Source organism: Papaver somniferum, chromosome 7 (assembly GCF_003573695.1).
Source record: "Papaver somniferum cultivar HN1 chromosome 7, ASM357369v1, whole genome shotgun sequence".
Taxonomy (NCBI): Eukaryota; Viridiplantae; Streptophyta; class Magnoliopsida; order Ranunculales; family Papaveraceae; genus Papaver; species Papaver somniferum.
In genome coordinates this window covers 178581155-178648246 of record NC_039364.1, presented here as the reverse complement: position 1 = coordinate 178648246, position 67092 = coordinate 178581155, and the positions used below count along the sequence as shown (strand labels likewise).

At 40.8% G+C, this 67092-nt stretch overlaps 1 protein-coding gene and 2 long non-coding RNA genes across 3 annotated transcripts; 2 read left to right on the top strand and 1 right to left on the bottom strand.

Annotated features, from left to right (window-relative positions):
* Positions 1-16788: 16788 nt before the first annotated feature.
* LOC113299104 lies at positions 16789-21464 on the top strand. The gene is made up of 2 exons (XR_003334632.1): positions 16789-16874; positions 21003-21464. It is a non-coding gene; the product is annotated as an uncharacterized LOC113299104 (long non-coding RNA).
* A 20264-nt stretch (positions 21465-41728) lies between these two features.
* On the bottom strand, positions 41729-43804 carry LOC113295606. Its single transcript, XM_026543938.1, has 2 exons — positions 43645-43804; positions 41729-43515 (listed from the first exon to the last, which is right to left on the bottom strand). Exons 1-2 carry the CDS (start codon positions 43802-43804, stop codon positions 41729-41731), a joined length of 1947 nt encoding a protein of 648 aa, XP_026399723.1.
* Positions 43805-44449: 645 nt separating this feature from the next.
* LOC113293187 lies at positions 44450-46637 on the top strand. The gene is made up of 2 exons (XR_003332108.1): positions 44450-45219; positions 45315-46637. It is a non-coding gene; the product is annotated as an uncharacterized LOC113293187 (long non-coding RNA).
* Positions 46638-67092: the final 20455 nt, after the last annotated feature.

The window sequence follows — 67092 nt, the reverse complement described above, 5'->3', positions numbered from 1 at the left end:
CTAGGCCACTCAATTTGACCGGTAAAGAGGAGTGGCCGAGATCAAATTTCGACAGAAATCCTATGCCGCAAAGGATTCTTAAAGGGGCGCGGCATGCCACCTTCAAGGCACATGAATCGAGGCATTCGGCCATGGCTTGTCTTGGTCGGTCGGACATAGAGATAGATGGGCCCACAGTGATCACGTTGATATTCTCTGGACTTCCTTATTCTATTCCTGCACCCTTCATCCAAGCTGGAGAAGATGGACGCTCGTGATTGATTAACGACACATGTAACATGCCGCAAACCCTAATTAGGGTTTTAAAACAGTCACGCACACATGGTTTTGGCTAATCGATTTTGCAGGTTAGGCTTATCCTTTGAAGAGGTCGATCTTGTGGGGCCCACGTTGGGCCGACAGTGAACGTGTGTGCACTTCTCCAATGGTCTTAGTTTTAAAGAAAAAATATAATGAGAGGAGAGAGAAACTCTGGCGAAAACACTAGGGTTTAGGATTTTTTCACGTAGGTTTCATTCACTTTGGATTCAATATGGTAGAGGATAATCATAGTTCATCACGGATTCAGCAACACCAATACTTTGCGGACAAGGTAAAGGCAAAATAAACCCTAAAGCCAACAGGAGTTGATATTATTAGTTTACCTAATCCTACTTTGATTAATGGAGAGCCGTCCCTTGTTATACCTGCGGACTTCTATGAAGAGGGTTGTAAACCCTTTCAACACAGCTTCATTGCAAGATTAAACTTCACGGGACTGAAGTTCTTTGAGGTAAAAACAGTTTTAATCTCTCAATGGCAGATTAATCCTAATTCTGTTAGGTTTATGACTATGGGAAAAGGTTTCTTTGTTATTATGCTACAAGATGAGGAAACTAAGGAGAGAATCAGACGTACAAAGTGGTTTGTTCAACAGCATGAACTCAAGTTGATGGATTGGTACCCAGGTTTTGATCCTGATCGTCAAAAAACTTCCCATGCAAACGTATGGGTTCACTTTCCTGGTTTACATGCAGAACTATGGACTGAGAAGAACTTGTTATCAATGGGAAAAGTTTTAGGGACTTCAATTGTGGTTGATCAAAGAACCCTAAATCTGGAGTATGGAAACTTTTCCTCAGTTTTGGTAGATGTGGATTTTGCAAAACATATTCCAAGTAGAATTAAGATAACAGCTGGGGGGAGGACGTTTTGGCAATACTTGGATATCCCAAAATCACCTAAATTCTGTATGAAGTGCTGCATAATTGGTCATAATAATGATGAATGTAGAAGACAACCAAAGAATGACGAGAAATCTTCTAAGGATGATGCGAAAGGGGAGTGGCAAAATGTGCGTAATAGGAGAAACCGTAAGGTAGGTGATGGAGAGGATGCAACCACGGCTGGTGAGGGTACAAACGCTGTTGCTGTAGGTGTTGGCGCTGTTGTAGGTGGTGTGAACGTTGATGCTGTTGTGGTTAATGAGGTTGTTAACGGTGCTGGTGATAATGTGGATGAATCTCTTGTTGTAGGGCATGGTGGATCTGTGGTGAATGGGGTGGTTGAAGCTGGTATAGTGGAGAGTGTTGTTGGTTTGGAGCAAGCTGTTCAGCTAGAGAATGAATTAGCGTCTTCTGAAGCCAATCTTCATGCATCGACTGAAGCTTTTGAGAAGGCTAAGAAGGCGTTTGCTTTGAAAAGGGGTTTGGCTAGTGGGTTGTCAATGGTTGAAATTGCAACCTCATCTAAGTCAACTAAGAGTGGTGAAAGAACTAATCACTCTAGTGATAGGAATGAGGCTAGTTCTTCTTTTACGCCGGTTGAGGCTGGTAATAAGTCTTTGCAAGACATGGTGGTTGATAATATTAAGGATATCTCAAGCTACAGAGCAGTTGCTGAAGCTCCTATTGTGGTTTCTCATAATAAGTTCAATGTCTTGAATGATGAGTTGGGTGTTGATAATGATGATGCTGAACATTATTCGGGAGGGGGTTCGGATGCTGCTGAAAACTCTTCTGGAGGTAGTTCGGATGAAGAGTTGATGCCTGAGAAAGCTTCATCAGGTGTTAAGGGTGTTAAGTGGGCGGAAGTACCAGTGGATATGCAAAAGAAAAGTAGGAAACCAAGCAGGGTTTTTCTTACAAGTTCTAGTTCTTCTCAGCAACGTTTTAGTGATTCCAAATCAGATTCGGATTCTGAAGTGAATGCTTTGGGAAACCGAGTTAGAAAGGGTGTCTCACCTGTTTTACAAAGTAGGATACCTAGCAAGATTCCACAATCTATTCATAAATATAAGAAGAGTGTTTCCTGATGAGAGTTATCTATTGGAATATTAATGGGGTGGCGAAGGTGGAAGCGGGTAGTAAGTTACGTAAGTTGGTGCATGAGTTCAAGCCGGTTGTACTTTGTATTGCTGAGCCTAAGATTCATTGCACTGACAATGTTATGATAAGGTTAAATTTGGCTGGTTATAATAAAAAGGTAATTCATAATTCTACTTCTAGTTCTTTGGGTAATTTGTGGATTCTTTGGGATGATTGTATTGAGGAGCCGGTGGTGATTAATATGTCTAGGCAGGCCATTACGGTTAAAACTGAGGGGGTTTTTCTCTTTTGTTCATGCTAGTTATATTCAAGTTTTCGAAGGAGGCTTTGGAGTCAACTTGCTGCGTTGACGCAACTACTCCTTGGTTGGTTATGGGTTTTCAATTGTGTTCTTCGTCAAGATGAAAAGAAAGGGGGTAGGGTAACTCGTATCTCTTGTATTAATGAGTTTTCTGATTGGATGGAGGATAATAACTTGTTTGAAGCTGATTCGTTGGGGTCTAAGTTTACTTGGACCAATGGTCAGGCTGGTGTTGGTAGAATTATTAGTAAGTTGGATCGTGCTATTATTAATGAACCTTGGTTGTCTAAGTTTTCGAATTGGCGGTGTAAAGCTCTTCCTAGGGAAGTTTCTGACCATTCGACTCTTATTGGTTTTCCTTTTTGTGATCCTCGGCCTAGACGTGCTCCTTTTCGTATCAGAAGATGTGGTTTTCTCATCCGGATTTTTTGAAGATGGTGGAGTTATCTTGGATGGCGCCGGTGTATGGTAATCATGGTTTTATCTTTCCTTTCAAATTGAAGCGGTTGAAGGAGGCTATCAAGTTATGGAATCAATCGTTTTTGGCAATGTCAATGCTAGATTAAAGCAAGCAACTCGTAAGTTTGAGGTAGCTAGTAGAATTCAGATGTGATCCTTTTGATGTTTCTAAACTTAATAATATGAAGGATGCTCTTGTTGAGGTTCAAGATATTCAAAGGCAGCAGAATATAATGTTAAAGCAAAAATCTAGAAATAAGTGGTTGTTGGAGGGTTCTAGTAACACTTCTTTCTTTCACAACTCTATTAAAATTCGTAGAAGTGCTAATACAATCTCGGAGCTTGGCTGAAGATGGGAGTACTATTACTGATCCGGTTCATCTTAGTGCTCATGTGGTTTCTTATTATCAGGCTAAATTCAATGGTGAGGATAGTCAGGTAAGTGAAACTCTTTTTGATTATGATCATGATTCTATTACTGTGGAAGAGTCGCATATGTTGGATGCTATTCCTACTTGTGATGAGATTAAACAGGCGGTTTTTGATTTGGGAGCTGATAGTGCGCCTGGTCCGATGGTTTCTCGGGGTGTTTTTATAGACATTGTTGGGAGATTATTCATAGGGATCTGATTTTAGCGGTTACTTATTGCTGGTCTTCTAAAACCATTCCTAATGGGGTTAATTCTAGTCTTATTCTTTTGCTTGCAAAGGTTAGGGGAGCTGCTAGTTTGAAGAACTTTAGGCCGATTGGTTTAAGTAATTTCTTCTTTAAGATTTTTACTAAAATCTTGGCTACGAGGCTTGGTAGTGTGTTGGGTAAGTTGGTGTCTGAAGAGCAAGTGGCTTTCATGAAGGGAAGGAATATCCATGAGAATATTAGTTTAGCTTCTGAGATGGTGAATGAATTGCACATCAAAAGGAAGGACGGTAATTTGGGTTTGAAGCTTGATATCTCTCAGGCTTTTGATACGTGAGCTGGTCTTTTGTTCTTGAAGTTTTTAGAAGGTATGGTTTTTCTGAAGATTGGTGCTCTTGGATTTGGAAAATTCTGGATTCGGCGCGTATTTCTATTCTTCTTAATGGTAGTCCGGAGGGTTACTTCAAGATTAATAGGGGTTTACGGCAGGGGGATCCTCTTTCTCCTCTTATTTTTGTTTTGATTGAGGATGTGCTTAGCCGCAACATCACTAAACTCTTTCAGACTAAGGATATGTCTTATATGGTAAGCGTAAGGGTATTGCTCCAACTCATTTATTTTTTGCTGATGATATTATGATTTTTTGCAAGGGAAATATGAAGAGTGTGAAGAATTTGGTGAAACTTTTGGAGAATTACCAGCAAGCTCAGGTCAGAGGGTTTGTAGGGAGAAGAGCAAGATTTACTTTGGTGGTGGGACTTTGAGTAGGCGCCAGACCATTGCACTTCTTGGGTATGGCAATTTCTAACTTTCCTGATAGGTATTTGGGAGTTAAGGTGATGCCGGGAGTGGTAAAGTATAGTCACATCAGCAACGTTGTTGATAAGTTGAGGGATCAACTTTCGGTTCTGAAAGGTAAGATGTTATCTTTTCAAGATAGGTTGTGCTTGTTAAGAATGTTCTTTCGAGCTATTCCATTCATAACATGGCTGTGTACAAATGGCCGGTAAAATTCACTCTTCAATGTGAGCGTGTGATTCGTAATTTTCTGTGGTCGGGTGATTCTAATCTTTCTAGAGCTTTTGTAGTAGGTTTTGATAAGATTTGTAGTCCTTTAAAGGAAGGTGGTCTTGGGATCACTAGCCTAAGGACTATGAATAAAGCTTTGCTGATGAAATTGTGGTGGTCTATAAAATCTTCTCGTAAGAGGTGGGCTCGGTTTTTGGAAGCCAAATTCACTTGTAGGGATGGTCGTATTAAGATGGCGGGGTGAAATCTTCTATTCTTCCTGGTCTTCGTTGGGTTCATAAGGAGATGGTGAATAACACGAAGTGTTTTATTGGTGACGGTAGGGATACTTCTTTATTCTTTGATATTTGGTATGGAAATACAACCTTAGCTAGTGTTTTAAATCGCACGGATTTAGACAGATCAGCTCGTGTTTGTGATATTATTGTGCAAGGTGATTGGCAGATTCAAGGAGTTCATTTGCAGCTCCTTTTAAGTGCTGGTGTGGTGCAACAGATTTACCAAAAATTCATATGGGAGTGGATAGGCGTATTTGGATGCCTGATTTACAAGGTAAATTTTCTGTCAAGGCAGCTAGGGAGTTGATTAGGAAGAAATCCTATTTTGAGGGAGGCGGGTGTTATGGAAGAGGGTGGTGCATCCTTCATTGGCGGCTCAGAACTGGAAGTTTATTCGTGGTGCGTGTGCAACTCTTGATAAGGTACGCAGCAGATTTAAAATTCAACTTGCATCTAAATGTAGTGTGTGTCAGATTGAGGAGGAGTCTCTCCAACATATTCTTTGGAGCTGTAATTTTCGCGTCAAGCTTGGGAGTGGATTGAAGGTATTTTCAAAATTAAACCTCATTATGATTATTACTTCTTACCAAGAGGCAAAAAATCATAGTGGTATTGTTAAGGATTTGTGGTTGGTAGTGAATTTGGTTGTGCGTTCAGAATTATGGTTCACTAGAAACAAAAAAGTGTATGAAAAGAAGAACCCTTGTTGGTCTTTATTTCAAAAACGTGTTTTTAGTTTGATGCAAGATATTCAGTTCGTATGAAGAGTTATATGCATAATTCTTTGGAACTTGAGAATTCTGGAGTTTTTTGAGTTCGGCATAGAAAGGTGAAGTTTACTGATCCTAAGGAGTGTTTTTGGTTTCCTCCTAATGAATGAATTGCTTTTGTGCACGGATGGCGCCTCAAGAGGTAATCCAGGGGTGGCGGGAGCTGGTGTTGTTGCAAGGAATGCAAATTGTGAAGTGGTTGGTGCAATGTGTATTGGCTTGGGAGTTACTTCTAATTATTTGGCTGAATTGTATGGTATTATTGTGGGTATGGAGTGGGCAGTTCAGTGGGGATATGCTTGCATTGTTATTAGATCAGATTCTACAAGTGTGTTGAAGGCTTTGGAAGAAGATACCTTTCCTTGGTTTGCTAGGCAAAGATGGATGGAGGTTAAAGGTTTATATGGTTCAATTCGTTTTGAACATTCCTTTAGAGAGGAAAACTTTGCAGCTGATGCAATGGAAAAACGTGGTTGCTTATTAGAGGATGGGGTTGGTTTTCACTTTGAAGGTCGCCCAGTTTTCTTAAGTTCAATTGAATCTCCAAATGTAATTTATTATCGTTTTAAATAGGTTTTAGGAGTTTTTGGGGTCACTCTGATCTCTTTTCTCCTATTTCTATCTTGTAAATATCTTTTTTATCAATATAATTTCTTGACTTAGCAAAAAAAAAATCCAATGGTCTTAGGCGCAATCTAAGCCATCCAAACATGCTGGCGAAGTTGGATGGTCGTGATTGTGTTTAAGACACTAGTGGAACTTCCGCAACCTTTAAAAGCATCACGCCAGCCATGTTTGGAGCAAACGTTCATTGCTCCATGGCTTTGTCGTGAGAAAATCGATCGGGCAGGGATAGAGTGGGACCGCTAATGTGCGTGCTAACGCCTCCTCCAACTTTGATCTAAGTCGTCCAATCAGGCTAGTGAAGTTGGACGATCATGATCACTTTGAGATTGCCTTAAGCAGTCTTGCTCATTCGAGCTTCTTCCAAAGCAGCGTGGCCACCCTATTGGGTTGGCGTTTTTTCACGCTGAGAAGAGGAGTGTGATGTTCGACCGGTTAGGGTGCAAACAAGCCCGCTGGTGGTCATCACGGTGATAGCCTGCTCTTGCTAGGGTTCATCTAGGCTAGTTAAATCATGCGGTCAACCTGTGTGGCCGTAATTATTTCTGAGACTGATACGGTCAGTCCAGATTTCCCTTAGGAAATTAAATATGCTCAACCGGGCTAATATAACACACCGAGAGATATAGCCTATACGGGTATTTCGTGCATGCCTCATCATCGACACTTGGAGATTCGTGTTACTCTGCTGAGAGCAACACTCAGTCATCATGCCACACCAACAATGAGAGTTCTGCGGGAAAGCACATGCAATACTAGGCAAATCATACATTATAAATGCTAAAAATTCACAGGGTATTCGAGATTGTTGCTACATGCTCCAACCTGGATGAATTTTGTATAGTTAGTTCACAGAAATATTTGGGATTGTGCCACATGCTCCACTCTAGGTGAATTAATTAAAGCGAAGAGGTACTCATCACTTATCAAATAGCTTTATCCTCTGCAGGATGTCAGCAAATAAAATTTGGCTTTACAATTTTAGCCTTTGAACCAAAACTCCACCATCAACATTAAGTCCCCTGCCTAGCACACAATGGTTACACTATTGTGGGGTAGGGATTAGATGGTGACATATAAAGATAAAACTTATGAGACAAAGTTAGATGTTACCAGGAGAGATGGGTCGTCCTGTCTTTGGAGTTCAAGAGGAATCCAGGTGAGCGTTGAAGCAGCTTCTGAAGCGAACGTGGAGACGGATCTTTGAGAGAGCGTTGAAGCAACTTCTGAAGCGAACGTGGAGGCGGCTCCTGGAGAGAGCGTTGAAGCAGCTTATTCTTCAGTTTGGTTTTCCCTTTACATGCTTCTTGATTGACCATCTCTTGTGTTGAAGAAGTCCTTGACTGATGGCGAAGGAATCTCGTGCTGAGCCTCAGTCCCCAAGCATGACTTATATGGTTCTATCTCTGTCCATGGTGGTTATTTCTATGGTGAAGATCGGGCACTGGTATCCACAAACGATGGTTCTCAGCTGTAGCTGTGATCATAAAAGACTGGAAGGAAGAGGCGTGACAGCTCCGGGTTCGAACTTGGCGGTCATCATATAGTGGTAGAGCTTGTCTCGTCATTAGAGGGAGAAGCTAATGATGAAACCAATAGCTTCCTTCATGTTGCCTCATGAAACGGAAAAGAGAGAGACAGTCCCCTTCCCATGAGTATTTACTGAGCCTTCGACTTGATAGATGTTGTCACGCTGGGTTCATGAGGCCGTCTTTATGTCTGCGTTGCGTTTCATAGACGTTCAGGAATATCACTGGCCTTCGACAATACATCTGCTCTCTTGAGTATATCCTCTTCTTTAGACATCTTGGAATGATAGCGTGCTTGCATCTCTCTAAATTCACCATATTTGAGATGGGCAGTGTTAAGCAGTCCCCAGTCATACTCCTTTACCATTATCATCTTTGGATCGTGTCTTTGAGGAATAGGGAAGTTCTCTCATGCGAATGACGTAACTAATAGGTTCTGCAAATATGATGAAGCTCTTGACATGGAGAATCTGTATGTACCTCTTAAGTCCCAGGTGCAATCTCCTTTGGTAATGCAACTACTTCTTCTACGGGAGACGAAATTCTGAAAGTGTCCCTTATTGATGTTGTTGTCTTCGAGCCAGACGTAGAATATCTTGGACGTTGTTTCATCACTGTGGCAACCGTGCATGTGGTACTGGAGTTGGAGTTGGCGATTTTGGACGCGCAGGATGTTATATCTCGGTGGTTTTCCTCTTGCTGCTTCAGCGAAACTGCTTGCAGAAGGCCGAAGGTTGTATTTCCTCTTGGTGAGATGTATGCGAACATCATGAAGCTCTTCATTACTGACAGGATCGTTCTTTCTAGCAGGGAAGGTGCTGTCGCAACTGGGTGTTTAACAGCTTCACATATGTCTGAAAGTGCGGGTTCTTCGACAAAGCACGATTGAAAGGTACCATCCTATCGATGCACTATTACACCACTTGTTGTTAAGTCACATTTGGATCGTGACCCTCCGTTGCCTGAATCCGGGAGCTATTGACATAATCATTTGGATGTTCGTTGTTTCGCTGAAGCATTCCTCTTAAGTCTGTCAGAGTGATTCACCCAAGCTGCGGATTCTTTCTCGACATGATGATGCGGACATCGTTATCTTCTCGAGGATGCTCCCTTGAGGTGTCGGCTCCAGTAGATCTGAAGATGTCCCAGGCTCGCTCTTCTTCCGGGCTGACATAATAGGCGAAACCTTTATGATGATTTGGAGATGACAATATTCGTTGAATCTTCCAAAACGCATCCTGTTGTAGTGTGGTCCATGCAAAGATTGCTACTTTCTTCAGCAAGGGAGTGAATGAAGCAACAAGATGGGCCAAACTAGGTATAAAACGTCGAATGTAGTTCACATTTCCCATGAAGCTTTGGAGCTCCTTCACAGTTCGCGGCAGCGGCATCGTGAGGATAGCTTGAGTCTTGGATGGGTCCACCTTGATCCCCTCAGCAGTTACCTGTAACCCCAGAAACTTGCAAACTCCGAAAGCGCATTTCAAAGGATTCATCTTCAATTTATATTCACGGCACCTTTCGAACACTTGTCGTAGGACTCCTGTGTGATCCGCCCGAGCTTTCGATTTGACGACTATATCATCTACATAGTCTTCGACTTGCTTATGAATCATGGCGTGGAAGATTACCGTCATAGCGCGTTGATACGTTCCACCGGAATTCTTGAAACCAAATGGCATTACAGTATAATAAAAATTTCCAAGAGGAGTTCGAAAAGCTGTCTTACTTGCGTCATGCTCGTACATCCTTATCTGATTGTACCCGCTATATCCATCCATGAAAGAGAACATGCCTTGTCCGCTGGTGGCATCTAATAACATGTCAATGCTAGGTAGAGGAAAATCGTCTTTTGGGCAGCATCTGTTCAAGTCTCTGAAATCTACGCAGCACCTGATTTGTCCGTTTTTCTTTTTCACCGGAAATACATTAGCCAACCAGGTCGGATGATGGATAGGCTTAATGAAGCCAGTAGCTAGAAGCTTCTGAATCTCAGTCTTGATTTGCTCTTCTACCTCGTGCCTGAACTGTCTCGGAGATTGCTTGATCGGCTTGGATCCAGGTATGACATGTAGATGATGGGTGACCAATTTTTCGTTTAGACCAGGCATTTCTTCATACGTCCAAGCGAATATGTCCTGGTATTCTTTAAGAAGTTGCACGAGCTCCGTGTGTTCATCCGTGGACAAGGTTGAGCTGATGGAGATAGGCCTGGGAGATTCTTCATTCCCGATATTAACGATTTCGAGCTTATCGGTCGTGGAGCTGGTGTCATCCTGCAGTTGTCGTGGAGCATCCAACACCTCTTCTTGTGGCTCGTCGTTGTTGTAGCATTCCATTGGCCGGAGAGACTGGGTAACAGTCTCCCCTGCTAATTGCTAACAACGGTGTAGGTAGACGGTTTACCCTTTCTGATCACGACTTGCCATAAAAGTTCGCTCCCTCTTAGTGTGAACGAGGGAATGCCTTGTCAGCAAAGATCCATCGTGGGGTTTAGCCCTCAATGATGCAAGTCGGTCCTCCTCTTGGATCGACGCCCACGTGGGGAGTGGGATGCAATGAACTCTGTCTGCTTCTTCCCGCGGAGCTTCTCTTGGTTCAAATAATTCCACTCCACATATCGGTGTGTAAGGAGACAACGATGCAGGAATACGAACGAATTCTTTATTCAGCATAGTTTTCAGGCACTGGTGATACGTCGAAGGGACAAGCCTATTGTCATGGATCCACGGTCTCCCCAGTATCATATGGAAGTCCGGGTCCTTCTCTATGACTTCAAATTTCACCTTTGACTGAACGGGACCTACAGATAAACTCAAATTGACATACTCGTACGTGTTGGTTTGGTTTCCTTCGAAGTATGTCATCGTGGTAGGCCTCCGTACGATCTTGCCTGGGCGAACCTTGGTCGTCCTGAGAGTCTTGAGAGTAATCACATTCGAAGACGCTCCCGTGTCGATGAGAGCCCTCTTGAACTCCGAGTCCTTGATGCGTGCAGTAACATGTAGGGCCCGGTTGTGACCTTCCTCTGCCATCATGTCTTCTTCTGTAAATGTAACATTATTCACAGACATTTCTGATGTTTTTGAGGTTTCTGGGCGCAAAGTAGTTAAATGCACGTCTAGGGCTATCTGGTTGATTGCAGCAAATGTCTCCTCCCGCTGGTCCTTTGAAAGATGTAAAAGTTTGCGTAAAATTTCCACTAGAGAAGCCGCTTCCTGATCCACCGGCCTCTGGTTCATAGTGAAGCTATTGACCTGAGGAGGATCGTTGCAAGGACAGTCCCCAGTGTAGAAATCTCGGTTACAGGAAAACCGCTCATATCTGACGTCATATTGATGAGGAGATCGAGTATGCCATTTATTGCTTCTTTGATCAGGTCCATGTTCTTTGCACGAACCTCCTGCACTCGTGCCAACTCGATCAATGTTGGGATTCTTCCAGCCGCGCCGTCAGACATACCGTTGGAAAGAGGAGCATCTTCGTTGGAGGAACTCCGACCGAGATCTGAAGTTTTTGGGGAAGTCCTAAGACCAACCATTTTGAAATCAGCCAAATGACATTGGGTATTGAAGAAATTGACTTCACAACCGAGAGATTAATCTCCCACTGTGGTCGCCAATTGTTTATGGGTGAAAACTGTTTCTGCGGTTTTTGGTAAATTTGGGTGTGTAGATGAGAAACGAATCTAAACCCTAAACAAATGCACTGCACGGAGTGCTTTCTGATTCAAGAGATCAATCTATACAATTCTGGCCTAAATCAAGAAATGGCCGTTCCAGAGTTGCTTCGGTCACAAAGTGAAGGAGATGGGGTTGATCTTAGGTAGGGAAGCGAAGAAGGTGTTGAGATTGTTAAGGTGTTGGTTGTTTATGACTTGTATCAGAAAGAGGAACTGGCTTGCAATGATGTAAGCTATCAGTTCTGGTGTTTTCTGGATACGGATGACAACACTTGGTTTTTTGTGCTTGTCTCTGTGTGTTGTTTGGAAATAGGTGATGAACCTATTTATACAAGTCATAAAGTACAAACCTAGTCTCTCGTAGGAAGTGGAGCGATGAAGTAGTGGGGTCGTGTGTTAGTGATTGCACGATCACATCTTGTCCCACTTCTCCTATCATCGCTAACTGTCCATGTCTTCCTGACACGTTCTTGTAAGGGCGCATTACACGCTGCACGCTGTAAACCGCCAGACCAATACCATAGTAAGTATCCCCCAGTTTGTGACATGCTTGATGTCTCGAATGAGTGGATCGTGGGACCCACAGCGAGTAGCATACGATGCTAAGTTAAATAACTGAGTTATTTAGGAAATCGATATTCATGAAATATCGTGTATACTCTATGCATGTAATGCATCGAATATAATCAATGTGTATGAAGCATCGTTGTTTTAAGGCTTAACGGAGTAAGTCGCGGATTGAGCGTCTTAAAACAGATGCATGCTTAGTTATCTTCGAATGATAGTTTGGAGGCTGCACAGGCAAGCCCTCCCTTGGCCGATCTCATGATGTGGTAGAGTGACGGATGGTAATCACCACGACATCTTATTGGCCATTTAACTCCTAGCCTGGGCTGCCTAACCAAGCTGGTAGAGTTGGACGGAAGAGATAATATATGACGCTCATCTGCGACCGTTGATGAAGTTTTTTGGGTTTTGAAGAGGTGCGCAAGCATCATTCTTCAGCTTGGTCGAAACCAAGCATGGGCGGCGTTTTTGGAAGGACCGACCGGGCATGCGTGTAGACGGCTTGCCGGTGTACTTGTCCGTACCACACTTCCTCATGAAGGTGCGATCTAGGCCACTCAATTTGACCGGTAAAGAGGAGTGGCCGAGATCAAATTTCGACAGGAATCCTATGCCGCAAAGGATTCTTAAAGGAGCGTGGCATGCCACCTTCAAGGCACACGAATCGAGGCATACGACCATGGTTTGTCTTGGTCGGTCGTACATAGAGATAGACGGGCCCACAGTGATCACGTTGATACTCTTTGGACTTCCTTAGTCTATTCCTGCACCCTTCATCCAAGCTGGCGAAGATGGACGCTCGTGATTGATTAACCACACATGTAACATGCCACAAACCCTAACTAGGGTTTTAAATTAGTCACGCACGCATAGTTTTGGCTAATTGGTTTTGCAGGTTAGGCTTCTCCTTTGGAGAGGTCGATCATGAGGGGACCACGTTGGGCCGACAGTGAACGTGTGTGCACTTCTCCAATGGTCTTAGGCAAAATCTAAGCCATCCAAACATGCTGGCGAAGTTGGATGGTTGTGATTATTTTAAGACACTAGTGGAACTTCCGCGACCTTTAAAAGCATCACGCCAACCATGTTTGGAGCAAACGTTCATTACTCCATGGCTTTGTCGTGAGAAAACCGATCGGGCAGGGATAAAGTGGGCCCGCTAATGTGCGTGCTAGAGCCTCCTCCATCTTTCATGGTGCGATCTAAGCCGTCCAATTAGGCTAGTGAAGTTGGACGATCATGATCACTTTTAGACTTCCTTAAGCAGTCTTGCTCATTCGAGCTTCTTCCAAAGCAGCGTGACCACCCTATTTTGGGTTGGCGTTTTGGCACGCTGAGAAGAGGAGTGTGATGTTCGACCGTCTAGGGCGCAAACAAGCCCGCTGGTGGTCATCACGGTGATAGCCTGCTCCTGCTAGGGTTCGTATAGGCTAGTTAAATCATGCGGTCAACCTGCGTGGCCGTGATTATTTCTGAGACTGATACGGTCAGTCCAGATTTCCCTTAGAAAATTAAATATGCTCAATCGGGCTAATATAACACAGCGAGAGATATAGCCTATACGGGTATTTCGTGCAGGCCTCATCATCGACACTTGGAGATTCGTGTTACTCTGCTGAGAGCAACACTCAGTCATCATGGCGCACCAACAATGAGAGTTCTGCGGGAACAACACAAAAAATACTAGGCAAATCATGCATTATAAATAATGCTAAGAATTCACAGGGTATTCGGGATTGTTTCCACATGCTCCAACCTGGGTGAATTTTGTATATTTAATTCACAGAAATATTTGGGATTGTTTCCACATGTTCCATTCTATGTGAATTAATTAAAGCGAAGAGGTACTCATCACTTATCAAATAGATTTATCCTCTGCAGGATGTCAGCGCATAAAATTTGGCTTTACAATTTTAGCCTTTGAACCAAAAATCCACCATCAACAGCCGCGTCGATTAAGATTATTGTGAGGTGATTGATAATACTAGGTTGTTCTTCGGGGATATAAGTCCGGGTTATCAATTAGTTCATGTTCACCTTGATTTATCAAAAGACGAACAAAAGTTGTAGGTTTATCTGTGGGAGACAGATTTATCTATTCTGTAGACTTTTCTGTGTGATACAGATTTGTTTATTAAAATCTTCGACTTTGGGTCGTAGCAACTCTTAGTTGTGGGTGAATCAGCTAAGGGAATCAATTGCTTAGTATCCTGCTGGGATCAGAGACATAAGGAGCGCAACTGTACCTTGAATCAGTGTGAGATTGATTGAGCTTCAACTACATCCAGATCAAAGTTAGTTTGTAGTAGGCTAGTGTTGTAGCGGCTTAATACAGTGTGGTGTTCAATCTGGACTAGGTCCCGTGGTTTTTCTGCATTTGCGGTTTCCTCGTTAACGAAATTCTGTGTCTGTGTTACGCATTATATTTTGTTATATAATTGAAATATCACAGGTTGTGCGTTTGAATCAATCAATTGGAAATCCGACCTTTGGTTGTTGATTGAAATTGATTGATCCTTGAACATTGGTCTTGATACCGTTTAAGTGATTTCTCTTGTATTCAATTTGACTCGCAGATTTCTATTTGCTTGAGTAAGAATTGAATCGAGAAAGAGAGATATAACTCTTTGATATACTTTATTAAGATTGAGTCTTATTGATTCTCTTGAAAGTATATTGGAGTTTGTCCATACAGATTACTAAGCGAAATATTGGGTGTGGTTGTTGTACCCCCGCTTTTTCACAATCCACACCAATTACTGAATAATCTAAACAATTTTCGTTCTCTAATCAACACATAAACTGCTCAATAAACCAAATCCATTATGAAACCTAACAGATCACTAGATACAAACCAATTCACAGATCACAATCAAACATATCCCAGATTCCAAAATTAGATTTATACTACTGTAGCTAGTAGATCTAACGCAATAATCACCTTAATTCAGTAAGAACCTCCGAAAACAAACTATTATAACATATAAAAAATCGATCAATGAAGAAAATAGACTGAAAATGTTAAAACCCTACAGAAAAATTAAACAAAGACTTAATTAAGAATCTCACCATTTTTGGGGATGTTAGAAAGGATCAATCGAAGGAGATAAAGAGGAATAAATCTATGGCATAAAATCTTGCGTGCAGAAACTAATCAATCGATCAAACACCTTGCAAGAATCTTCATCGCCAATCGTCAATCGCCAGAGCTCTCCTGACCGAGAGAGAAAATGAAATAATAAATGAATCGGGATTTGGTTCTGTTATGAATATTAAAGGTTCTTTTCGGTATTTTTGGAATTAGCACACGTGTGGTTGGACCTGTGGATAAATCTTTGGGTCCAAATTTTTAATTTTTTATAATAATGGACCTCCGGTTAATAAGTTCTTATGGGCGGAACTGCCATTAACCAGATCTATAATATTAGTACCTTGGTAATTCCTACCATCAACATTATTAGAAACCCTTCTCAAAAGTTTATGGTAGAAAGTCTCAATTCAGTCGCTGGGAAAGAAAAGAGGTAGGGCTTCTTTGTTTTGGTAAACCTAAGAGAAACTAAAAGAAGAAAGGAGAACAAGAAGCTTGGCACCGTACTTTGTCTACGTTTTTATAGTCGAGCTACAACCAGGTAGGTTCTCTATCACTTGTAGTTGTCTATAGTTTAATCTAATGGAGTTTGATGATCTTGACATATTTAACAAACTAGTTATGCAAATAATCCTTGGATTACCGCTCTTTTGTTTCAGACGTTTTAGGACTTTATCTTTACTTTTTGATGTATTCTCGTGTGTACTGTGTAACTTTTCTTCTTTATGTATTCTGGTAGTAGAACTTGTGTACTTAATCTTCTGTGGATCTAAGTGTGGATCTAGTTTCATATGTTTCTATATAGATTAGTACCTTGTGGAGTAAGAGGAAGGGTTATCTCGAAGTGTATCCTCAGGACTAAGAAAATCCAAACTAGTCCAAGTGAGTGTCCTCTTTTGACCATGTTCAAGTTATTGATGATATATTTAAGGATATAGGGAGAAAGGTAGCAGTGGAACCAGAAAATTGTAGACCATGTGGTATTAAACTGATCACCATATGGGTTGAAGTGGATCTTAATAAACCACTAAAGAGAGGAGGATGGTTATACGCAGCTAGATCTAACAAAATGCACTGGGAAAAGTATCACTTCGAAAACAGCCGCGTAAAATTTGTAAGGAATGCTTTGTAGACCATAATCTCTCAACCTGTGAAGAATTTGCAAAACAGTTAAAAATTGTGGCCTATACTCCAGAGGAATTTTATCAGTGGTGCCAAAATTATCGGGTGGTCAGGCGCTCATGCAGCCCTAGCTGAAGAAGATAGGTGCCTTAATAAGAATCGTGCCTTATATTCATCATGTGAACCAAATAATCTACAAGAAGGAGAAGAATCTAGCAGCAGAAAGAGATCGAGAGATATGTATCCAGAATCTGATGAATCAGAGATTATTGTTTCTCATCAACCAAATCTCACCCATACCAACCCAATCTTCAATCTTCTGAAACTATGCCTTTGGTTTCTTCTGAGATGAATCACCCTGATTTTATAAGATCTACTGCAAATCAGATTGTTGAGGATATGTAGAGATGCGCGACAGAGCTATTGATACACATGTTCTTGGAAAACTCAATAATGGAGCACAAGAGGGATCTGCAAACATGGTATTTTTCTACAAACTTTTCTCAAATTTAATTTCTAGAGTTTTCAAAATTAGGGTTCTCCATTTTTCGATCTCTAAGTATCTTCGTAATTCGCTGTGTTTTTACTTTAATTTGAAACTCATCAACATCACCTTGATCATTTCTCAATAATTATCTCATCATCTGTTTAAAACATCTCGACTGAATACTACACCCTTTGTTAGTTGTTGTCTGGGTGCTTGGTGCAATTATTCTACTGGTGATTCCTTCCTGTCTCACGTGTTGTTGTCTCATACGTTTAGATTCATTGTTATTTCTTGCTTCTTTGATACACTAGTGGAAAAAAAATTTGTGGCTTGTAGTAAATTGTTTTGCTCTATTGCTCTCTTTGTGACTTGTTCTCTGTCTAAAACTAGGACAATTTTACTAGTAAAAATTGAGTTCTACCAATTAGATAACCTTCATAGCCACATTACCATGAAAATTTTATCTTGGAATGCTAAGGCTTCGGTAACAATACCACTAGGAACCACCTTAAAGACTTAATTAGGTCTGATGACCCCGACTTGATCTTTCTTTGCGGAACCAAAAATAAATTGAACAAAATGAAAAAGTATATAGCTAGATATGGCTATATGAATGCTGTTTTTCTTGAACCAAATGGTAAGTCAGGTGGGCTTTGTCTTATGTGGAAAGATGGTATTGACATCCAAATTATCGACATGCAATTTAACATGATAAATTGTATTGTCACTTTGGATGCTAGAGTATCTCCCTATTTGCTATCTTGCTTGTATGGTGCTGTCAATCTCATTGATAGAAACCAACAATGGTCTCACCTAAGCAATATTAGTCATAACTACAGAACTTCTTGGGTCATCTTAGGGGACTTCAATTTCATTCTTAATAATGATGAGAAAGAAGGAGGTATTCCTTTAACTCAAAATCAATTGGATGTGAACAATTATCTCCTTCAGTTTGCTGGTTTGCATAGTATGGATTATATAGGAAATCCGTATACCTGGTCAAATAATAGGGCTAATGATGATCTGATTCTTTCTAGGCTTGATAGAGCTGCTACTACTTTAAAATTAATGTCAGATTTTCCTACTGCTGGTCTGTACCATCTAATTCCAATGGGTAGTGACCACTGCCCCATAATGCTAGCTACTTCTAGAGTAGAAAATGCTACTAAAAAACCATTCAGGGTTAACAGCTCTTGGTTCAGGGATAACTCGTGCTTCGATGAACAACTGGCTTGTTAGTTGTAGTGGGTCTAAAGCATTTAGATTTACTAAAAGTCCGCATGGCACAAAAATAGCTCTTAGGGATTGGAATTACCGACACTTTGGCAATATTAGCACTCAAATCAATAAGATTAAAGCACAAATTAGTGCCATTTCGGTAGCTGGAAACCAGGACAGTAACTCTAGACTTCAAGAATTAATTGCTACTCTTAGCCATTGGTATGATATAGAGGAAGATTTCTAGAAACAGAGAGGTAAAGAAGACTCTATAAGATTTGGAGATAGGAACACGGCGTACTTCCACAACAAAGCCAAGTTTAGGAAAAGAAGAACTCAGATTGACTCGTTACAAAATAACCTAGGCATATGGCTTAGTGATAGGCAAGACATAGCTAAGGAACTGCTCCATCATTTTTCGAGCATGAGTAAATCTTCTAGACCTCCTTCTCCTGATTCTTACTTGAATTGCATTCATCCCTGTATTTCTCGTGAAGATAACTTAATGTTAACTGGTGTGCCTTCTTCTGATGAGATTAGAAATATTGTCTTTGATATGCAACCGTGGACAACACCAGGACCTGACGGTTTTCCCCCTGGTTTTTACCAAAAAATGTGGTCAAATGTTGGTCCTGATGTTGTCAACACGGTTCAGGCCTTCTTCCATTCAAAATTTTTGCTTAAACAATTGAATCATAATTTCATAACGCTTATCCCTAAAACAAATTGTCCAAAAAAATCGGTTGACTTCGGGCCAATCAGCCTTTGTAATGTAATTTACAAAATAATTTCGAAGTTGCTTGCTGGTAGACTTAAAATGGTCTTGGATAAAATCATCGCGCTGTCGCAAACTGCTTTTATCAAAGGTAGATTAATTACGGATAATATTTTTATTGCGCATGAAATGATTGATTCTATGAAAAACTGTAAAGCTATGGATGGTAGTACGGCCATAAAACTCGATATGTCTAAGGCTTTTGATAGAATAGAATGGTTTTTTTTATTGCACGTTTTATCTCAGCTTGGGTTTTCTAACGACTGGTGCAAGTTGATTGAACAATGTATCACTACTGTGACTACATCCATCCTTTTAAACGGTTCACCAGGTGAGATCTATTCCCCTCAAAGAGGTCTCCTTATCTCTTTATTCTCTGTATGAAAGCACTGTCTAGGTCTATGTCCGCTGCTGAAATGAATAATCAGATACATGGTGTCAAGGTAACAACTTCTGGCCCTTCTATTTCTTACTTATTTTTTGATGACGACTGTCTTATATTCATTAGAGATAGAACTAGAGAAGCAAGACAGCTTGCTAATATCATAGAACAATTTGGTAAATTCTCGGGGCAAGCAATAAACTGCGAAAAATCAGCTCTAACACTCAGTCCTAAGGTTCCAGGTCATGTTAAAAATGAAATATCTAATATTCTCCAGATTAAGAGAATGGCCCTCCAAGAAAAATACTTAGGTGTTCCATTATTACTTCAAACTAGCAAAACAGAGTCCTTTAAACCTCTTCTAGATAAGTTTAAGGATAGGCTAGATGTTTGGAAACCAAAATTTCTGAATGGTCCTGGTAGGAAAATTATGAATCAAAGTGTCTTAGGGGCTCTTTCCACTCATCATATGTCCGTCTTTCCCATGCCAAAACAATTGATGGATAAAATGGATGCTATCCAACGAGATTTTTGGTGGGGTAAAGAGGAGAACAAGGGTTTTTACTTTAAAGGATGGAGTGATATTAATCTCCCAAAAGACCTATGTGGTATGAATATAAAGAAAAGTGATATTTTTAATCAAGCTCTCCTTGCTAAACTAGCATGGAGAATGATAAACCAACCATCTGATTCTTGGGTTCAAATTCTTGAATCCAGATATTTTGTCAATGCTAACTTTATTACTGATATTGTTAGTAAACAGGGGTCTTGGATTTGGAATGGGATTTGCAGAGGGCTTGGCATCGTTAGAAAACATTCAATTATATTTGGGAAATTGGTACCGGTAAGTCTATCTCTATCTGGAAAGACATCTGGATTCCAGGTAGAGATAGTCCCCCCTCTTCCCATTATTATTCTGCTAGTTACAAGACAGTAGATCAGCTTATTGACCATACCACCAAAACTTGGAAGACCGAAATTCTAGAATGTCTCTTTGATTCTGATACTGTTAGGCAAATTGAAAGTATTAGAATTCCTCTATTTGGTGAGGACAAATTTAGGTGGAAACATACTAGGAATGGCGAATTCAGTGTTAAAAGTGCTTATAGAGCCATCCTTGATGATCGTTTGGAATTGTAACTCAAATATAGATTGGAAATACTTTTGGAATTGTAATCTCCCTCCTAGGGTCAAACATTTTTTGTGGAAATGTATTCATGGGTGTCTGGCCACTGGGGACAGGCTATCTAGGTTCACAAAACACAAAAACAATGTTTGTATCTTTTGTGGTAATCACCCTGAGAGAATGCAGCACCTTATTGTTGATTGTATGGTATCTAAAAGAATATGGCAGGTGGTCTCTCCTACTAGCCCAGTTCTTAACTCTGCCTTTAATTTCCATAACTGGCTACTTGGATTTTTCAGCACCTCAAATAATATACATGGTTGCTCTCTGCTGGAAAATATAACCTTTGTTGCTTGGCATATTTGGAAAAGTAGATGCAAAAATGTCTTTGAAAACTTGCAGGTTAATGTGGATGGAGTGACTAGTCAGATATATAGCCATGTCAATGACAGACACCATATACAGCAAACAACAAATGTTGATCGTTGTATGACATTGCAAACAAACATCAACCACTTTTGGAAACCACATGTTCAATCAATTCTGAAAATAAATTTTGATGCCTCATTTATTAACAGATCATCTCCAGCTGGCATAGGACTAATTGCTCGGAACAATGCAGGTGCTTGTACTGGAGCCAAAGGGTGCAGAAAGTTAACTACAGAGCCAGAACAAGCTGAAGCGGCAGCGTTTCTTGAGGCAGTCACTTGGGCTAAGGAGAAAAGGCTAACAAAAGTAATTTTTGAAGGAGATTGTTCAAATGTCATCAATGCTGTGAATGGGAACTTCTCAGCAGTTAAGTGGACAAACTTAAATTTTATTTCAGATGCATTAGTTTTTCTTAAACAATTTAGGTTTTGGTCTTGTGTTTACTCTCATAGAGACACAAATAATGTAGCTGATGTGATCAGCAAGTATGCTAGGACTTCACCAATCGGTCAATAATGGGATCTAAATCTTCCACTATGGTTGAGCAATGCCATTCAAATGGATCTGAACAACTTGTAAAAGTCCTTTTTATTAATGAATTTCTTTTTCTATTAAAAAAAATAAGAATGTCCTCTTTTGAAAATTAAACGATCAAGTCATTATTAGTTGGAATTTCTTAAAACTAGCGCCAGTAATGTGTAGTATACATAAGATTATTGGTATATAATTAGTATATAATTAATTTATGGATGACTGCCTGATTATTAGAAATCAGAATGTAAATTTGTTTCATCGTTTTTGATTGTTCTGTACTTGAATTTATTAATATACCAAGGTGCTAGTAGCTGACAGTGGACGGTACATGGGAAATGTTAATGGTAAGATTTGGCTTCTAGCTGGAAGGAGCCATGGGGAATTGGTGGAGTATGTGTGTCCGATAGCACGGTGACTGGATTAGTAATTAATCTTTTTTGTGATTTGTTTGTTGCGGTAATGTATGCAAAGATAAGAGTCATGTTATTAGGAGGCAGAAAATGGATTGAGGAGGGAAAGATTATGAGGAGGGAACCAAAATTTGAGGGGAGGGATTGACCGTTTCAAAAAATGTAAAATTATCTGTTGTGCCCTTGAACTTAACTAGGGTTAAAATTCATAATCAAGCAATCAAGTGAGAACATAGATCTTAACGCTCTTTTAACATTTTTTTCTCTGCACTCCCTTCCATGAAGAAAAAACAAGTAACCATTACATTCACCACATACTACTTTTTGCATTTCAATGGTGGTCATTAACTTTGGTAGATGCTAATCTTCTGTGGTATAATCAAATTCCCAATCGTTTAGTTCATGCAAGAATATGAAGGTCAAGGTCTCAAATGTAGTGTCTTGTTTCTCTCTCTTTCAACCTGCTTCTCTTTCTCGACCAACCCTTGTATTTATAGGCCAAGGTCGACATACAACATAATTACAATGTTAATCACATTACATCAGTTTAGATGTTCCCTATCGGGCCTGTGTTGGCGCTCGCCCATCTTTTTGGTATGGCCGATAGAGTCTTGGTCTTTGACAGTTCTTCACCCGAGGCTGAGTCCTGATCATCTGGTTGAGACGATGTCGCCCTTCTTTCTTATTGTCCCATTGTTTGACCAGCTCCCTTTGTCTGACCGAGTGCTTTCTGATCGTCCGTCCGACTTGTCAAAGGATAAGGGTCACGTCCCATCCGGCAACTATAGGGCCATCACGTCCGACCCACGTGACACCTCGTTCTTTGCGCTATTTGGTTCTATCCTGTGCTTCGCCGCTCTTTCCTCTTCGGTGTATCATAGCTTAAAATCTTGCCACATAGCCCTGTGGATTATCTACACCTACATTTATGCCCCTTCTTTCGCTCGTGTGCTTGGCACGAGGGAAAGAAAAACGTTCCATCTTCCCACGTCCTTGAGCATGCCGAGAATTCCTCCATGCAGTTCCCCACTAAACATCCCATTATGACTTGTAACCGCTGTTGTCGGTCAAGACACTTCATCCTATAAATATCTCCCTTTATGTTCTCTTTCCTCTATTCGCCATTTTCAGAGAAACCAAGCGCTGTTATTTCTTCTTCTTCACCTTCCTTCCTTGCCGACGCCATTAACTCCGGTGACCCTTTTATCTTCTCAGTCTTCATCTTCGCTGTTTCTGTTGGTGAGGTTTGGGACAGTCGTGGTTGGTTCTTCTTTTTACTTCTCTCTCCATCAAAGTTCATATCTCTCCGTTTGCTTTCTGCCATGGCTACTTCTTCTCCGTCAATGACTGAAAAAAGGTGCGTGAGTGATACCTTCTCCGAGGGCGATGTTGTTTCTCTTGATTCCTTATTTTGGCTTGAGAGTCCTTCCCATCACGATTATCGTGCTATAAATTCCCTTTTTCCTGATGATTCTCCCTCTTTTTCATGTAGGGCTGATAAGAGAGTCTCCAAAGACGTGTTTGATGATGAGTTTATTGAACAGTTGAAGGAAGAATTCGGTCTTCAAAACTATGAAGTGACCCTAGTCTCGGGCCAAACGGGTGTGTTGAAGAAGACCGTTGTCGATAAGCTTGAGCAGTCGTCCGAGGCGGTCATCGTCACTCGTGGGCAGTTGGAACTTGGCCTTCGCTTTCCTCTATACAACCCTGCCAGCCCTTTCTACTATGAGGTATTGTCGCAACTTCATCTGTATAGGGACTTGACTCAGTGGAATGGCAACACTTTCCGTCTGATGAATGAGTGGAGAGACCGAGGCGAGGGTCATGGATCTACGGCCGATTGGTCGACCTATAAGCCTGGAGACGCTCCCGATTACACTTCTGCCAATTTTATCGTGAACTACCGGAGCGGGACAGCTACCAATGGCGACCTTGCTGGTTTTGCTGCTAGCCCTCACCGTCAGAAATCTATGCCCGAGTGACAGATTTATGCTAGATGATGATCCCCTTGGTAAAGGTTCCAACAAGGGTGATCGCCACACCAATGACCCATACTGGGACCGAGTTCCACTTCTTGTTCGCGACAAATTTTGCATGGTAGCTTTCCTCCTCATCAATTTCCTGTAGAGCCTTATCCATTCTGGGTGATTAACGATGATAAGGTTGCTTTCTTTCCACTTTCTTTGATTCATATTGTATCGGTTTGGGGTACTGATTACTTTCTTGTCGTAGGTTAATCCTCAGGGCGAGTCTACCAAATCGACTTCTATTTCCAAGAAGAGGAGTGCTGGCACAAGGGTCGAGGAGGATCAGGGGAAGGTAACAAACATATATCTTTTATTCTAAGTACATGTACTTGCCCCTGTTTTTTGCCTTCACATGTTCTGACGCTGAACCTTGTGCAGAAATTCCCTCGACGCGAGGATGAAGATGTTGGAGGGTCTGATACTCGTGGTAGTGAAAGTTTGGTTCCAAGGCGTAATCCTTCTCGGGGGAAGGTGGCGGCAAAAGGCGTGGTGTTGAAAAGCTCGGACGTTGTGATCGACATCCCCGATCAAGATGATGAGGACGATATATTCGGGGACGAGCAGCTGTTTGATGAGGATGCTGGTGGTCATAAGGAAGGGGAGGTTCCTATGGGAACTGCTATTGTGACTCCTATCGTGCAGCCTGGAGCTCAGGGGCCGACCCAAACATCGCTCCAAAAGCTTCCCCAGAAGGATGTTGGGTCTCCCTCGGGTGTTCAGACATCCTTTACCATATCGGTCCCTATGTGTGATTCTCTTGGCGCATTACACTCGGAGGAGTTCGGCTCCTATACTGATGAGTAGATGATTTTTGTCGTGCCCCTGTATCATGACATTGCGCCGGTCTTTGATAATCTGGTAAGTGGTTTGTTTGAACTCTTCCTTTTGATGTTATCGGGCCTTACTAATCTCGTCTTGGGATGGAATTTGTAGGCGTTGAATCGGTCGAGGTTGGAGGCTGCGCTCCGCCGACAAGAGATTAGGAAGTTGGAGGCTGCTCTTCAGCAGGAGAAGGAACGATCTCGTGATCTGGAGATCAAAATCGCCGATGCGCAAGGTATATTGTTTACATAGTTGTGTTGATTGAGTTCTTCGTGCCAATGTCCTGAGTCAATTATTGTTCTTCTAGCCGAAATATCTAGTATAGATCTAGACGCTTCTTCGGAGTATAGGATTATGAAGAGAAAATGGGATATCGAGAAAGATCTTGTGGAGAATATTCGACAACGAATTTCCAATAAGGATGGGAAGATAGACCGACAGGAGGCCGAGATCCAACAACTTCAAGAGGAATTGGACATATATCACCTGTTTGAGTATGTCCCGGAGGAGATAGATAACTTACGGGCTCGCTTGAGCATGTTTCAAAGACTTGCTGGTGATAAAACGTTACTAGCCGATAATCTGGAGAGTCAAAATGGTTCCCTTAGGCTTCAAAATCGAGATCTTCATGGAGATCGACGACGAATTTTGAGGGGAAAAGCTGTGGCCGAACAGTCCAACCGAGATCTTATTGAAAAGACCAAGGGTTTCGATAAGCTGTCCAGTGACCTAGAGTGGACCCAAGCCCAGTTATCGATGCTACAATTGTCCTATAATTGTCAGAGGGCCGAGTGGAGCGATCACAAGAAATATTTCCCTTCGAATGAATTCAATGAACAATACTATAATGAGTTAACTTTGAAGCTTTCTAAGGCCGAGGATGAGTTGTCCAAGTCTGTGGAGTCGTTAGAATCTGTGTTGTCAACCCTATCAGGTCTCTGGAGTGCATGCTGGGTGGCCTTAAGACCGAGTTAATTTGTTGTTTTTACTCCGTGTTCTGCTATATTCCGTGTTTAACATGCTTATAATGTTTTGTTGCAGCCGAGCAGGGTCGTGCTAAGGATATGGATTGAGATGTGCACAACCTCGGGCAAGAGGTGGAGCAGTGGAAGAAGGCTGAAGGAGAGACGAAGGTTAAGCTCCAAGCTGCCGAGTCGAGGTCCGAGCAGCTTTCTCAGAAGATTGTGGACGAGATAAACACTCATCAGAGCGAGCTTGCCGAGGCGATCAAGGCCGGTGTAAACGAGTACATCGCACAAAAGCGTCGCGAGGTTACTCAGAGGAAAGGAGGGGCCGGTGTTGTTCCACCCAGGAGTTGATCACGCCTTTTGTAGTGTTGCGCCACTAATTTTCCCTTTGTTGCGGGTTGTAATTCGTTTGAACACTTGTCCCATGCTTCTTTGAACAATTTCTTTAAATGGGGTGCTGCGTCGCCAAGCTTGTTTTTCCTTTTCTATTTTCCTTGACAATTTCAACCTTATCTTGTTGTTTATGTTACGCACCTGCATTTGATGTCACATGTATTGGTTATTAGTGCCTTTTCTGTCGAACACACTCAACAAGGAGGGTCATCGGGCCCGATGCCATGTCCCATCCGAGGTATCTCATCACTATCTTTTAGATTCAGTGGAAGGGTTATAGTCGCCCTAGGTCTAGGCCCGTAATCCCGAGTGGTTATCGATCAACCAACTCGGGCAAGTGGTCACGGCCACCTGCGATGGGGGTAACCTTTCAGATGTAAGTAGGTTACCTAGCTGAGAAGAAATCGTATCTTAACAACCTTTGGTATCTGGCTTCCAACCACCAGTACCCTTAGGCTACCTCGGCACTTGCACACTGCCGCCCCGAGTATCGAATAGCCAGTCGACTGTAAGTCACCTCGGCACTTCCACACTGGCTTTGCCCGAGTACGAATGACCATTCGAGTGTAAGTCACCTCGGCACTTCCTCACTGGATTTGCCCCGAGTACGAATGACCATTCGAGTGTAAGTCACCTCGGCACTTCCTCACTGGCTTTGCCCCGAGTACGAATGACCATTGGTCGCTCATGTCATATTTCCTACCCCTCGCGGTTTTAAAGAAATGAATGACAAGTATGTTTACCTGTTTCCCTCGAACCCCTCATGGGTAATAGAGTTTCAGATGTTGAGCGTTCCACGGTTTTAACTCGGGTTTGCCGTCTGGTTTGAGTAATCGATAAGCTCCCTCGCCAGCTTTAGACACGATTGTGTATGGTCCTCCCCACCTTGCCGCTAGTTTACCGCCCTTTTTTCACGTTCCCAATCGGCTAGATATTTCAACACTAACTCCCCGGTTGAAACTCTCTTGGTCGAACTCGTTTGTTGTATTCTCGTTGTAATCTCCTTTGGTAATTCTCCATTTTTTGCAACGCCATCTCCTTGTTTCCTCCAAGTCATCGAGCTTGGCCAATATTAGATCTGCCGATATGTTTTTGCCTCCAGGCTTCAGTTCTTGTGGTGGGTATCATTGCTTCAGTTGGTAGTATCGCTTCGGTTCCATAGGTCAGCATGAAAGGTGATAGCCCTGTTGCTTCCCTTCGAGTGGTTCGATAGGCCCATAAAACATTGTAGAGTTCTTCGCACCAATTACCATATTCTCCATCTAATTTTTTCTATATTGTCGGCGATAGTTTTGTTTGTGATCTCGGCCTGCCCATTACTTTGAGGGTATATGGGGGTAGCCTTGCTTTTTCTGATGTTGTAGGTGTTAAATAGTAGGTCGATGTTTTCTCCCTGGAGCTGTTTTCCATTATCCGAGACGATGGCCGCCGGTACTCCGAAACGACATATGATGTGCTCCCAAATGAACCTGAAGACGTCCTTGTCACGGATATGTCTCAGTGGTGCCGCCTCCACCCATTTAGTGAAGTAATCCGTCGCTACTATTAAGTATTTTCTCTGCCCCGATCCCACATGTAATGGTCCCACGATATCGATCCCCCACTTTGCGAAGGGCCAGGGGCTTACTACCGAGTTTAGAGTTACTGAAGGTGCATGTATCTTCTTACCAAACCGCTGGCATTCTTCGCAAGCTTGTGCCATTTGTTTTGCATCATCGTTCATATACGGCCAGAAGTATCCCATCGTTTTCGCTCTCGCTGACAGACTTCGTCCCGAGCTGTGATTTCCGGCTGCTCCATAGTGTAGTTCATTCAAGATTGTCTGGCCTTCTTCCTTACTTAAGCATCTTAAGAGTGGTCCCAGGTATGATTTCCTGTATAGGATTCCGTCTCTTAGCTCGTAAGCGGCCGATTTGCTTTTCACTTTGTTGATCTCGGGTCGCCCCTTGGGTAACTCGCCTGTCTCCAAGTACGAATGAATCGGCTTTCTCCAATCTCCGTCCGGATATCTGTCGGCCGTGTTGATAGCCACGTCGACGTGCACCTCGGGTGTCTCTGGTATAGATGGGGCGAGGAGTCTCATGACACGAATACCCTCCACACTTGGGTCTGTGAGCTGGGATGCAATATATGCCAATGCGTCCGAGTGTCGATTATCTTTTCTGCATATGTGGCGAAATTTGATGTTGGGGATCTGGTCGATATAGAATTGGGCGAGCTCCCAGTACTTCTGCAAAATCGGGTCGTGGATGGCGTATTTGCCTGTGATTTGTCGGATCACCAACTGCGAGTCGCTAGTTAGTCTTACATCTTGTAGGCCCATCTCGACGATTAATCTCAGGGCGTGAATCGCAGCTTCGTACTCGGTGACGTTGTTTGTCGCCTTAAATTCCAATCTAAACGAATGGACCATTTTTCGTCCCTTTGGTGTGGTAAAGACTATCCCAAGTCCCGATCCATCTTTGTTCGACGCTCCATCGACGAATACTTCCCAACGTGATGGGCTACTTGCTTCGAGTAAGTCGGCGGGTCTTCTCGATCTTCTTCCATTCCGGGTATGTCCTCGACCTCATCTTCGTCGCTTAGTGGAAAATCTGCCAAGAAATCTGCCACTACTTGTGCCTCACTGTGTCCTCATTTCGTAGAAAACATTGAACTGTTTAATTTGCGCCCCCCATTTGGAGATCCTTCCAGATCGGCCTGCATTGTCCAGTACCGCCTCAATAGGTGATTTTGTGAGCACGCGGATCCGATGGGCTTGGAAATACGTCCTTAGCTTCAGGGTGGCGAAAGCTAGCGCTAGAATCATCTGTTCCATCCTTGTATAATTTTTCTCGGCCGGACTTAATGTTTTGCTGATGAATAAACAGGCTTTTCCTCGCTCCTTCATTTCGAACTAAGACTGCACTAATAGCATATGAAGTTCTCCGAGGTATAATGTGAGGACCTCCGATGGCTCGGGTCTTTGTAATACTGGAAGACTTGCAAGATGTAGCTTAATATTCTGAAACGCCTCCTCACAGGCGTCCGTCCATTTGAATTTCTCTCCCTTTTTAAGAGTGCTAAAGAAATCCTTGCATTTGTCGGAACCGAGATATGAATCGCCCCAATGCTGCTATACTTCCGTTCAGCTTTTGTACGTCTTTTATTGTGGCCGGTGACGGCATCTCGAGGATGGCTCTGACTTTCTCGGGATCTGATTCTATCCCCTTTGGAGTGATGATATATCCCAAAAATTTGCCCGATGTGACCCAAAAATCGCATTTGGTCGGGTTAACTTTCAATTTATATTCTCTCATCGTTCGAATTTTTTTTCGCAGGTCTCGGATGTGATTCTTGGCTAGGCGACTTTTTACTAGCATATCGTCGACATAGACCTCAATGGTATTGTGGATCTGGTCTTCAAACATGTCGTCCACCAACCTCTGATATGTGGCGCCTGCATTCTTCAGCCCAAACGACATCTTGGTGTAGAAGTATAAGCCCCTTGGTGTAAAGAAAGAGGTGTGTTCTTGATTCTCGGGAGCCAACTATATATGGTTATACCCCGCGTATCCGTCCTTCAACGTTAGTGCCTCGTACCCCACTATAGATTCCACCAGTTGATCGATGCTTGGGAGAGGGAAGCTGTCCTTCGGACAGGCTTTGTTCAGGTCGCTGAAGTCAATGCAGATTCTGACTCCTCCGTTTTTCTTTGGTACCACGACCATGTTGGATATCCACTGTGGGTAGTGCGATTTCCTGATTATCCCCGATTCTTTTAACTTCTGGTGCGATTCGCCTCATCTTTCGTCGGACTGGCTTGAAGCTTGGGTCGATCCTTAGATGGTGACAGCATACCTCCGGATCTATACCCTCCATATCGTGCATGTTCCATGCTAATGCGTCCATGTTTTCCTTTAGCACCGCCACGAGCTGGTTTACTTGTTTGTACGATAATAAGGACCCGATCCTTACCACCCTTAGTTCTTCTACAGTTCCCAAATTAATCTCCCGTGTAGGTTCTACGGCCGAGAAGTTTGGTTTTGATTCCTTCACCGGCGCCGTCTCCTTTAATTTCTATGAAGGCTCATTTCCTTGTAATTCGTAAGTCATGACCGCCTGCGAAATAACTCTTTCCAATTCTTCTGCGACTTTGGCTTCTTTGGCCTTTTTCTTCTCTCCCTTTTGTCTTGCTCGCCGCTTCTCATTTATCTGGGCATCGACCTGCATGCACTGTCGGGCTGCCTGTGGATCTCCTACGACCTCAGATATCCCCTTGTACGTTGGGAATCGTAGCCTTTGATGATAGGCCGATGCCACTCCTTTGATTCCCGCGATCCATGGTCTTCGATTATAGCTTCATAGGCGAGGCGACATCAACCACGCAGAATGTGGTTAAAGTATCTAGGTAACCACCTCCATCTGATACCCTTAGAGTTACTTCGCCCTTCGGGATGGTTACGGTCCCATTAAAACCGTAGATACGATATGTCGATGGGACGAGTATATCATCTGACAACTCCATCCTTTTGAACGTATCGTAGAAGAGTACTTCGACTGAGCTCCCACTATCTACTAGTATCCTTCTTACCCCCCATTCCTCAATCAGCAGGGTGATAACCAAGGGATCACTGTGAGCTTGGTCGTTCATCGGGACATCCTGAGCCGAGAAAAAGATGGGTCGCATCATCCAGGGTTCCATCGGCAAAGCTTTTGCTACACTGAAAATTTCCTTCCCATTATGATCTCTCTTGTGGATCCTTGACATGATTCCAGGATTCAGATTGTACGCTTGAGTGGCGGAATGGGAAATCGTGTTGACAAACTGCGTGGATCTGTCGATCCGGACCTGATGAACGGGTGCATCGGGCGCTGCGGTCGTCTGGGCTGGGTGTCGGACGAACTGTCTCAGATAACCATCTCTAATAAGGTGTTGCACGATGTCTTTCACTTCTCGACAGTTATTTGTAGAGTGGCCTCGATATTGATGATAATGGCAATATTCTGGGTGATCCTTGGTCTCCTCGAACTGTATCCCTCTTGAAGCTGGGTATATGATGTCACTCCTTTTTTCGACCTCTTTGAAGATTTCTTCTAGTGGAGCATTCAAAGGGGTGTATGTTCTCGCCTCGTGCCTCGACCTCTTTCCTTTAGCCACCCATTCCTTCTTCCCATTTCCTCGCGTAGGTGGGCTCGGTCTCTTCTCGGGACGCCTTTGAACATCGTCCGATGTCGACTCGGGCGCCGCACTAGCCTCTTGCACTCCCCTATCCCTTGATCTTCCTGAATTTCTTCTAGGGCGATGAAATGTTCTTGCATTTTCCTCATTTCTTTCAATTTGTGGTTTTTCAGTGAACATGGCTATCCAGATGGGATCCGACCTCCCAAGTGCGTTTTCGAACCCGAATATCTGCTGGTCGACTGGTACTTTCCCAATTTCTGTACACAAATTTCTCCATCTATCGGTCAATGATCTGAGAGGTTTCTGAACCGTCGGGCCAAGGTGAATAACCTGTTGACCCTGGGCCGAGGTCTGCTGTTGTGCATGTATGTTTCAAGGAAGGCTTCGACTAGAGTCTCATAACTGTCGACTGTTCCTGGTGCGAGGTTGTAGAACCATTTCCTTGCCTCGCCTTCCAAGCTTGCAGGGAAGAACTTGCACATTACCACCTCATGGTTTTTCCATTGTATTAGGGACATTGTGTACATCTTCAAATGCTCAACTGCGTCTCCCGTGCCGTCGAACCTTGATGGGAGGTGGGGAGCGTGCACTTAGGTGGGAAGGCCCTTAGTTCTAGCTCTTGGGTGAAAGGGGTCTCTCGGCCTCGCTTATGACCTCGGCGAGCTTATCTTCTTCGCCGGTTCCTGACAACTTCCTTATATTTTCCTCTAACTCTCTTAGCTTGGATTCAGTCGCATTGTCGGACCTTGTGTTTCTCTGTTGATTATTCCTCTCGTGCCTTTCGTCGTCTGTCGATGAATCCTCGGGTGGACCGTATCTTCGATAGGTGGTGTTGGGGTGGTCCTGATCGACCGGAATTGCTTGGTCCTACTGCAGGTGGTACCTGCCCGATTCGGCCTTGGTGTCCTGATGTCCGGCTAGAAGATCCTCGACCTCGACCTTAAGTTCCGTAGCTGATAGTTCTCGAACTCTAGAGCTAGGTTCCTCTGCTGAAGATCCCTTAAAGCCGCCTCTTGCCTTCTTTGGCTTTCTAGAATTGCGAGTAGTGTTGGATCTGTACTCTCATGGCTAGAGTGACCATTTGGATGGCCGAAATGGGCAGGGTGGTGCCGTCATCACAGGTGGTGGAGGTGGTACTGTGGGGGTATCTGAGTCGATGTCGCCAGATCGATTCTGATAGTTGTTTCTCGTCCTAGTTGTACTCTCCTTAGTCGTTCTTGCTCTCGCCCGAGGGCTTCTTGATACTAGTTGTTGTCTGATGTTTCGTCTCTGAGCATGCAGGATTAATGCTTCCTCATCATCTTCCGTGTCTGACGGTAAGTCCATCTATTTGATCATTCCTCCTCTGAGTTGAGACGATTCGCTCATGGGCGAGGGGTCATCGTCTCGTCCCAGATCGATTTCCTCATCCATAGTCGGCATACCCCTTACAGCTGCTCGTGATTCCTCAAGTGGTGGATGCCCATCACTTCCCTACCTCGGCCCCGTTACTCCTCCTTGCATGCTACTGTCGGTGATGGTGAGGTTCCTCATGTTCTCCCCATCCCTGACGTGCTAACCATTGGACACAGTATGTTGTAAGTCTGAGAGTCGTTCCTACCTACGTCAACAGAAACAGACAACACCTTACTTTGACCTGTTTTTGAAAAGTTTCTCTAGTACATACGGTCTTAAAGGAAAAAGGTGACTGACACCAAAATAAGTTTCAAAAGTATGATTCTATCATGCTGCCTCGCCAGTCTGCCCTGTTTTGACTCTAAGTGTCTCCTTTTAGACGGGTATCATGCTACGTCGCTTTCAAAATTGCACGACGTCGCTTTCAGTACCACGACTCTGCATTAACTACAATTTGTCCTACATTCCCTAGACTCCAAATCATTAACACCTAGTTCTCTGTGGGTAAAAGTCCCAAATTCTACTAGTAGAGATTTGATAATCAAAACCTCAACCACCAAACAATATCGATTAATATTTTATATTGAGATTGAGGTTTTATGGTTAAGATTTTGTAAAGGGTGAAGGAAATATGGTTTTAGAAGAAGACCCATGTGCGATTTACAATGTCTTGTTAGATTCTTAAGATTTATGTTTTTACAAGAAAACAAAGACCTACACTTGCAGAAGCAGAGAAATGATGAAAGAGGAGGAGATAGAGAAGAATAAGGAGACGGAGAGATTAGAGAAATTTTTTTTTCCTTTTTTACCCATTACTTTATGGTTTGTTGACTTGGGTATGCTAGCCTATACTACACACGTATCACCATTCAGAAAAAAAGAAGGAAAACTATACTACTGTATCGTAATTGCCGAGTATTTGCCGCCCGTATATGTTGTATCGTATGTAGAAATTGACATTTAGTCCCAAAGTTTTTGGGCTTTAGAATTCTAGTCTTGTCCTTTCAGGCCTAGTACTAGGAGGTCCAAATTTACCAAATCCTGAACGAGTCAGTCCAAATCCTAACAGTACAGTCCAAATCTAATTTTGATGACGACTAAAATAACCCTCCTATCAAACCCAATCTAATATTCTTCCCAGATATGTTTTTCTACTTTTCATCTATCGTGCAAACCTCGTCTTTCTTCCTCTTTTAGATCTGCTGAAGATGGTGATGGTGATTTCCAGTTACAGTGGATGCTTAACAAGTGGTGGTGTGGTGGTGGTTTCGAAAATATGTTTTTTAGAAAAAAAATTTAGATCTAAGATTTTTAGGTGAGAAAAGAGGGAATTTCTAATCATTTTTCATAATTTTATTCTGCGGATTTTCATTTTATTCTCATATCTTTCGTTCCTCTTCTTCAATATTGTTGTTGTTTCATCATATTTTAACTTTTGAGGTTTGATTTTTTCTTTCGTTGGAGGATTATTGATCGATCTTTTGTTTCAATTGAAGCTTTTGAATCTGTAACAGATTGATTTAATGATCATTAATTCATAAAAAAAATTCATTGTGACAATAGGTGAGGTAATTCGTTTGATTGTCGCTTTGATTTTCATTTGTGGTTCTTTAGTTTTGATTGTAAGCTTTATTTTAAGAATAGATGTTGATTTTTTGTACGTGATTCAAATCTTAGAATTATCATCCGTGTGAGATGTTTGCTAATCAGGTGTGTTTTCTTTAATAACACACTGAAATTCATCAGTGGAGATGAATTGATAGAGTATTAACCTTTAGTTTATATAGCATGTGTATATTATTGTACACTTTTAATTTTGATTCTATGCTGAATTCAGAGTAGGTGGAGTTTATTGATGGAGCCAACAACAGTCAGTATCATTGTCGCCGTAAGTTTGATCTACTGAACTATTTTAGGTTGTCGATCTTGATAAATCTGCCATTTAGTTTTGTTTTTATTTTCTATTTTAAGATTAATTCAAAGAATCCGTAAAATTGAGCACACAGTAACACACTATTCTATCATAGTAGTGGGTAGTGGAAATATTCATTTTCACCCAAATTATTTAATATACTCATTCATATGAAGCTTTACTAGGTTTGCGATTGGGGCGCTTTGGTCGTTAAAAGAGAAATGAAAATATACTTTTTAGTTTGGTATTGATTGGTAGGAATCCGACCTACAAAAAACAAAAAAATGATATGCCAGATCAAAGGGAAATGTTTGACCAAAAAAAACATTAAACAGTCACTCTTGGTAAACTATGAAAAAGTACTCTAACACGGTAGTAGACCTTTCAGCCGAGCTAGTGTCATATTGCAGGTCGTAAACATTAAACAATCACTCTTGACTTGTAGTCTTGCACTCCAACTAATTGATTAATCATTTTTTATATTTAAAGTTTTAGATCGTTTGAGAGCCAACTGAAATTTGACATGCAATTTGTGTGCATGTTATTAGGGATTATTAGGGACAGACTGATGTATGTTAATTTCCTATTTTTTGAAGTTTAGCCACCTGGTCTGAAAACATGAGTTGACACGTAGTAGTTTTTCTTTATGTTGATTACAAAAACATTGAGATATCTTAAATTAGTCCACCGACTTTCAGTTCCGATATTAAGCATAACAGTCAAAATGTTCTTTGCAGATCATTTCTAACTTTGATCATTTCTTCCATGAGCCTGCTCAGAAGTTACCTGCTGCCGTTGTACCTCCACCGGCTGTCAAGTAAGGATTTTGATATCTAATTTTTCGAATATTTTGTTTCTTATAAGAATACATGGACTTTTGTTTTCTACTTTGGTTTAAGGGAATATTTTTTTGACGAAATATGTTTTGCTAAGTTATATAGGATACCAAAGAAAGCCAAGATGTGAGACACTATTGTGTTGAACATCTTAGGTTTATTTCAGTTTGTGCTCATTTCTCTCCATATCAATAAGATATTTTTTATTTTTGCTTGAATTAGTATATGATAATTTAGACTTTTTGTCTTTTCATTTTTCCTGGCATGGTTTGGTTTTGTTTTCTTAATTTGTTTTCCAAGGTTTGCCACTAATGTATATTACTTCTTAGAACACTTCAAATTATCTAAATTAGGTATGTGGAGCTAGTAGGAAAGTGAAAGGAAATGAGAAAACAATCGGAATGTTGGCTAGATATTTTGTCATGTACATTTTTTATGGATTGGATCATTGGAATGCCGTTTTGAATTTTGGATTTTATGTAATTGATTGGAACTAGGACGGAAAGGACGATATAGAGTTTTTTGCGGTTCTTTTCTTTTACTGCCGTGGAAAATTTAGATTACAATTTACAATAGAAAAAGTGTGCGGTAGTAAATTTATTTGTGCACCAGTTTACAATAGAATAAGTTTACTTCACTATACGAGGTATAGTTATTTGTACACCATTTTTACGTAGTGTACTCTTTAATGCACCAGTTTTATCATACTGGTTGTAAGTTGTGCACCTTGTTTCTACATTGATTATGTACCAGAAACTATAAAACTAATATTTGCATTCTGACTTGTCTACTACAGTGACCTTATGACATTCAAGGGGGTTGTTATGGATTTTTTTCTTTTGGATACTTTTAGTCGAATTGGTTGGTATTATCATGAGGAGTCAGGAGTCTGACTCTTTTACGTGGAGAGTCTAAACTGGTGTACAAACTGGTGCACCAGTCTATTTCCTATGAGAAATAGCATGTTTTTGGGTAAGAATGCTTTATTTCATCCATATTTTGTAGGTGTGTACATACTTGTGCACCAGTGTATTTTCCATGAAGAAAGTAAGTCCAAATGTGGGTATGAATGAGCGATTTCATGCATGTTTTATAGGCGTGTACAAAGTGGTACACATGAAAATAATGGCTCCACAAGATTAGCTTGGTATCATCATTATATAGACTTGTCATGCTTTTGATCAGATAATCATATTCTAATCTGTTTCCACTTTTGTTTGACAGCAAACGTGCAAAAGATTGGTGAGCTTCCACGTCTAACCTGACTTGAATATTTTACCACACTGACAAAGAGAGGTGTTTTGTAATTCTAATATGCTGGTCTCCTTGGTCCGATCTTAGTTCAGTCTTACATAATGCTCAGAAGAATGAAAATGTGTAATCCTAGTGATCTTCGAAATGCAATAAAGGATGCTTTATTATAGCAGTGCATGGTCTGTAGAGTTGCCGATTTAGCTTGACAGTTTCTCTTAGCAATTAGGTTATCATCCTTCTATGGGTGTACATATTGGTGCACCTGTATTGCAAGTGTACATATTAGTGCACCTGGAGTACAAGTGTACATCCTGGCATGTTGTTCGGATCACTGATATACCCTAATGACAAAAGTGGGCCAACTGACATAATCTGGAGGAAATACATGTTGACATAAGTTAGGTTTAGCTGTTTAGACTCACTAGATCATAATGTAAAAGAGATTGATTGGGTTGAGCATGTGGATGGCAACCAAATAGTCGGATTTATTACCAAAGGGAAGGGTATAATTTTTTAATTGAAAACAGTTGACTTAGCTAATGCAATATCCTAGACAAAGTTCCATGTTATTTAATAAGCCATCATCATGAAACCAGCTTTATACTTTTTTCTTTCTAATATAATTGTTATCTCAATAACATATATGCATGTTTTGGGTATAAATGATGGATTTTTGTAAGTGTATACCTAGTTGTACATCATTGTGCTCTCTCATTATTTTATGGTCTTTTTTTGTTATGTATGCTGGATTTGTTGGGTTTTTGTAGGTGTGTACATAGTTGTACACCATGTACAATCTCAATAACATATATGATTTATTTTGTGGGTATGGATGTTCATTTTTTAGATTTTTTTATAGGTGTACATAGTTGTACACCACTGTATTATCTAACAATATATGCATATCTTCTGGGTACAGATGATGGATTTTCGTAAGCATGTACATAGTTGTACACAATTAAGCTCTCTTGTGATTATATGGCATTTTATGTAGGTATATATGTTGGATTTTTGTAAGTATGTACACCATTATACAATCTCAATAATATATATGACCTGTGTTGGGCGTATGGATGTTGGATTACTTGGATTTTTAGGTGTGTACATAGTTGTACGCCATTGTGCTATCTCAATAATATATGGTCTGTTTTGTGGGTATGGATGTTATATTTTTTGCATTGTGCTCTATCAATAATATAAAAGAACTAATTCTTGATGAAATCCTAAGTTGTTGTTTTTCGATGTTATGAGACGTTTTTAATAACATGCTTGCTATTGTTTAGGTACTTTTCGAGGGTGCTCAAGAAAGTGGAGAAGAACAATGGGAAGGTTTTGTAGATGGAAGATTTTCTGGATTTTCTAATTTTAATAGCGTTATGTGTTTACGTACTTATTATGTGTGAGATTTTAATAGCATGCTTGTTCGTGGTGTTTAGGTGGACGATTCAAGTTGTATGCGGTGTACAAACTGGTGCTCCTTGTCTTGTCTTTGGATTTTCTGGACTTTTGTAGAGGTATATATGTTTTGTATATACAACAAGTGTAAATTAAGATTTATAAAAAATGAAAATTATATACTCATATGGGTACTCTTTTTCTAGCTCTCAGAAAGAGCTTTCCGAATATATAAAGTTTGTGAATTTTGGACAAACGGTTCGAAAGATAAATCGTTTTTAAATTTTCTTTATATTATTTAAAATTGCTGACATCATCATGAGTCACCTTGGACTGAATAGTAAATTTTTGGACTAAATTGTAAAGGAAGAAGGTTGTTTGTGTATTTTCCTTATTTTAAATGACTTTTGGACTAAATTGTACCTAGTTAACTCGGGATGGACTAATCCGTACTTTTTGATGCGTTTTTGGACTAAACTGTTTTTTTCCCGCATCGTATTGTGTTTGCCTCGCAGTGTGCACTTCTATGTTACTTAAGAGAATGTTCGTAGGTTCCATTCTGCGTCAGCCTCCCCACTGCTTAGCAGTCATCTAGTTTAATTAAATCCGACCTTTAGGGAGGCCTTCTATGTGATGAGAAATCTGCAATCTGTCGGTCACAAGAAATGTCCCAGAAATTTAAAATTGAAATTTCAAATCTTACAATTTCATAAAATTGAAGCTAAATTTGATATAATCAATAAAATTGATCACAAATGACAGTCAGGTATAATTAAACAATCAAACTCACAGTTCAAATATCATACAAATAGCCATTAGATCGACCGTGATTCATCGATTTCAGTTTCGTTTTTATTAAAAAAATAATAAAAAGATAAATCAATTATCTGTTTCCAAATCAATTTCAAGGAATTACGACTTCAATTTAGTGAAAATGCAACACAATAGTCGCCATTTAAGTGATTGAGATTTTTAGAATCTTTAGTTTCAGTAAATCAACACTTTGAGAATCCATTTTTACTGAATGATAAAACAGAGTATATATACTGAACTCCCGTCTGTGAAGAAGACGACGGTTTATGGGTCGGGTTGCTACCATTAGCCCATATTCGAACCGGCTGCCGGCTACACGTCACCCTTCTGTAATCAAATCCCAGGAGTCTCCTCTTCTTCCTTTGCAATCAATCAGCAACTATTCTACCTTTGAATTTGATAACACTTGATTTTCTCTACCTGTTAAACATAAAAACACCAAATTTTAAGAGACTGTAACCAAAAAATTCTGAAACCTCATCAATTGTTGAGATATACTCATGACATAAAGCTAAAATTATAATGAATTCGAAGGATTTAACAAATGGGGCACTAAAAAGATCAAGAAACTCTTATGAATCATGCAACAAAAAGCTTGTGTCGTAAACCAAAAATAAAAAGAAACTCTTCTGATAATATATAAATCTTCAGAGTTTATTAGATGAAGTTGTTTTGAACACATAAGTTAACTTACCAATAAACTCTCGTCTTTTAGAAGTATTTTGACTCATGTTAACCATTTATTCATGATACAACGCATTTTGATTACACTTGGTTCACATAAAACAGCCCAAATAATCTGAACAATCTCCCTAATTTTTTTTTTGCAAGTCCTTTGTCCTTTGTGACTTATATTTCGTACTCACCAATGCACCGCAGAGTAAGTTTATCGAGTCTGGTCTCTAGTGTAATGTTGTTACTCGGCTGTATAAGAGACCGTCCATATATATATAGGCTTGTTGCAAGTGGGGACTAATTAAGAAAAATATATTATACTCCTACAAGAATGTTACAAGAACCTCTTCAAAAGAAAAAGAAAGAATGTGTTATGGTTCTGAGAATGGGTAACTGTAGACTGCAATAGAAAAGATCAGTGAACGGAAATCTAAGAATTTTGGTAACTGAAAGTATAGATAATGAGTTCTTCGAGGGAATCAATCCTCTAACAACACAAATGTGTTTAATAAAATTTCATTGATAAACTTCTTCATTCTCCCCTAGACTTATATAGCCCAAGTTTAAAAATAACTCCGCACCTTCAGGTACACTACTGACACGTTCCTAAAAAATTGAAGTTATGACTGACTGACGGATTCAAAGCAGTACTACCTAATTGACTTATTCAAATAACTAATTGACTTACTCAAATTACAGCTAAGGAAAACCATGTCATGGCTGTAACAGCTCCCTCCCCCTTAAGCAAAACCCTTGTCCTCAAGGGTTATATCAGGATATTGCAGTTTCAAGGCTTCTTCTTCCTCCCATGTAGCTTCACTTGGGGATAAACCACGCCAATGAATAAGGACCTCCTGCTTATTCTTCCTTGTGCGCCGATCCAGAATTGCTTGCGGTATAGGAATAATCATCTCTTCATCCATACTGACCCCTGGGTAAATCAGGTTGCACACTGGCATTCATACCAATCTTCTGCTTGAGGAGAGACACATGAAAGATGGGATGAATCCGTGAGCTTGCTGGCATTGCTAGTTTATAAGCAACAACACCAATGCGTTCCACAACTTTGACAGGACCATAGTATTTTTCCGAGAGTTTAGCTTTCTTCTTCAAAGATACAGACAGTTGCCTATATGGTTGCAAATTTACATAAACCATATCTCCAACAGCAAACTCTCTCTCTGTGTGCTTTGAATCATACACTTTCTTCATTCTTGCTTGAGATTCTTTAATCTTCTCTCTAACTTCCCTGACTATGGAGTCCCTAGCCAAGAGTTCTTGCTCCACAGACTCCAGCTTAGAAGTTCCAGGAATATATGTCAAGCGAGAAGAAGGTTGGAGACCATAAACCACCTCAAATAGTGTGCAACCAATTGTAGTATGCCAGCTTGTGTTATAACAATATTCTTCCCAGGTTAACCACTTTGTCCACTGTTTAGGTTGAGAGCTGGTAAAACAGCGCAAATACATTTCAACTGTGCGATTAACTACCTCACTTTGTCCGTCCGTCTGCGGATGATAGGCTGAGCTGAAGTTGAATACAGTGTCATTCAGCTGAAATAATTCTCTCCAGAAAGCACTTGTAAAGGCTGTATCTCTATCGCAAACAATTGAACGTGGAATTCCATGCAAGTGAAATATATTATCGAAGAAAATTCTAGCTATTCCAACAGCTGTATAGGGATGGGAGATGGCAGTAAAATGCGCATACTTTGACAACCTATCAACCACAACAAAAATAGTTGTCTTACCACTTGATGCTGGCAGCCCATCTATGAAGTCAATAGATATGTCCTCCCATATTTGACAAGGAATATGCTGAGGTTGGAGAAGTCCGACAGGTGCAAGTTGCTCCGTTTTATGACGTTGACAAGTATCACAGTTCTTTATGAAGTCTTTGATCCTTGTCCTCATTCCCGTCCAGTAAAAATTTGAACGAATCCTCTGAAAAGTCTTGACATAACCTTCATGAGTGCTGCCATGAAACTAATCTATTATATCCATAATGAGCGGTGAGTTTTCAGCCAAATAAATTCTATCCTTAAGAGTTTCAGGTATCGGCCATTGCAGCTTCGCTTCTATTTTTTCTGGATCCACTGCTACCCCTGCATTTGTTATTACATGGCCTAGGTACTTGACTTCCCTTTGTGCAAACTGACACTTTTCATACTTGACATAGAATTGGTGAGTTTCAAAATAGAAAATACAATTTCTAAGTGACTCAGATGTTCATACCATGACCTACTATATATCAAAATGTCATCAAAAAAGACTAAAACAAACTTTCTCAGATGATCTTTGAATACCTCGTTCATAAGGGACTAGAATGTTGAAGGCGCATTTGTGAGGCCGAAGGGCATCACCAAGAACTCGTAATGCCCATGGTGAGTTCTAAACGCCGTCTTTTCTACGTCACTGGGATGCATCCTCACTTGATGATAACCGGAACGCAGATCCAATTTCTTAAAAAATTGAGCGCCATTTAATTCATCCAAAAGCTCGTTTATCACTGGTATAAGAAATTTATCCTTAACTGTGATGCGATTTAGAGCCCTATAGTCCACACACATCCGCCAAGAACCATCATACTTCTTAACCAAGATCACCGGTGATGAGTAGGAACTGTTGCTTAAGCGTATAACTCCTGTAGACAGCATCTCATTCACCAACTTCTTTATTTCAGTCTTCTGAAAATAAGGATAACGATATGGTCTGGTGGAGACAGGACCATGTCCCTGGTACAATTGGATCTTATGGTCTTGGTCACGTTTTGGAGGAAGTCCTTGAGGCTCAGCCAACACAATTTGATATTTAGCAAGGATCTCCTTCACTTGTGCATTAAGCTGGTGGGAAGAGTTAGTCGAAGCGGCAGTTAATGAATATAGCTGCAGAAATATGCCTTCCTTCTTCTTCTTGGCTGCATTTTGGATTTTTGCACCACTAACAACCACATTTTCCGGTACGGATAACCCCTGCAGCAATACCTCCTTTCCATCCACAGTAATTCTCATATGCAATTTAGAAAAATCATAGACAATAGGTCCAAGAGTACTCAACCATTGATTTCCCAAGACAACATCACAACCCTCAAGAGGTAAAACATAAAAATCGACTAGCATAAGAACTCTTTGTAAGCTTAAATTGGTTTGGAAGCAGTTACCGGAACTGATTAGCTTCTCACCTGATGCCACCATCACTTCCAATCGACCACTCGAAATAGGTTGCAATCCCACCTTCTGTGCTACTCTTTTGCTTACGAAGTTGTGAGTACTACCAGAGTCTTTGAGTACTGTGACAGACTTATTACCGATACTTCCTTGCACTGGCATAGTCAGAGATGCATGAGTTCCAGCAATTGTGTGCAAAGATATTTCAGGCGTCTCGTCATTTTGGTCGACAACATCATCAGCTTCGATTTCCATATCAATATCATCATCACTATCTTCAAAACAAGCTTGAATCATGAACAATTTCTTGCAGCGGTGACCAGGCCCAAATTTATCATTACACCTGAAACAAAGTCCTTGTCTTCTTTGCTGATTAAGCTCATCGGTAGTCATTCTCTTCACAGGGTTGCTGACTGAATTTTGGGTGTTAACTGTAGTATTTTGGGTAGTGGAATGACGAGGTACTTGAATGATTTTTGAAGAACTAGGTGTATGTTTCTTATGTGATTCGTCTCTAGCCTCATAGAGACGTGTTAAACCAATGGCTGATGCGAGTGTAGTTGGCTTGTTCGCCGGCACATCAGTACGAACACTACGAAACATGCCACTAGTAAACAAACTAACCTGCTGACTTTGTGGTATTGGCCCTGCCTTAGCCAATAATTTTTCAAACTTGATTCGGAAATCCTGAACGGTGGTGCTCTGGCTTAGCTTCGACAGCTCCCCGAAGAAATCCATGTACTGATTTGGACCAAATCTTGCATACAAGTTCTCTTTATACTCCTCCCAAGAGATATAGATCATCTCCTGTTTCAATAGCTGGTACCATAGTTGTGCATCTCCTTCAAGGTAGAAACCTTCCAAAGGAACTTGATCTACAATTGAAGTTTCATGAAGTTTGAACCATTGTTCTGCCTTACAAATATATATAGTTGGATCTTCTACAATCACAAAACGAGGAAAATCAAGTTTTACCCGTGCAGGTCTAAGAACTTCAGTTACAAAAGTTTGATGAATTCTACCTCCGCCATTTTGTCGAGCACCTGATGTACTTTATTCATTTGGAGAACCTTCATTCTTCTGATTAGTCTGTAGATCCATAAATTTTTGAAACTTCCCGATCAACACATCCAGCTTATTTGCAATTGACTTTTGCCCTTGTTCCATAAATGTCTGGAATGGTATCTCATGCTCCGTTGATGCGTTCTTTGAGTCATCACCTGGAGGCATGCCTGGCTATGATACCAAATGTTATGGTTCTGAGAATGGGTAACTGTAGACTACAATAGAAAAGATCAGTGAACTGAAATCTAAGAATTTTGGTAACTGAAAGTATAGATAATGAGTTCTTCGAGGGACTCAATCCTCTAACAACACAACTGTGTTTAATAAAATTTCATTGATAAACTTCTTCATTCTCCCCCGGAGTTATATAGCCCAAGTTTAACAATAACTCCGCACCTTCAGGTGCACTACTGACACGTTCCTAAAAAATTCAAGTTACGACTGACTGACGAATTCAAAGCACTACTAACTAATTGACTTGTTCAAATAACTAATTGACTTACTCAAATTACACCTACGGAAAAACATGTCATGGATGTAACAGAATGTTACAAGAATCTTTTTATACCTTTTTCTCTTTGGATCTGTTGATTCAGTCTCTTCTGTCTTCTTTTGCTTTGGATTCTCTCTGTTTCCTCTATTGGATTGGATTTCCATTGCCTCTCCTCATCTTTCTTTTCTTCTTTCAAAATCTATATTTCTTCTGTGCTCTCTTTAGTTTTTTAGATATTTCTCTTATGGCTCGATCTTCTTTCATCAATTAGTTGTGGTCTGATCTTCTACTTTTTTTCTTCTTCTTGGGTCCTTCTCACTTTTTTTCTTTCAATTTTGCTGGTCGGATTATATGCTTCTCTCTTGGTCTTAACCTAAAATAGATCTAAAAATAAAACATTATCCCTGAACTGTTTGACGGAAAAATTTGATTATTTTTCCTAAAAGTTTTCATATAAAAAACCCTTCTTTGCCTTCTTCTCTGGATGCTTCTCATAATTTAAAATGAATTTCAAAATGGTGAATATTATGATTATTTTTCCCGTTTTCCTGATCTCTAAAAGGATATCTACAATTCTTCTGGTTTTTCTAATTTTTTAAAAATAAAAAATAAAAAAAAATATCCTTTTAATCTTTCATTTATTGTTGCCCTCCATGGGTCTTTCTGGTTTTGATCCGGAAAAGAATAGTTTGAGAATCTCTAAAAGTTGTTTATCCTCTCTCGTTAAAGGTGTTTTCTTTTCGTCTTAAATAGGCATGTTTAAAATTTACTATGAACAAGAATGGGGATTGTTTTATCTTGGCTAGTTTTCTTTCGGGTTTGTCTTCTTTAAAGATCTTGATTCAAATGGGTTTGTCCTTTATAATTATCTTAAAATCTCTGTTAGGATTCTCAGGATTGGCTTCTTCTTTTCTTGCCTGTTTTGTTGGTCCGATTTGCTTATGTTTGTCTTCATTTCAATTGCTGGAAGGATTTTCACTTAGTTTTTCTCTGAATTTTTTTTTTGTGATTTAGAAATCTGATGTGAAAAAATAAATAAATCCCATGACCCTGACCCTAACTCCGCTGATCCCAAATGGCACCCCAGGTAAGTCCTTATTCACTACCTCCTCCTTTTTTTATAAATTTTTATATTGTTTCTTATCCCTCATCTTAACATTTTTTGTGTAATTTTATTCAAAGGCATCAGTTTTTTCTCTCCAAGGAAAGTGTTCTGGAAGTATCGCGGTTGGCTACACAGGGGCCTTTTCCTCTACTTTGTCTCTTGAAATTACATTTTGGTTTCGTTACTTTTTTTAAAATTGAATTTCATATTTTCTTTAAATCTCATCTCTAGCAGACAGTAAATAGCCTTGAATAATTGATAGTAGTACTAGGTGTTCTATTTTGGATAGTTTAATTGCTTTTAGTTTTGGTTTGGCTATCCAAATCCACTAGTTCCATGTTTATCATTTAATGACAACATTTCAAGTCCACTAATATATTTTTATTGAGCATTAGGATTCCAGTATTTCTTGAGAAGTGATACCTTATTTATTAGATAGTACAACACCCGTATTAGTTTAAATCGCTTTTTTGTTAGACCTTTGCTTTAAGTCTCTAGTTTTGTTATAGCCCTTCTACTTTATCTGTAGCTTTTTCACCGGAATAGTTGAGACCGGGCAGTAATCTAGTCTTCTTAAATTGATTTCAGCTTGTACTGTCGTGCTAGTTTTTTAGTTTCAGTCAGTTTTCAATTCGTGTTAGTTACAATATGTGTTATTTATGTCTACTCCATTTCCCTATTTATATGTATTGTGTTTGTGTAATGTTATTGTGTAATTTAACATATTTTTGTGTTTCTTCTGGGAATAGGAATCTGAAAACTCCTGTGAAACAACATGATGCTGAAATCAATACTGGATGTGTTCTATATGGTTGTATTTTTTCGAAGATGCAACCTTCACCATTTAAATCTTCGATTACGGCAAAGACTAAACCGTCGTCCTCAATCATTAAGAAGAGATCTCTTTCATGTATAGGCCGTCGTGACACTTTTATCAGACTTATTCATGGTAGAAGGGTCCAGGAATCCACCTTGATAGTTTTATCGCATGTTAAGACTCCCAATCTTCACAACTTGTTTGTGAATCAATACATGCTGCCAGTATTAGAAAACTACTCATTCGGTACCGATGGAGAGCGAATGCTTCCTAGTTTCACGAAGAATTATAAATGTTTGTGTTATCTTTGCAGTCTTAGTTTTAGGGTATTCTTTAGGACTTATCGCGTTGTGCTCTTTTCCTTCGTTAAGGTTTTATCCCTGCGGGTTTTTCTTTTATCCCTACGAGTTTTCCTTTTCAAGGTTTTTAACGAGGCAACAAATGTGTGTCCAACACCTCCGGGTGGTTTTATCTTTTTCTTATTTCTGTTTGTTATTTATTTTTCATGTAATATCTTTAAGCTTACAGTTGTAAACTTGGCTTTCTAAGTTTTAATGTTTTATCTTCTGAAACATTTTCGGTTTGTGTTGGTAGACAAAGAAGGTATTGTGAGTTTAATGTGTACATTACCGTGAGCATTTTTAATCTACATCTGTTATTGAAAGTAACGTGATTGTTCCACCATAGTTCAATCGGAGAAGACCTTTTTATTAAGTTAATAAGTTCATGCCCCAATGTGTACTCGTCATTTCTTTCGCGGCTCAGCATAATCACGTTTTTTAATTATGTTAATTTGTTTCGTGAACGTCACTTATTTATTCCTTAGCTTGATTTTTCAGGTCGGCCTCCCCACCTCACACGGTCATCTAGTTTTACTGCATCTGTATGCCTTGTGCATCCGCACCAGCAACCTCTGAAACATGGAATTCACCAATCCCATGGAGAGAAACTACTTCATAACCCTTCCCATCCCGTGGAAAACAAAATCCATCAGAAATAGATATAGTCAGACCTAATGAACGATTTTATAAAAATTGGGAAAATTTAACATTAGGAAGGGCAAACCAAAAACCAAAACACAAACTTTTAATAGAATTTGGAATCGTAAATTTCAGCTATTTTGGATGAATGAACAAAAAAATAATCACAGTATAGAAAGTAAACGAAATTGGAATCTAGGGAAAGAAGACCTACATGTTCGATTGGAACTGATGCTGATCTCCATTGGAATTAGCCATTATATAGAGAGGATCCGATTAATGAGGATGATCGTTTTTTTTTTTTTGCTGAGAAGCATGCAAAATTCAATATGGATTGACAATACCTTCTGCTATTGAAGAGAGAATAGAAAGGCATAAAGGGCATATAATACGTTATGGAATATGGAAGTAAGTGGAAAACATTACTCAGGAACATGATGAGATGTTAATTGGAACATGAATGAAAACCCAATGAAAAGCACCTACCTGTGCGTTACATACAATAAAAACCTAATTTATGATCTTTTTCTTTTTTAAGCCATGAAATCAATACATAAGGCTTTTCCCCTTCAAAAGAAAAAAAAAAGTAAAGAATCAATACACAGAGCATGGGACGACCAGCCATTGGATTAACCAATCCAATACGTTATTCTAGGAGGGGAGGGAAGATCTCAGCCAGTAGTTAGAATTTCCTATTTATCCTGGCCGCTGGGTGACACATCAAACACTACTGTTGTATAAGCATTGATGAAAATCATAACTATATGCTTTTCAATTTTTCGGACCAGGGATCACCTTGAGTATCAAGGAATATCTTTGAATAATAAATGATAGGAGTTAATGCTCATGTTAAAAGTATGTTGACATATTTACACAACAAACCCTAATTCTGAATCTACACAAGTTCATGAAGAAAATATGTAAATCATGGAAAATCGGATTTGCATCTTGGAATCATAACTACCACACTTCCAAACAAGTTTAAAATTGGTTCTACCAAAATTCCAAGACTACTATGTGATCGGTTATATCAAGTCACAATGGTTAGTTGTAATCAGTCCTACCAAGTCACGTACATGGGTTCAGATCGGTTCTACCTATACATGGTACCTACTTTTGTTCGGTCACACCAGTCACTAGGATTGGTCATACCAATTACAAAGATCGGTTCCATCTACACATGGTATCTACTTGTGATCGGTCATACCAATCACTATGGTCGCTCGTACCAACTACAAGGATCAGTCACACAAACTCTTATGATCGGTCACACCAATTACCAGAATCGGTCACACCAATTACAAGGATCGATCATACCATCTCATGGTGATTAGTTAGGATCGGTTACACCAATTACCAAAACCGTTCATACCAAATCATAAGTCTAGGTATTGTGATCGGTTATACCAAGATACATAACCTGAGTTAAGATCGGTTCTACCAAGTCACACATATTGGTCATCCAAAGAGTATGCAATGAATAGCCGGACCAATATACCTATTGATTTCCCTTTCAATTCATGAAACAAGTTCACGAACTTATTTCTTTAAACAAATGTAAAATATCGTTTCCAAGGATGAAACCTTCACCATAAACCCATACATATACAAGATTATGTCGATGTCATATGTACGAAGTTCAGAAGATAAGCGTTATACTTCGTAATTGAAAAGACGAGGGTACCCAAATATACCTCAATCTAAAACTTTTCCACCTATAAGTCCTTTCTCCGAAAGTGATTGTCTATGGACTGAGTCGAGACAATACAACTAATCGGTTCACACTTCGTGTGATTGTCGATGGATACGAGATCGAGACAATACGCCAACAAGATAACTTGCGTGATTGACTATGGATACAAGATCAACAACGAAGTATGATTACTTCATAATAGGTTCAGACTTAATCAAACACGATAGGATTGCTATCAAGTAAATAGGAATTAACGTTTGTGTATTTTACTTCTAATTATAATAAAAACAATTATAATTGCGGAAATAGAAAAGTAAAAGACACAACAAGATTTTGTTAATGAGGAAACCGCAAATGCAGAAAAACCCCGGGACCTTGTTCAGAATTGAATACTCTCAGAATTAAGTCGTTATACAAAATATAAACCAACTTCGTATAGTTGAGACCAAGCAACTAAACCTATAGTTCACCTAGTTTCCTCAGTATTTCTGCGCCTCCAATTTGCAATAAGTCACGCACTTGGAACAAGTCCTTTGGTTCGTATTCCAAACAGTAAAGGAACAACAAACCTGTTCAGTAACAACTCTTTTGAAACAACGTGATATGATTTTGACAAAAGGCTCTTCCGTTTATCCCAATAAAAATCCTTTGTCAGGTTCTTAGATCAATCTATTCAACAACTACCAAAGTAATTGTTTAGACTATGCAATCAATACTATTAATCACAAAGAAATGTATTGATGCCGATCTACTCAACTAATCAATCAAGGTTATCACAAAGATAAACCGATTATAGTTGGATCCCCAGCCGATCAAGTTTTGTGCATACCAAAGATAATGAACTCAAATAAGAAATCTTCTTTGTCTTCAAATCTTCTTAGATCTTCAATAAACACCTGCACACAAACAACTTGAATCTCACACACAGAACGGAGTCTGTTAACGATGGATTATCACAAGACGTCTTTATATCTACATACAGTTCTAAAGATCCCCGTCGACACTTCGATCTAGTTTGAGTGAATCTCAGAAGAGAAGACTCTCCCTGCACTTCCCTATTTTGTTTTTGTTTCGGCTTCCCTTCTCTTTCCATTCCATGGATTTCGTTTTGTTTTTTGGGAGACAAATTATCATCTCCTGTTTTCCTCTTTTGTTCTTGCAAGAGTAAGAAAAGTTAAACCGGGTTTAATCGTTGGCATTTTAATTCGAAGATTTGGAAGAAAAAAGAATCATGTGTTATTGCTTGTTTGCAAGTCGTTACTTCACAATTCATTCCAAGGTCATTAGAGGAAAATAATACGAATCAAACGCTAATCTCATCAAATATCAACAACAATATGGACTGGATCATCAACCACTGCTTCACCATAATCAGTCATCACAACGATCACACTATACAGAGTAGTGAGAGTTTAGTAAATTTGAGAAGAAAAAAGGGGTGTGACTTGAGTTAGTAAATGAGCAAGCTCGAGAAAATGATCTGAAACGGTGTGCGCATGGAAAGGTTGGGTGGAAATAACACTGTATACCAATATTCTGGGCTAATGTATCAGGTAAGGTTTGATGGGTCGGGTTTACTGTTTAGGTTTACCCGATTCACTACCCGTCTTCTTTACCCGAATAGCTGAAGAACAACTCTGTTTTTTTGATATTTGATTGATTGATCGGTTTTCCATAAATCAAATACCTTGTAATTAACGAAGTAAAAGGTTAAATTAGTGAATGGGGTGTGATTATATTCTTTATTTCTTAGAAACTGGATATAAATAATTCCTTCAAATTAATTTGGAAATTGAGAATTGATTATTTTTTTTTTAATAAAAATGAGACTGAAATCGATCGATTCCGATCGATCTAATGACTATTTTGATGATCTTTGAACTGTTTGTTTGATTGTTGGCCGACCTTAAGGAAGGCCTTTTATGTGATGAGAAATCTGTACTTTGTCGGTCACAAAGAGTGTCCCAAACTTTTCAAATTGAAATTTCTGATTTCTCAATTTCACAAAATTAACATGAACCCTGAAATAATTGATCCTATTGATCGCAAATTGCCTTCGAATACAAATAATCAAACAATTTAACAGACTAAACTTTTTCAAAATCTTCATTACATTGTTCGCAATCGATCAATTTCAGCTGCTCTGTTATTCGAAAAAATAAATAAAATTCATTCTCAGTTCTTAAAATCCAAATCAAGAATTCAATAAGAGACAATTCGACTTAAATTCAATGCCAATAGAATATGGAAGTCACCATTTAATCTATTGACCTTGTAGTGGCATAAAACCACACACCACATCCAACGAAGTAGAAGATGATTTAACACAAAGTGAAGATACACAACAAATGTAGACACAAGGATATACGTGGTTCGGTATGATTACCTACGTCCACGGGGTGAAAGGATGAATGTTATTATTTCTTTTTGTTTGATTACAAGGTGTTCTATCCTTCTCAAATGGTGTAACTCTCAAACTCTCAAATGTAGTGTCTTGTTTCTCTCTCTTTCAACCTGCCTCTCTCTCTCGACCAACCCTTGTATTTATAGGCCAAGGTCGACATACAACAGAATTACAATGTTGATCACATTACATCAGTTTAGATGTTCCCTATCGGGCCTGTGTTGGCGCTCGCCCATCTTTTTGGTATGGCCGATAGAGTCTTGGTCTTTGACAGTTCTTCACCCGAGGCCGAGTCCTGATCATCTGGTTGACACGATGTCGCCCTTCTTTCTTATCGTCCCATTGTTTGACCAGCTCCCTTTGTCTGACCGAGTGCTTTCTGATCGTCCGTCCGACTTGTCAGAGGATAAGGGTCACGTCCCATCCGGCAACTATAGGGCCATCACATCCGACCCACGTGACACCTCGTTCTTTGCGCTATTTGGTTCTATCCTGTGCTTCGTCGCTCTTTCCTCTTCGGTGTATCATAGCTTAAATTCTTGCCACATAGCCCTGTGGATTATCTACACCTACATTTATGCCCCTTCTTTCGCTCGTGTGCTTGGCACGAGGGAAAGAAAAACGTTCCATCTTCCCACGTCCTTGAGCATGCCGAGAATTCCTCCATGAAGTTCCCCACTAAACATCCCATTATGACTTGTAATCGCTGCTGTCAGTCAAGAAACTCCATCCTATAAATATCTCCCTTTATGTTCTCTTTCCTCTATTCGCCATTTTCAGAGAAACCAAGCGCTGTTATTTCTTCTTCTTCACCTTCCTTCCTTGCCGACGCCATTAACTCCGGTGACCCTTTTATCTTCTCAGTCTTCATCTTCGCTGTTTCTGTTGGTGAGGTTTGCGACAGTCGTGGTTGGTTCTTCTTTTTACTTCTCTCTCCATCAAAGTTCATATCTCTCCACTCGCTTTCTGCCATGGCTACTTCTTTTCCGTCAATGACTGAAAAAAGGTGCGTGAGTGATACCTTCTCCAAGGGAGATGTTGTTTCTCTTGATTCCTTATTTTTGCTTGAGAGTCCTTCCCATCACGATTATCGTGCTATAAATTCCCCTTTTCCTGATGATTCTCCCTCTTTTTCATGTAGGGTTCCAAACGGGTGTGTTGAAGAAGACCGATGTCGATAAGCTTGAGCAGTCGTCCGAGGCGGTCATCGTCACTCGTGGAAAATTGGAACTTGGCCTTCGCTTTCCTCTATACAACCCTGCCAGTGGTAGGACTAGAAATGATCCTAAAAATTCTAACTGCAAGTGCACAGTGTCGGCAAGCAACACAGGGCAAGCACAGGTCAGTTCCACAGGGACAAGGTGGGCTTATTTGCTATTTTTGGTCTCTTGCTTCCTTTGCTAACTTGTTCCTAGGGGCAGTGAACAGTGAGGTGGAAATGGTGAAATAAGAAGATTGTGGCAGTGTGTGAAACAAGTAAAGATTGTGATGTTAAGATACCACAGTGAGCATGAGGGGAAACAAACAGTGAGCAGTTACAAAACAGAAGCATTTACAAAACAGTGAGCATTGAGGATGGAGTGAGATTGTTGTGTTGAAGTAAAACAATAAGTAAAATGCAAATATGATAGGAGCTAAAACTTACTAAAACAGAACATGGGAGAGAAACTGTGGATGGGAATGAAGAACAGTGGGGAATGAGTGAGAACTAGGGGATTGAATTCACCCTAGCTTAAGCTATGCATTCTCCTATAGACATGTTAAACACAACTATGGTATTCTTTCCAAAGTACTAACTGTCTTTCTAAGGTACAATTAGTCAAAAGACATATGAATTCAGCTTAAGTTGCAGCTTATCAACAGCTCATGAACCTAACTACAAAGTATACTTGGCATACATTGTGAAAGTGATCTGTCACTAAACTAAGTTCATTCAAACTTGCTTAATCATTCAAGAATAACTACACAACAGGGCTAGGGCTTCATCAAGTCCCTAGCAAGAGAGCTAGAACATGCTGGAGTCAGGAGTTTTCATGTTTGTCAAGCATTAAGACTCAAAACAAGAACATGTGAGTCAAACAGGGGAATTACAAGAACATTAACATACACAACATGGTTTAACAGTGAAGAACAAGTGATGACAGTATAATTGAAATTGAAATTGAAAAATCAAATTAACCCAATTAGGGGGAACTAGGATGACCCAAGAACCTTTTAACATCCTACATCAGTTTCTATTTATAGCTTACATCAAATTCCTAATTTCTAAAAACCCTAATTTTGAAAACCCTAAATTGATTTGGGGAAAATCAAATTCTCTCACCCATGTGTGAATTCTGCTCGACCCATGCTCCTTGATGTCCCTCTGATGCTCTTCCTGCTCCAATTGATATACTGCAACCCTAGCTCGAGTTGTTTCATCAACTCCACACCTAGGTCAGAGAGATGTGGGTTTGGGGAAACGACTAGGCTAGGGAGAGAAAACTGTGGTGCGTACGGGTTTTGGTAGAGGCGGAGAGGGGTGTAGTGAAGCTCGAGGAGCAGCAGTTGCAGGCTGCCATGGTCGGGTGGAAGGAGGAGCTGGTTTTGGGGAAAATTGATTTGGGAAGAAGAACCCGATGGAGAAGAAGGGTCTGTTTGGTTAGGGGTATAGGTTTCTGATGCTAGGGTGTGAGGCGGATGTATCAAAGGTTGATGGTCAGCGAAGCGAAAGCGTAAGATGAAAAGGTGATGGAATGATCCAACAGTGCGATAGGAACGACCGTTGGATGATGAGACACAACAAAACTGACGGCTTCAGATGGAGTTAGGTACTATAGTGTTTGACAGGAGCTTCGGATTTTGATGCACAATGATGAGGCGACCGTTGGATGACAAGATGGATCCGATCTGACGGCTCTCATGGAAATGGGTATGGATAATGGAAATGGATTTGGGTAAGGGTTTTGGGCCTTGGGTATTCCAAGCCCATATCTTCTTTAAGAACAATTCTTCCTTCTTCAAGCCCACTTCTAGTTGATCCGGCTCTTGCAAACATCATTCTTCGCTTCCTCCTATCGAGAGTCTTTGCCGTTCCTTTGCTCTTTTCGCTCCGTGAGATAACCAGGATTTATTTAGTACCTAAAAATGCAAAATTAATTAAGAAAATTATTTATTCTTGAAAACAACGAAAACACAGAATATGGGATAAAATGTAGAATTAATGCGCAAAAGATGAGTTAAATGCCAACAAAAAGGGATAAATATATACAATATTTGGCACTCATCAAATACCCCCAAACCTGAATTTTACTTGTCCTCAAGTAAAAACAAACTAAGGAAATCCTAACTATACCACTGTCGCTGGTCTCTCGAATGCATTTAGCGTATGCACTAAGCCTTTTAAACCACTAAGTGTCCCTAGTGGACGAGTTGAAGTCTCGTGAAGGTTTACCAGAGGTGTGCCTACAAAACCTAAGGACAAAATATGAGCTCAGATTCCATCAAATGTGACATGTGCAAAACAGTTTAAGCTCACAGCAAAATGGAGATGTCAATCTAGCTATCGAAGGCACAATCCTAGCACTGATAACAAAAAAAGACATGTGATAAGAGTGTAAAGTGTATCTACACATGTGTAAAGAAAGATCTGAAGTTATGACTACTAATCACCAAGAGATAGTTTCTCAGGCTAAGAACCAAGGTCGAAATCTAGCTAGCTGTCCGGACTTTACGAGAATTGTGAATGAGTTGGAGGTATTTCACAATTGCTCGCGTTGTACATCAATGGCATACCCCTCCTTGCTTATTACAATGAAACAACAAAAGATGACTATTTACATGACTCTTATTTACATTGACTATTCTCTTTTTATTTTTGGAACAAGAGATGATGGAATTGATAAATACTTGATTTTTTTTTTTTTTTTTTTTTTTTTACAGTACAAGGAAACACTTTTGATACAAATACAAAAGGAAACAAAAATTACATGACACTTTGCAAGAGGTAGCCCTTTTTGATGCACCCAGTTAAATTCGATGGTTGTCTTTCTTAATGTAACCTCCACCTTCTATCCCAACCAACCAAAGAACAAGCTAGTCAAGTTTCGTTCAGTATTCTAAAGTGATTGGCAATCGTAACTTCCTATCCAACACCTTGAAGATCGAGGCCATACATGTATTGGTAGATCGTGCGCGTGCAAATTTCTTATCACTATGTGAATTGTGCTAGAATCAGGGTGCCTAAATATCTAGACTAAGACTCCTAATAAAAATACATATTTGCACAAGAGTCAACATTTCAAGGTAAATGAGCTCCATTTTTATGATTTTTTTTCAATTTTTTTAATTTTTTGAATTTTGATTTTTCAATTTTTTGGAATTTTTCAATTTTTTTTTTTTTTTTTTTTTTCAAAAAGAAGGAGTTCGTTTTCAATTATGGCAAATTATCGTGGTATCTACTCTATACCCCCAAACCTAAACTAAACATTGTCCTCAATGTTTCAAAATATGGAAAGAATTAAAATGCAACATATGGAAAGGGACATGCTGAGTAGAGTAAAAGGAGAGAGAATACCCGATTTCGGCGAAAGCAGAATTAAAACTCCGTTATTCAAGGCAAAAATCCAACATATTTCAGCCGAGATCATATTGGATTAGCAAAATATATACAAAAGGAACAAAAGTTTTTTAAAATTTTATCTACTGGATTATATACAAAAATTCACCATACACTAACAATCTAAAGAGTTGAGGATCAACCCAAAAGACAAAGTGTAGAGGTTTCACAGCTTCACACAATAATAATATGAAGGCATGCAAGTGAACTGTGAAACAAAATGAGCTACCCCCAAACCTGGATTTTACAGAAGATATAATTTTGAAAACAAAATCGCGCAGTTTCGGGGGTTCATCATGCAAAAGGTCTAGCTCGAAATGAACTGTGCTAGGGACGGGCAAACATGCTATTTCCAACTGTGGTTCCTCAAATGTATTATTTGGATGAAAAATAGTCCAAGAGGACTTGGGAAGCACACAGTTCCAACCTAGATTAGGAATTTTCAGAAAAATTGGTTTTACAATATCGGTACAAACCAAATCTAGGTTGGGTGGAAGGCCACAGATTGTGACTCATGTAGGAGAATAGGCGTCATTATTAATCAAATCAAAATCTCCTAAATCATCTACACATGTCACATCATGCTCACAATCATCAATCATTGGCAAGATCACATCAGATCATCAACATCATCAACAAATTTATTCTCATGCATCGGCAAATCAGGAGAAATATCACAATGTGACCTAGGTAGAGAATCAGACACATCAAATATATTTTCATGCATATTAGTGTCTACAGAAGATTCAACTATTCCTATGTCATGTTCATCTTCACAGAATAATTGTACGAATCCCATGTCAATATCAAAATCATATGAATTACAATGAGTATTAGAAAGAACAACATTCATGCAGGTCGAGGGCGAGAAGCCATATGTTATTGAACCAACAGGTTCCACAATATTTTCATGTTCTTCTAACATATCATCATAATCATCATAATCATCATCATGGTAGCATGCATATTGGTCCTCATTAAAAGTGGTGGTGTCATTAGTCGATTCATGTTCCTCTAAATTAGGTTCATATTCAACATCATTTACATGGATGGGACTAGACACTTCATTAGGGACAACATACATTTCCTCATGAATTTCCTCCTTTTGTAGGTGAAGCAAAATCTGATCTAAATATGCCTGAATTCGTGATGTAGATCTATCGAAGTTTTGCTCACTGAGTCTGAAAGCTTCTGTGGTGGAGTCTAAATTCATGGGAGTACAAAATTCTTCATGTTCAAATTGTGGTGATTGGTACATGTGTGCATGGTCATTAGGGTTTATAAAAGATTGATCGCAACCCTCAAAGGATTGATTATGGTCCCAATGACTACCATTCTCACAATTTATGGGCATTTCATACCTTGGATTTTCTCTAGATTGCCTAAAATTATGCAAAATATGACAATTCTCAACAGGGTGGTCTAAACTACCACATGCGGGACATGCATAGTTTCAGGTTGCCTAAGAAAATTAGATGTGACAGATTCCTCATGTGATTGCATTTCTAAAGCTGCGATTCGAGCTTCTATTTGATCCATAAGAGATGATTGTGTGAGTGAGGCATTAGCAAAATGTTCATTTTCACGTTGTGGCGAATGATGCATGTGTGAATAGTCATTAGGGTTCATGTATTGAGGCTCGGGACTTTGAAAATGTCCATAATAATTCCTATGACTATTGACATCATGGTCCGTGGAAGGTTCATAACGTGGCATATGCCCATAAGCAAGTTCTCTAAGAGTTTTATTTCCATCCCCAGGAGCAGACCAAAATCCAGACATGATTGGCTCAAAAGCTAAGTAACTATGTTACAAACTCAGAATTTGGTTTTTAAAGGGTTTGGATTTTTGGGAAAAATTTGGTTTTGGTGGGAGACATTTTTTTTTTGGCAAGTTTGGTTTTAATGGGATTTTAGAAAAAATTTGGTTGTCAAAATGGGAGCAAGTAAAATTTGGTTTTTGAATGGGAGAAAAGTTTTGGTTTTTGAAATTAGGAGCAAAATTTTGGTGTTTTTTTTTTTTTTTTAAACTTAGCCTAGCATAAATTATCACACCCACAAAAGAAAATAAAAACAACAATAAATAATTACAAGCCCATAAAAGAAAGAAAAAGAAGAAAAAGAAAAATTATTACAAGCCCAAATAAAAAAATAAAGAAAAACAAAAATTATTACAAGCCCACAAATTAAAAATGGAAGCCCACAGGTTGGGTTCTCTTAATGGGTTTAGGCTTACCTTTGAAGCACAGCCCAGCTGCTCAGTTAGGTTGCAAAAGCCCAGTTGGGCTTTGGATCATCCTAAGCTTTGGCTTCAACACTCAAGGCCCAGTTGGGCTTGGTTCAAATTGTTAAGCTTGACAGCAACTTCAGCAGGCCCAGTTGGGCTTTGATTTGCTACTGATTGGCTTGTGATTTTTTTCCTCAGCAGCACAGTCCTGTTGGGCTTGGTCTTCAGCAGGCTCACCAGCTCAGGGCTTTGCAGCAGGAGCAGATCAGCAGCAACAGGTGCAGAAGCTCACAGGATTCTTGGCCTGGCACCAGCAGGAGCACCACAGCAGCACAAGAGCACCAGCAGCACCAGGTGGTTCAGTTCAGGGCTTGCAGCAAGGCAGGGCAGCAGGTGGTTCAGTTCAGTGCAGGCAGGGAAGCAGCAGCAACAGATTTTCAACAGCACCACAGCAGATTTCAGGCAGCAGCAACAGTTCAGTGGCAGACTTAGCAACAACTCAACAGGAGTTACAGCAAGCAAATCAGCAAGCTAGCATAGGAGTTACAGCAAGCAGAGTTCAGTAACAACCCAAAAGAAAGAAAGAGCAATTGCGCCGCAACCGAGTCCCCGGCAGCGGCGCCAAAAACTTGGTAGGACTAGAAATGATCCTAAAAATTCTAACTGCAAGTGCACAGTGTCGGCAAGCAACACAGGGCAAGCACAGGTCAGTTCCACAGGGACAAGGTGGGCTATTTGCTATTTTTGGTCTCTTGCTTCCTTTGCTAACTTGTTCCTAGGGGCAGTGAACAGTGAGGTGGAAATGGTGAAATAAGAAGATTGTGGCAGTGGTTGAACAAGTAAAGATTGTGATGTTAAGATACCACAGTGAGCATGAGGGGAAACAAACAGTGAGCAGTTACAAAACAGAAGCATTACTTGACACTAAACAGAAGCATTTACAAAACAGTGAGCATTGAGGATGGAGTGAGATTGTTGTGTTGAAGTAAAACAATAAGTAAAATGCAAATATGATAGGAGCTAAAACTTACTAAAACAGAACATGGGAGAGAAACTGTGGATGGGAATGAAGAACAGTGGGGAATGAGTGAGAACTAGGGGATTGAATTCACCCTAGCTTAAGCTATGCATTCTCCTAGACATGTTAAACACAACTATGGTATTCTTTCCAAAGTACTAACTGTCTTTCTAAGGTACAATTAGTCAAAAGACATATGAATTCAGCTTAAGTTGCAGCTTATCAACAGCTCATGAACCTAACTACAAAGTATACTTGGCATACATTGTGAAAGTGATCTGTCACTAAACTAAGTTCATTCAAACTTGCTTAATCATTCAAGAATAACTACACAACAGGGCTAGGGCTTCATCAAGTCCCTAGCAAGAGAGCTAGAAATGCTGGAGTGGAGTCAGGAGTTTTCATGTTTGTCAAGCATTAAGACTCAAACACAAGAACATGTGAGTCAAACAGGGGAATTACAAGAACATAACATACACAACATGGTTTAACAGTGAAGAACAAGTGATGACAGTATAATTGAAATTGAAATTGAAAAATCAAATTAACCCAATTAGGGGGAACTAGGATGACCCAAGAACCGTTTTAACATCCTACATCAGTTTCTATTTATAGCTTACATCAAATTCATAATTTCTAAAAACCCTAATTTTGAAAACCCTAAATTGATTTGGAGAAAATCAAATTCTCTCACCCATGTGTGAATTCTGCTCGACCCATGCTCCTTGATGTCCCTCTGATGCTCTTCCTGCTCCAATTGATATACTGCAACCCTAGCTCGAGTTGTTTCATCAACTCCACACCTAGGTCAGAGAGATGTGGGTTTGGGGAAACGACTAGGCTAGGGAGAGAAAACTGTGGTACGTACGGGTTTTGGTAGAGGCGGAGAGGGGTGTAGTGAAGCTCGAGGAGCAGCAGTTGCAGGCTGCCATGGTCGGGTGGAAGGAGGAGCTGGTTTTGGGGAAAATTGATTTGGGAAGAAGAACCCGATGGAGAAGAAGGGTCTGTTTGGTTAGGGGTATAGGTTTCTGATGCTAGGGTGTGAGGCGGGTGTATCAAAGGTTGATGATCAGCGAAACGAAAGCGTAAGATGAAAAGGTGATGGAATGATCCAACAGTGCGATAGGAACGACCGTTGGATGATGAGACACAACAAAACTGACGGCTTCAGATGGAGTTAGGTACTATAATGTTTGACAGGAGCTTCGGATTTTGATGCACAATGATGAGGCGACCGTTGGATGACAAGATGGATCCGATCTGACGGCTCTCATGGAAATTGGTATGGATAATGGAAATGGATTTGGGTAAGGGTTTTGGGCCTTGGGTATTCCAAGCCCATATCTTCTTTAAGAACAATTCTTCCTTCTTCAAGCCCACTTCTAGTTGATCCGGCTCTTGCAAACATCATTCTTCGCTTCCTCCTATCGAGAGTCTTTGCCGTTCCTTTGCTCTTTTCGCTCCGTGAGATAACCAGGATTTATTTAGTACCTAAAAATGCAAAATTAATTAAGAAAATTATTTATTCTTGAAAACAACGAAAACACAGAATATGGGATAAAATGTAGAATTAATGCGCAAAAGATGAGTTAAATGCCAACAAAAAGGGATAAATATATACAATATTTGGCACTCATCAGCCAGCCCTTTCTACTATGAGGTATTGTCGCAGCTTCGTCTGTATCGGGACTTGACTCAGTGAAATGGCAACACTTTCTGTCTAATGAATGAGTGGAGAGACCGAGGCGAGGGTCAAGGATCTACGGCCGATTGGTCGACCTATAAGCCTGGAGACGCTCCCGATTACACTTCTGCCAATTTTATCGTGAACTACCGGAGCGGGACAGCTACCAATGGCGACCTTGCTGGTTTTGCTGCTAGCCCTCACCGTCAGAAATCTATGCCCGAGGGTGTTGACAGATTGATGCTAGATGCTGATCCCCTTGGTAAAGGTTCCAACAAGCGTGCTCGCCACACCAATGACCCATACTGGGACCGAGTTCCACTTCTTGTTCGCGACAAATTTTGCATGGTAGCTTTCCTCCTCCTCAATTTCCTGTAGAGCCTTATCCATTCTGGGTGATTAACGATGATAAGGTTGCTTTCTTTCTACTTTATTTGATTCCTATTGTATCGGTTTGGGGTACTGATTACTTTCTTGTCGTAGGTTAAGCCTAAGGGCGAGTCTACCAAATCGACTTCTATTTCCAAGAATAGGAGTGCTGGCACAAGGGTCGAGGAGGATCAAGGGAAGGTAACAAACATATATCTTTTATTCTAAGTACATGTACTTGCCCCTTATTTTTGCCTTCACATGTTCTAACGCTGAACCTTGTGCAGAAATTCCCTCGACGCGAGGATGAAGATGTTGGAGGGTCTGATACTCGTGGTAGTGAAAGTTTGGTTCCAAGGCGTAATCCTTCTCGGGGGAAGGTGGCGGCAAAGGGCGTGGTGTTGAAAAGCTCGGACGTTGTGATCGACATCCCCGATCAAGATGATGAGGACGATATATTCGGGGACGAGCAGCTGTTTGATGAGGATGCTGGTGGTCAGAAGGAAGGGGAGGTTCCTATGGGAACTGCTATTGTGACTCCTATCGTGCAGCCTGGAGCTCAGGGGCCGACCCAAACATCGCTCCAAAAGCTGCCCCAGAAGGATGTTGGGTCTCCCTCGGGTGTTCAGACATCCCTTACCATATCGGTCCCTATGTGTGATTCTCTTGGCACATTACACTCGGAGGAGTTCGGCTCCTATATATGATTTATGTCGTGCCCTTGTATCATGACATTGCGCCGGTCTTTGATAATATGGTAAGTGGTTTGTTTGAAATCTTTCTTTTGATGTTATCGGGCCTTACTAATCTCGTCTTGGGATGGAATTTGTAGGCGTTGAATCGGTCGAGGTTGGAGGCTGCACTCAGCCGACAAGAGATTAGGAAGTTGGAGGCTGCTCTTCAGCAGGAGAAGGAACGATCTCGTGATCTGGAGATCAAACTCGCCGATGCGCAAGGTATATTGTTTACATAGTTGTGTTGATTGAGTTCTTCGTGCCAATGTCCTGAGTCAATTATTGTTCTTCTAGCCGAAATATCTAGTATAAATCTAAACGCTTCATCGGAGTATAGGAATATGAAGAGAAAATGGGAGATCGATAAAGATCTTGTGGAGAATCTTCGACAACGAATTTCCAATAAGGATGGGAAGATAGACCGACAGGAGGCCGAGATCCAACAACTTCAAGAGGAATTGGATATATATCGCCTGTTTGAGTATGTCCCCGAGGAAATAGATAACTTACGGGCTCGCTTGGGCATGTTTCAAAGACTTGCTGGTGATAAAACTTTACTAGCCGATGATCTGGAGAGTCAAAATGGTTCCCTTAGGCTTCAAAATCAAGATCTTCATGGAGATCGACGACGAATTTTGAGGGAAAAAGTTGTGGCCGAACAGTCCAACCGAGATCTTCTTGAAAAGACCAAGGGTTTCGATAAGCTGTCCAGTGACCTAGAGTGGACCCAAGCCCAGTTATCGATGCTACAATTGTCATATATTCGTCAGAGGGCCGAGTGGAGCGATCACAAGAAATATTTCCCTTCGAATGAATTCAATGAACAATACTATAATGAGTTAACTTTGAAGCTTTTTAAGGCCGAGGATGAGTTGTCCAAGTCTGTGGAGTCGTTAGAATCTGTGTTGTCAACCCTATCAGATCTCTGGAGTGCATGCTGGGGTGGCCTTAAGACCGAGTTAATTTGTTGTTTTTACTCTGTGTTCTGTTATATTCCGTGTTTAACATGTTATAATGTTTTGTTGCACCCGAGCAGGGTCGTGCTAAGGATCTGGAGCGAGATGTGCACAACCTCGGGAAAGAGTTGGAGCAGTGGAAGAAGGCTGAAGGAGAGGCGAAGGTTAAGCTCCAAGCTTCCGAGTCGAGGTCCGAGCAGCTTTCTCAGCAGATTGTGGACGAGAGAAACGCTCATCAAAGCGAGCTTGCTGAGGCGATCAAGGCCGGTGTAAACGAGTACATCGCACAAAAGCGCCGCGAGGTTACTCAGAGGAAGGGAGGGGCCGGTGTTGTTCCACCCAGGAGTTGATCACGCTTTTTGTAGTGTTGCGCCACTAATTTTCCCTTTGTTGCGGGTTGTAATTCGTTTGAACACTTGTCCCATGCTTATTTGAACAATTTCTTTAAATGGGGTGCTGCGTCGCCAAGCTTGTTTTTCCTTTTCTATTTTCCTTGACAATTTCAGCCTTATCTTGTTGTTTATGTTACACACCTGCATTTTATGTCACATGTATTGGTTATTAGTGTCTTTTCTTTCGAACACACTCAGGGTCATCGGGCCCGATGCCATGTCCCATCCGAGGTATCTCATCACTATCTTTTAGATTCATTTGAAGGTTTATAGTCGCCCTAGGTCTAGGCCCGGTAATCCCGAGTGGTTATCGATCAACCAACTCGGGAAAGCGGTCACGGCCACCTGCGATGGGGGTAACCTTTCAGATGTAAGTAGGTTACCTAGCTGAGAAGAAATCGTATCTTAACAACCTTTGGTATCTGGCTTCCAACCACCAGTACCCTTAGGCTACCTCGGCACTTGCACACTGCCACTGCCCCGAGTATCGAATAGCCAGTCGACTGTAAGTCACCTCGGCACTTCCACACTGGCTTTGCCCCGAGTACGAATGACCATTCGAGTGTAAGTCACCTCGGCACTTCCTCACTGGCTTTGCCCCGAGTACGAATGACCATTCGAGTGTAAGTCACCTCGGCACTTCCTCACTGGCTTTGCCCCGAGTACGAATGACCATTGGTCGCTCATGTCATATTTCCTACCCTCGCGGTTTTAAAGAAATGAATGACAAGTATGTTTACCTGTTTCCCTCGAACCCCTCATGGGTAATAGAGTTTCAGATGTTGAGCGTTCCACGGTTTTAACTCGGGTTTGCCGTCTGGTTTGAGTAATCGATAAGCTCCCTCGCCAGCTTTAGACACGATTGTGTATGGTCCTCCCCACCTTGCCGCTAGTTTACCGCCCTTTTTTCACGTTCCCAATCGGCTAGATATTTCAACACTAACTGCCCCGGTTGAAACTCTCTTGGTCGAACTCGTTTGTTGTATTCTCGTTGTAATCTCCTTTGGTAATTCTCCATTTTTTGCAACGCCATCTCCTTGTTTCCTCCAAGTCATCGAGCTTGGCCAATATTAGATCTGCCGATATGTTTCGCCTCCAGGCTTCAGTTCTTGTGGTGGGTATCATTGCTTCAGTTGGTAGTATCGCTTCGGTTCCATAGGTCAGCATGAAAGGTGATAGCCTGTTGCTTCCCTTCGAGTGGTTCGATAGGCCCATAAAACATTGTAGATTTCTTCGCACCAATTACCGTATTCTCCATCTAATTTTTTCTTCATATTGTCGGCGATAGTTTTGTTTGTGATCTCGGCCTGCCCATTACTTTGAGGGTATATGGGGGTAGCCTTGCTTTTTCTGATGTTGTAGGTGTTAAATAGTAGGTCGATGTTTTCTCCCTGGAGCTGTTTTCCATTATCCGAGACGATGGCCGCCGGTACTCCGAAACGACATATGATGTGCTCCCAAATGAACCTGAAGACGTCCTTGTCACGGATATGTCTCAGTGGTGCCGCCTCCACCCATTTAGTGAAGTAATCCGTCGCTACTATTAAGTATTTTCTCTGCCCCGATCCCACATGTAATGGTCCCACGATATCGATCCCCCACTTTGCGAAGGGCCAGGGGCTTACTACCGAGTTTAGAGTTACTGAAGGTGCATGTATCTTCTTACCAAACCGCTGGCATTCTTCGCAAGCTTGTGCCATTTGTTTTGCATCATCGTTCATATACGGCCAGAAGTATCCCATCGTTTTCGCTCTCGCTGACAGACTTCGTCGAGCGAGCTGTGATTTCCGGCTGCTCCATAGTGTAGTTCATTCAAGATTGTCTGGCCTTCTTCCTTACTTAAGCATCTTAAGAGTGGTCCCAGGTATGATTTCCTGTATAGGATTCCGTCTCTTAGCTCGTAAGCGGCCGATTTGCTTTTCACTTTGTTGATCTCGGGTCGCCCCTTGGGTAACTCGCCTGTCTCCAAGTACGAATGAATCGGCTTTCTCCAATATCCGTCCGGATATCTGTCGGCCGTGTTGATAGCCACGTCGACGTGCACCTCGGGTGTCTCTGGTATAGATGGGGCGAGGAGTCTCATGACACGAATACCCTCCACACTTGGGTCTGTGAGCTGGGATGCAATATATGACAATGTGTCCGAGTGTCGATTATCTTTTCTGCATATGTGGCGAAATTTGATGTTGAGGATTTGGTCGATATAGAATTGGGCGAGCTCCTAGTACTTCTACAAAATCGGGTCGTGGATGGCGTATTTGCCTGTGATTTTTCGGATCACCAACTGCGAGTCGCTAGTTATTCTTACATCTTGTAGGCCCATCTCAACGATTAATCTCAGGGCGTGAATCATAGCTTCGTACTCGGTGACGTTGTTTGTCGCCTTAAATTCCAATCTAAACGAATGGACGATTTTTCGTCCCTTTGGTGTGGTAAAGACTATCCCAAGTCCCGATCCATCTTTTTTCGACGCTCCATCGACGAATACTTCCCAACGTGATGGGCTACTTGCTTCGAGTAAGTCGTCCGGGTCTTCTCGATCTTCTTCCATTCCGGGTATGTCCTCGACCTCATCTTCGTCGCTTAGTGGAAAATCTGCCAAGAAATCTGCCACTACTTGTGCCTTCACTGCTGTCCTCATTTCGTAGAAAACATTGAACTGTTTAATTTGCGCCCCCCATTTGGAGATCCTTCCAGATCGGCCTGCATTGTCCAGTACCGCCTCAATAGGTGATTTTGTGAGCACGCGGATCCGATGGGCTTGGAAATACGTCCTTAGCTTCAGGGTGGCGAAAGCTAGCGCTAGAATCATCTGTTCCATCCTTGTATAATTTTTCTCGGCCGGACTTAATGTTTTGCTGATGAAGTAAACAGGTTTTTCCTCGCTCCCTTCATTTCGAACTAAGACTGCACTGATAGCATATGAAGTTTCTCCGAGGTATAATGTGAGGACCTCCGATGGCTCGGGTCTTTGTAATACTGGAAGACTTGCAAGATGTAGCTTAATATTCTGAAACGCCTCCTCACAGGCGTCCGTCCATTTGAATTTCTCTCCCTTTTTAAGAGTGCTAAAGAAATCCTTGCATTTGTCGGACGACCGAGATATGAATCGCCCCAATGCTGCTATACTTCCGTTCAGCTTTTGTACGTCTTTTATTGTGGCGGTGACGGCATCTCGAGGATGGCTCTGACTTTCTCGGGATCTGCTTCTATCCCCTTTGGAGTGATATATCCCAAAAATTTGCCCGATGTGACCCAAAAATCGCATTTGGTCGGGTTAACTTTCATTTTATATTCTCTCATCGTTCGAAAAATTTCCCGCAGGTCTCGGATGTGATTCTTGGCTAGGCGACTTTTTACTAGCATATCGTCGACATAGACCTCAATGGTGTTGTGGATCTGGTCTTCAAACATGTCGCCCACCAACCTCTGATATGTGGCGCCTGCATTCTTCAGCCCAAACGACATCTTGGTGTAGCAGTATAGGCCCCTTGGTGTAAGAAGAGGTGTGTTCTTGATCCTCGGGAGCCAGCGGGATCTGGTTATACCCCGCGTATCCGTCCATCAACGTTAGTGCCTCGTACCCCACTATAGATTCCACCAGTTGATCGATGCTTGGGAGAGGGAACTGTCCTTCGGACAGCTTTGTTCAGGTCGCTGAAGTCAATGCAGATTCTGACTCCTCCGTTTTCTTTGGTACCACGACCATGTTGGATATCCACTGTGGGTAGTGCGATTTCCTGATTATCCCCGATTTGTAACTTCTAGTGCGATTCGCCTCATTTGTCGGACTGGCTTGAAGCTTGGGTCGATCCTTAGATGGTGACAGCATACCTCCGGATCTATACCCTCCATATCGTGCATGTTCCATGCGAATGCGTCCATGTTTTCCTTTAGCACCGCCACGAGCTGGTTTACTTGTTCGTCCGATAGTAAGGACCCGATCCTTACCACCCTTGGTTCTTCTACAGTTCCCAAATTAATC

Excerpts from the sequence above, each read along its gene's own strand:
- LOC113295606 (XM_026543938.1), bottom strand. The coding sequence starts at position 43,804 with ATGCCTCCAGGTGATGACTCAAAGAACGCATCAACGGAGCATGAGATA. Across the intron at positions 43,516-43,644 it reads GACTAATCAGAAGAATGAAG|AAGATCCAACTATATATATT; the intron begins GTTCTCCAAATG and ends TTGTGATTGTAG.